Source organism: Panicum virgatum, chromosome 7N (genome assembly GCF_016808335.1).
Source record: "Panicum virgatum strain AP13 chromosome 7N, P.virgatum_v5, whole genome shotgun sequence".
Classification (NCBI taxonomy): Eukaryota; Viridiplantae; Streptophyta; class Magnoliopsida; order Poales; family Poaceae; genus Panicum; species Panicum virgatum.
This window is the reverse complement of record NC_053151.1, coordinates 16,727,708-16,799,796: the sequence shown is the minus strand read 5'-3', so window position 1 is coordinate 16,799,796 and position 72,089 is coordinate 16,727,708. Positions and strand designations below refer to the sequence as shown.

The 72,089-nt window shown below is 45.2% G+C and overlaps 2 long non-coding RNA genes and 1 other non-coding gene across 3 annotated transcripts; 1 reads left to right on the top strand and 2 right to left on the bottom strand.

Annotated features, from left to right (window-relative positions):
• The first annotated feature begins 21,803 nt into the window (after positions 1 to 21,803).
• On the top strand, positions 21,804 to 21,907 carry LOC120684136. Its single transcript, XR_005679118.1, has one exon. It is a non-coding gene; the product is annotated as a small nucleolar RNA R71 (small nucleolar RNA).
• A 3,783-nt stretch (positions 21,908 to 25,690) lies between these two features.
• On the bottom strand, positions 25,691 to 27,078 carry LOC120684036. Its single transcript, XR_005679040.1, has 3 exons — positions 26,764 to 27,078; positions 26,464 to 26,572; positions 25,691 to 26,364 (listed from the first exon to the last, which is right to left on the bottom strand). It is a non-coding gene; the product is annotated as an uncharacterized LOC120684036 (long non-coding RNA).
• A 10,634-nt stretch (positions 27,079 to 37,712) lies between these two features.
• Positions 37,713 to 39,013, bottom strand: LOC120684037. Its single transcript, XR_005679041.1, has 3 exons — positions 38,830 to 39,013; positions 38,536 to 38,632; positions 37,713 to 38,435 (listed from the first exon to the last, which is right to left on the bottom strand). It is a non-coding gene; the product is annotated as an uncharacterized LOC120684037 (long non-coding RNA).
• Positions 39,014 to 72,089: the final 33,076 nt, after the last annotated feature.

Below are 72,089 nucleotides of genomic sequence, written 5' to 3'. Positions count from 1 at the left end.
CCCAGGGGTCCGGCTGCCCAACTCCTTAGAGCGTAGTTACGGATAACTACACGGGTCTTGCTATAGCAAGAGGGGGTACCCCAGTCCTGAGGTACCGACAGTCCTCATCGTCGCTGTCCTCTGAGAATTGCATCGTGAGTGTGATTTTTCCCACTTTGTACACATGCCTCATTCCTTCCTTCAGCTTTACATGCATGCACAAGACATATATGTCAGAGTCAATATCTCGAATATGGATATGTGTTCATCATCTGACTCACCTCAAATCGACGCGGCGATGTCACTCCCTTTTCCTTCGCCATGGCCCTTGCGGCGGCCGTCGGCAGCACTACACGGGTCCTCTGTTCATACAACTATGTGATTAAAAATGGTGCTATTGTGAGTTTGTGACTGCGCCTTCTATTTTTGGTGCCCCCGAAAATGCTCACCTCAATCTTGGGAGTTGCTAAGGCGCCCCCAACTTGGATCCCCGGCTTCCTATTAGATGAGGCGCGCCCAACATTCATCCCCGGGTTCCTGTAGCGACCAAAGACGCTTACATGGAAACCCGGACGAACTTCCAATAATCCAACGTTGGGCTGTAGAATCTATTTTATGTTACATATAGACATATTAAAATAACTTAACATGAATGACTGCAGGTGCCAAATTAATCAAGGTAACTAATTATATCTCGCAAATCCAAAATAGAAGAGTGCAACTACAGCACATTCCTCAACAATGATACAGATCAGATGACATAGGCTAATATCCACATTCAACTTGATTCTGATACAGATGCTACTATCCACACATTGAACTTGATTATAATACCTACAATCCGCACATTAAAATCAAAAAATGCTATTTTGTGCCAAGTAAAATCGACATTATATTCTCAAAAATTGCTACAATAGCGCAATATAGATGTCATCTACTTCTAGCAATCTAATTCAACAGAAAAAACCCCGAATCCACAGCTACAGTAGATGAACCAAATCCATCGTCCCAGTAATAAACCCAAAATCGATAGCTATAGTAGATGGCCCAAACCCTAAATCGATACTAACCTGCACATTGGGAACGACCGGCACCATGCGCCTCTGGTTCCTTGTCGTCGTCCTCCTCCTCGGGCGCACATTGTTGGTCCCATCGGCCGCTACGAACCTTCCATTCCGGCCGCGCCTCTGGTGGGCGGAGTGGTGCTCCACTTCCGGCCGCGCAACGACAACGGTGCGCGCAGGAGGGGAGGCGGAGGCGGCGGCATAGCAGCAGGAGCGGGATGCGATGACCATGTCACCGTTGGAGGAAGCGCGACGCCAGGGTGGAATGCGGCAGCGAGCGCAAGGCGGCGATGGGGAGATGATGGGACAGATTGGGGACGAGAAAGGCACGGTGAAGTGGTGCGAGACGTGGGAGTGGAATACGCCGGCGCCGCTTCATTTATGCATGTGACTCGACCCGTTTAGAGATCACTGACTGACTCGTGGGCCTGAAGTGGGACCCAGCATAATCCACAAGCGCGACGCCTTCTTGGCGCGAAGCGCGCGCTGACCCAGCATATTTTCCCAGGAAGGATTCAGTTATTATCATCAGCACTGGGACCCATCAGTAAGTCACACATCTGAAATACAAAAAAAAAGAAAGACACTCGACCACTCTGGTATAATTCCATTTGCACTAAAACACTGTCCATTTGCACTAAAACACTGTTGACAGAAATTGTGCAAGAAATTTGACACTCAAGAGCACAACCATTCAGCAGAGATAAATATATAAAAGATAGATATTAGAACTATAAAAGCAAGATATCTTACAAAGGGTACCACAACTGTGCCATGCAACTTCACTAAACACAACATTAGTTCTCCAGCAATCTCAAGCACAAAGCTTTCACACAAAAGCATACTTAACTGAGTACATAAGTTCTTATGCCAACACACATTTCTACAAGTACATAGGTAAAACCATAAATAATCCTAGGAAGAATCGTCTACGCTTGCGCTTGAGGAGGAGGAGGGAACGAGTGGCTTGAAATACCTCCGCTTGAGGAGGACGCGAAGATTCTCGGCCTTTTTCTTGAGCTGTCATTTCACAAAGGGGCAAGTTAGCATATATATATACATATATATATACATACATATATATATACATATATATATACATATATATATATACATATATGTATATGTATATGTATATGTATATGTATATATCTATCTATATATATATATATGTATACACGCCATATCTCACCTCCTTCTTCAGTGGAATCGGAAACTCTCTAGTCTCCTCATCGCTGTCACCGGAGAATGTGCAATGCACTATAATCTTGCCATTGATCCTGAACTCATAGTTGTGAGTAGGAATCTTCAATAAGAAAATAAGAGTCAGCATTAGAATCTCAAACATGACTGATTGCAAGTGCATAATTAATCCCAAACAGTGCAAAACTTATGTAGAATCCATATTAGGCCACATATACTAAGTATTGAAATAATTGAATATTATTGATTGCAAGTGCATAATTAATCCCAAACAGTGCAAAACAGATTTACAATCCAAATTCGGCTACATATACTAAGTATTGAAATAATTGAATATTATTGATTGCAAGTGCATAATTAAATCAATCGAGTGCAAAACAGATTTAGAATCCAAATTGGGCTACATATACTAAGTATTGAAATAATTTAACATTATTGATTGCAAGTGCATAATTAAATTAATGGAGTGCAAAACAGATTTAGAATCCTAATTGGTCTACATATACTAAGTATTGAAATAATTTAACATTATTGATTGCAAGTGCATAATTAATCCCAAACAGTGCAAAACAGATTTAGAATCCAAATTCGGCTATATATACTAAGTATTGAAATAATTGAACATTATTGATTGCAAGTGCACAATTAATCCCAAACAGTGGTCTGAACTATATCCGAGATTAGCCCAAACATGACCACGTAAAATCAAAAATTCCAATCTGCCATGTAAAATCGACATTACATTCGCTAAAATTGCAACATACAATAGCACAATATAGATCTAAACTACTTGTAGTAATCTCATTCAGCCAAAAAACCCCAAATTCCAGAGCTACAGTACATGCACCAAGTCGCTGTTTAAAAAACCCCAAATCCAAACTTGCACGACGGGAGGCTGCGCGTGGCCGCTGCGTGGTGCGAAGCCAGGAGGTACATCCAGAAGCCCGATCTCATCGTCCTTGTGCTCCTTCGGTTTGGGGACGACGAGAGGCACCACCGGTTCGTCTTCCACCTGGGTGCGCCTCTTGTTCGTCGTCGTCATCCTCCTCCTCCAGCGTGCGTTGCTGGTCTCATCGGCCGCAATGAATCTTCCTTTCCCGGCGCGCCTCTCGTGGGCGGAGTGGTCCTCCACTACCGGCGGCACAATGACATTAATGGCGGCCGCAGGAGGGGAGGACGGCACTGGGGCTCCACCATGGCTACGGCGGTCCTCTGCATCAGTGATAGATGCGCGGGCCATGACGGCGATGGCGAAGTGAGTCATCAAGAGTGAGGCGGCGCCAGTCAGGAGTTGATGGGCCAGATTGGTGAGGGAAGGGGCGGAGAAGGGGCGAGACGTTGGTTGGGGTCGAATCCGCCGCGCCGCTTTAGTTATGCATATAAAGGGACGCGTTTAGTGATCAGTCGCTGACTCGTGAGGCCTAGGACCGTTGGACCCATGCATCAGAGAGGCATTTGAAAACTGACTCAGTTGGGTATATTATGTATGTTACTGGAAGAGGAGGGGCAAACTGCATGCATGTTGACTAGTGCCTTTGACCTTTCTGGGACTATAGGCTGTAGTATGACTAAATGGTGGGTCCGACTTGTGGGAAAGGAAGGATCTGCAAGAATTGGGTATAAGGAAGGATCATCATCTAGTTCTTGCGAAAGGAAAATACAAACATTTTCTAGTACCATACATAGTATGGCCAAACATTCCAGATTTGTGTTGGTATTTTGTAATGTCACAAATAAAATCCGCAAGCACACGGATACTGCTGTAGCTTTCACCCAAGAGTATTCCAGGGTATCGTATCCACTAGGGAACGTGAGTACACTACCTACGGGTTCAGGCAGTCCAAGGACACACACACTGGTGTAGGAGAACAGGAAAGAGAGGGCTTTCTAAGATCTAGAATCTATACCTAGAAGAAGAGATCACGTCGCCGTTATACTTCGAGCTAAAGGTATCGACCGACCTATGCAAACCAGTAGTTCCAATATGTGCTCTATCTGATATCCGAACGTGGAGGATTACTAAAAGGCTCGAACAGGGTTGTCACCACCTGCTGGCTACCTCTACAAACCGTGGGACTATCAAACAACTGAGTGGTATAGTCCAGCCTAGACACCACATCTACGCCTTTCCCTACTAACTCTAGAGGCGTACAGGGTTATCCTTTTCTATCTGGAGCCCACTCTAGAGTCAAATGCTACTCGCTAGCATACACATCAACTAATATAAGGCAGAGATGATAACTTACGATCTAGACTCTAATTCTAAATAAACAAAGAAAGTCTCGAACACTTACAGCCGAATAAGCATCCATCGAGGTACAAGCGGAGAAGAGCGCCGACAAGCCCGGCACATCCCCCGACTATCTCCCTCTCTCTCGTAGAGGTACAATTTGGAGAAGAGTGCCATTGCCGGCACCCCTCCTGAGTACCTCTACTCCTAAACTCCCTAAGACTATTCTCACTCAAGTGAGAAGAGATGGTGTGGTGTGTGTTGTGTTGTGTGTGTTATATTCTGTAACACCCTAATTTAAATTTCCTATTTAATAATAAATTTAATTATTTTATTTAATTTTCTAGGATTTAATTTGCTTAGCCCTGCATTTATAATTTATTTTTGCTTCATAAAGTAATTAAAATTTATTTTTAGGGCTAACATGTTTGTGCATTCATGCTGGAGCATTGTTTTATTTGTTGAGTGCTAGAGTTGAATTCAAATTCAAATTTGAATTCAAATAGGTAGTGTGAAGTTTGGAAAAGAAAAAGAAGAGAGAAAACTAGAAATAGAAAAGGAAGACCCAAACCCAGTCCAGCCTGAGCCCAGCCCGCGGTCTCCCTCTCCATTCGGCCCAGAAACTTCCACCTCGGCCCGTTCCTCTTTTTTCCTTCGCAGGCCAACTCCATCGCCGGCCCACTCCCGCGTCGCCCGTTCCTCTCTTCCCTCCCGCACGCCCCGCGCGGCCCAACACTTACTCTCCTGGCCCAGCGAGCCGCTCACCCGCTCGCCGCTCAACTCACGCGCGCGCGCTGTCCCTGACAAAGCGGGCCCAACCGTCAGCCGCGTCGCCCCCTCTCCCTCTACCAAGCCGGGCCCGCGCGCCAGTTCTTTCCCCTACCTCCGCCCGCAATCGCCGCTCCAAGCCCTCTATTTCGCCTCCGCCGCGCTCCCTCGTCTGCCCGTGGGCCACCCCAACCCCCGCAGGCCACTAACCAGCCACGCTCCGCGCACCTTCCTTCTAGACGCGCCACCAGAGCTGGGATCACACCATGCCGTTGCGTGATCCGCATCTCGCGCGTGTGGAATCAATCCCGCGATCCTCGCCGGCCTTTCCATCTATGGCACGCATGCCCAAAAACCCGGCCACCCCTTTAATTGGCCCCGAAACCCTTCCCTGTGCCACATCTCGCCACGCCACCACCACCGCTACTCCCCAGCGTCACGCCCGCCTTGCCTCTGCTCGAAGCAGAGCACCCCGTCGCCGATTTCTCACCGCCGGCGTCCCCCGAGCCTCCCTAATCCCGGTGGGACCTCCGCAGGACCGCCTTGGGTCGAGCTGTGCCGTCCAAGAGCCCGGAGACGCCCTGCAGCAGGCCCTCCCCGAGCGCCGCCCGTGACTCACCGTGGGTCTTCGTCGCCGACCGCCTGTGCTGCAACTCCGGCAGCCTCGAGCCCTCGGTGAGCTACACCCCGACCCCCTCCTTCTTCTGCGCCAGTTCCTGTAGGCCGTGGCGCACCCTAGGGTCCCGGACACAGCACGCCGGTGTTTCGCCGCCGCGCACGCCATGCGCCGCCGTGGTGAGCCCCGCACAGCCACGCACAGAGCCCCGCCTGGGTTTGTCTTTGGCTCTGCGTATGGCCGTAGACCCTCTAGAACTCGGACTCAAGCCCCACACAGCACGCACGAGCGCATGCCGGTGAGCGCCGCCGCAGAGACCCGCCCCACCGCCGCGCACGCCGTCCCGAGCTCCAATCCCCCGTCCTGAGCACACAGGTAGATCACGCATGGCTTAAAGAACCTCCTAGACCCAAGCACCGGTCCGTTTCTCCCCCAGAACGCCGGATTTGAGGAAGTCCGGCGAAGTTTGACCGCGCGCTGCCACGGGAAGTCGTCGCCGGTGTCGAGCACCACCGCCCCTGCGCCAGTTAGGTCCGAGCCGTTAGATCTGGAACCGACGCGCAAGATTAGATCTAAAGCCCATCAAATCTAAGCCGCGAGATCCCGATCCGACGGATCAGAGCCGCGCATACCGCTTTGCCTTGGCCATTTTGCTAAAGAGCCCTCGGGCTTTCGCCAAATCAACCCGTAGTCCACTCATGTTCAGAAATATTTACAAATCGGCCCAGATTTTTGCACGGACCCCCCTGAGCTTCCTAGATATAGAACTCGCCATCCAGCCTGGTAGCTTTTGCATGTTAGCCCCTGGATCTAAGGTTTAATTATGTTTAGGCCATCGGTTTTTGCAGAAAACCCCCAGAAACTCTGTTTTTCTTACAGTTAAGCCCCTGGACCTTGTTTTAGCTCTAGTTTTCACGTTCTAGCTCCGTTTTAGGCGTTCTTTATGTCCACGCGATCGTTGTAATGCGTAGAATAGTTCTAGCATAGTTTTATTTGCTGTTTTCATGTATTGTTTTACTGTTTCTTAGTTTTTGCTATTGTTTGCATGTATGTTTATGTTGTGTATTGTTTTTGGTCATGTGTTCGTGAGTAGACGTTGATCCATCTGAGGATCGCCAGTACCAGTACCAGGAGCCACCTTCTAAGAACTTTGAGCAGTAGGAATAGTTTGAGGAAGGCAAGTATAACATAAACACCACCTATCACCTTTAATTACAATTTCATACTGCATTTTCATACTGTATGCCTATAAGGACTTTCCTAGCCACTTTATATCATTTAAATATATATCCTTTGGGCTGCATTTTGGTTAGTTGTGCTAGGTACCGTGCTATAACACACTTGGTCCTTTTTAATTAATTTGATTAATGGTATATGCAACTTAATTCTGGGAGTGGCCCGTTTGAGTGGCTCACATCTCGTTTAAAATTGGTTTTTCTAGAAACTTGGTTTAGGGGGCTCGCACTGTGTTATGTGCTAGCTACTCTCCATAAGGACTGTACGTCATTAGAGCGACAACCTGGGACAACCGCGCAACCACAAGACTGGAATGGGACGGTCTTGGCTTACTAATTAGGTAATTTTGGTTCGGCAGTAACTTACCGACAGGGCAGGAGGGGTGGTGAGCTGCAATGGTCCCTGCGCTACGAGGCTTGGTCTGCGTACCCCTCGAGGTGGGCCCCATCGTTGCGGAGCCTGAATCCTTAGTGGTTACACCTTACCAACGTGTCCTTTGTAACGGCCTCGTAGTGAGTTTGCTAGTCATCTCACCTAAGGAAGTGTGATGAACAACTAGCGTAGCTCACGACTTGTGGGTAAAGATGTGCAACCTCTGCAGAGTGTAAAACTGGTATACTAGTCGTGCTCACGGTCATGAGCGGCCCAGATCCTCCTTTTGTTTAGTGGGGTTATCTTCCTTTGGTTAGGAGGGTTTCCCCGGGTGGTTTGGTTTGGTTTGGTTCTCAGTAGATCATACTTAATTTTGATTAATTACTATGTAACTGGGTTTATGGTAATTCATCCACTTGTAGTAATTAGCTTTAATAAAATTTTGCCAAGACTTAAAAGCTAATGCAGTTGAGTCAGCTAACCTTAGAGCCTCATAGTTTGTGTTATACTTGTTGAGTACAAGTTGTGTACTCACTCTTGCCGACTCTACCCTTTTTCCTCTTGGGGATACTCTACTGCTGCTCAGTTCCTGCCGACGCGAGGGAGTTCACCTGGAGCTACCAGGAGTACGAGGACTTCTAGGCGTTCATCTCCCAGTCGACGTCCCTGTGGTGCCCAGCATCAGAGAGACTTCGTATATGTATTCTACGCTTCCGCTGTATCAGACATTTTGTCATTAATGTAATAAATAACATTCGTATTCGCTTTGTTATACCTTTTTACGTGATATGTGCTGTGATATATTGTTCATTCTGTTGTATATATGTGTGACTTGATCCTGGCATGTATATGATTGCTCGGTTTATGTCCTTTTATAAACCGGGTGTTACATATTCTCACCCCCTCCCCCTTGTATTTATAGGAGGGAGCCACCAGCCTCTTGCTCGAGAAATGAGCCAAACCGCCATTGGGGAGCGACCACACCTCACCACGTGTCATCTGAGAGGCGGTGGGGCCCGTGGGCCGTCACCACTGGGCCGGCCGACCTAGCTGGTCGGCCGACCATGGACTGGCTCCATTTGCCCCGGTCTTTGGTCAGAAGACTGTTAGGTGGGCCCCCATGTCATGTATATGGGTAAGGGCCTGTCTTGAGTTGATTTTGGTGCTCTGGTGGGCCCGTAGATCCTCGTGAACGCGTCTGATTCGTCGAGAAGTTGTTGCCTCAGATCCATGACGTGTCACCTTGCTCATGGGCTGCATTCTCTTCTCATTTCCAAGCATAAGCAACCTGCACATAAATATACACCAACACTCTGTGGAATTTGTTAGTAATAACTCCTATCACTAGTGTTGACGCTCGTCCTTTATACGCTCATGTAGGAGCTGATAGCCTGCTCTGATTGTCGGGTTTGTATCTTGACGCTTGAAGCCTGTTTTACATGCATTTCTGGCCAAATTCCAATGTAGCAATATTTCTAAGAGGAAACGTGGAATTGGCTCTTTCTGGATAACATAGGTAGGTATGAGATATTATTCTCATGATTTCAGGCCCTATGTGACACTAGAAATGAGTCGTTAGCGAGCGTCAACAATTTGCGAAAGCAGAATTGTTCTTAAGGTACCGTATATAGTACTGGCAACATCCCAGATTTCCTAGTTTTCCAACACTAAACAAACAGACCAAAGATTGCACTAGTAGAAATTGTATCTCCTTCAGTTCTGGTCGCTTCCTCCTCCGCTTCACTCGTCATCAGATTCCAGAGTGTACAGCTCACCCCTCTCATGCTTTGCGCTTGACTGCAATGCGAAGAGCCTCCGCCATTTTATAAATCTGCCATTGGAAAAGGGGGTCACAGTAATAAGCATTTAGAGTAGGTCATCAACTGTATGCATGCCAATTGCAAAAAATAAGATTTCTGATAATTTAACAAAACTGGTCATGTTTATTGCCTAGATGAACCTACATTTGCTAAAACAATTACAAATCTCATAGCCTGTTTTGCTGATAGAGTAGGAACATTACCTGACAAACCGACTTAGTTGGTCCAACATATTCGTCTTCATCACTACCATAATTAAGCATCATCTTGAATTTGATCTTTGGGAAACACAACTCATACTTATTTCCTTTGGTCTAAATTACAAGGAAATCAGGCGCACAGTTAGAAAGCAAATTAAACATTTTTACTCAACTAGTAATGTTGCCCTCACCTCAATCAAGGTTCCTGGTAGGTCAGGGTGTCCACACCCATCACCGTGTCATCGTCTGTCTTTGGTACGAATCCGGTGTACAAGTGGCGAGTCGATTTCTAGAACAAACCAACTTTTACAAGTGTTCAGTAATAGACAGGGCAACCAATCTTAGAGCAATTCATATATCATATACTAATTGCTAGATGAACTACATGGGAAACTACAGAAACAAATCAATTGCTAATAAAATTGCTGAATTATGTCATTGTTTAATCGATCATGTATCAACTCACTTACTATGAATCAATATTAAATGTTGTTATCTTAAATATAACTACAAAGCAATTATGTACTCGTTTAATTTATCATGTACTGAATATCGTATATTTTTAGTATCAAATTGCAATAGTAATGTAAAATAGATGCATCTAGCAAATGTGAATCCAGAAAAAATGAATCTTCCAATTATGAATCTTGATCTTATTATAGATGCATCGTAGTGATACTATCAAACATCCAATTTAAGACTACAAAGATGGTTGAAAGGGTATGGCTCACCTTGTTCTTGCTGCGCGACGATGAGGCTTCGGCGGTTACTAATATTCCTTCCTTCCTGGGGACGGCCCGCTCGTAGCTTGCTCGAAAGCCCTGTGGCATGACGGGGACTACGAGATTGACGGCATGGTCCAAGTCGACGAAGACATGTGCCTCCACGGCATGGCGGCCGCTCCTTCGAGGGGTGGATGAGGGGCGGCACTGCCTCGACGGAGCCACCGGACTTCGAGGGGTGGATGAGGGGCGGCGCTGCCTCGACGGAGCCACCGGACTTCGAGAGGAGGGAACACTAGCTTCGCGCGGCTGCGTGTGGGAAGTGCGCCTGCGACGGGCCATCCTCGCAATGCAGCTGGGTGAGGAGGTGGTGGGTGTCGATGGGAGGGGTGGAACCGTGGAAGTGGAAGGTAGGCGGCGACAACGGAGGAAGGAAACCCCAGTGAGGAAGGAAACCCGCGAGATTTATGGGACATGAACTTGGAAGATGGCAAAAAGGCAACTGGGGGCGAGACGGTTGGGCTTCTAATAAAGCGGGGACACAGCAGAGGACTTAAGTGGCAGACAGATGGGTCCCAACGAGGCAAAAGGCCCACATGTAAGTGGGGTCACCGCTGATGTTTCCATCCAAAAGCTGAAGCCCTTTTGCCTACGACATGTGGGACCCAGCGGCATCACCGTGTGGGTTGTGGCGCACACTGACACAGTACGCGGGGCGGCTAATCGTTGTTGTACTTTGACTCATAATGAAAACTTTAAATTATTTTCAAATTAAACTTGGTGCCTTCAAATGCCTAAGATACTGGAGTTCGAATATTCAAAAAAAAAGTTTGTGGAAAAATTAAAGTAGAGGTAACAATCTAAGACATGGATCACCCTTGGATCTGCTATGGTTTGATCACAACTCAAAAAGAAAAACAGCCCAAACTAAATGTTCCACTAATTTTAGAGACCAGTAAAAAAATGTAAAAATTCATTAAAAATATCACAAATTCATCATTTTACATCTAGTATTTGTATAAAATAACATGTGGCATAGTTGCGTCATAAAAATGAAACTTGCTTTACATGATGATGGATGTTGTATAAATAAATATGCATACACACTACGTGGTTTTCCCCCTATAGCCACAAAACGTTTAGGCATCACCACTAATTTGGGTGCAATAGGGGGATTCTATGGCACCGAAACAGTGATTCAGTTGTAATATGCGTGCCTATTACGACACATAAATTGTGTTGCGATAGTTATTTTTTGTGTTGCAACAGGGTGACGCTAATGCAGCCATTTTTAGGTTGTGTGCTGCAATTGGTTGGGAATTCTGCTACATCATTTTTGAGTTGCATTAGCATATCGTGTGTTGCAATAGAAAGGTGCTATGGTGACCATTCTAGCGTTGGTTGCTTCTGAACGGCAATATAGCAACGTCTGATTTGGGTTGCAAATTTCTTGGTGCGTTGTTGCAATACATGGGGGGCTATTGCTTCCTTTCTTGCCTTAAGATGCAATATCATGTACGTATTGCGATGAAATTTTGTGGTTGCACTAGTTGTCATAGTCGTTGCAATTGTATCAGACGTATGGCAACGAGGTCTTCCTTGGTTGCACTTAAATTATTTTAGGGCCCCAAACTCTTGCCACAGGCCATCACCAGACCTGCCATGATTTCATCGGAACCAAAATTCAGACGGCCCTCTTGGGCCCTCGCCCCTATCCGGCTACCCCCTGGCTAGAAAGACCGAGGCCCACGACCTGCTAGCAGCTTGCCCACTTGCCCATGCCCAGTTGCCCGTCTTGCCAATCGCGTGTCCTGTCTTGCGCCGATTCCTCTTCGTTCTAATCTCCACGCGCTCAAGCGGCAGCGGCGGCAAGCGCCAAGTGACACGCCGACGATCATGATGCGGCGGCGCTGCAGCTGGCAGCAAAGGGGCAGGCAGTGCAGGCGACGTGCATAAGTTTCATCTTTCCCTTTCACATTTGATGTTTGCATTAAGGGGAATTAACTTAGGTAATTTTTTATTCTCCGATTGTACAATTCTTGTTGTGTTTCATTTCTAATACAATATACAATGTTTAATATTTGCTTATTCAGTAGGCCTCACTTTAGAACTTTGTACAAGGCCCGGGTTGTCTTGATCTCATATATATCTCCCCTGCATATATATGCATATTGCTAGATCATGATCTCTAGCTCGTTTCAAACATGCATGCAGATTAATGGCATCACACGAAGATAGGAGTTGGATGCGCTTGCCTCGACATTCAGAGGTGTGGAAGAGGAATTTTCGATCTTTCATTGAAACCTTTGGCATATCATCGCGAGGTGTTGCATCTGTTGCGTGCCCATGTACTACGTGTCAATGCATGATCATATATCATAACGTGTTTGAGATTCAACTTCATTTAGTGAATAGAGGGTTTGCTGATTGTTTCATCAATAATGAAATCGAAGGCCAAACTAGCTCATCAGCTGAGGGTCGTGTGAATCATGATGTCAGTCCTGATCTCAATAATGCTGAACCTGAAGATGCACAACCTACAGCTAATACAGAACTTTATTTTGGAGAAGATGATGAAGAAGACGCATGTGATAACCCTACTGCCACTAATAGTCTAATTAGAAACATTATCAGTGGCTCTATACATGGACAAATCATAGATGCTGAGGAGCCAAATAAGAATGCGGAGATATTTCTGAAAGTATTAGAGCAGGCAAAGAAGGAATTGTATCCATGATGCAAAAATGCAACTAAGGTATCTTTTATCATGGAACTGTTTTGGATAAAGTGCTTGTATGGAATTAGTAACGCAGCGTTGGGGGCCATACTTAATCTGTTTTCAATGATTCTCCCCGAAGGCCATTGTCTTCCTGACTCCTTGGATAAAGTGCAAAGGGTGGTTCGAGACTTAGGCTTGGACAATGTCAAGATACACGCATGTAAGAATGATTGTGTGTTATTTTTTGAGGAATACGCAAGTCTGGAGACATGTCCCATTTGTAAGGAGTCAAGGTGAAGAGTTGTAGAGAAAACCTATGATAATGACAGTGCGGGTGGTGCTACTACTGTTAAGAAGCGGTTACCAGTTAAGATCCTACGCTACTTTCCTCTTATTCCTCGGCTGCAGAGAATGTATATGTCGAAGCGCACATAAGAGGAATTGCAGTGGCACAAGAAAGAATTGATCAACGATGGAAAAATGTGTCACCCTGCTGACTCATTGGCATGGAAGCACGTGGATAAAGAATATAGCTGGTTTGCAAAGGAAGGTCGTAATATTAGGCTGGGTCTTGCTTCTGATGGATTCAATCCCTTTGGGATGCAAAATGTTACATACTCCATATGGCTTGTTATCCTAATACCTTATAATTTGCCTCCATGGTTGTGTCAGAAACAATCTAACTGGTTGTTGTCAATGTTGATACTTGGTCCAAAATCTCCTGGAATGGATATTGATGTATATTTGAGGCCCCTTATATTGGAGCTCAAGGAGCTTTGGGAAAAAGGTGTTACAACATGGGATGCAGGGACTAGGAAGAATTTTAAATTACATGCTCTTCTTCTTTGGACAATTAATGACTTCCCAGCTTATGCTATGCTTTCTAGTTGGAGCATGGAAGGAAAGTTTGCATGTCCATACTGCCACAAAGATATTGAATATTTGCGGCTGAAACATGGGAGGAAGCACTGCTATATGGGACATCGATGTTTCTTGCCCCCGGACCATCCATGGCACAACAACAAGGTCAGCTTCAACAACAAGGTCGAAACCAGGGAGGCACTAGTACCACTGACTGGTGCACAGGTACTTGAGCTGTTTGAAATTTTTGAACAAGTGAAATTTGGAAAGACGACAGCATCAAAAAAAAGGAAGAGCGACGAAGACAAAAGATGGCACAACTAGAGGAAGAAGAGTATTTTTTTGAGCTCCCTTACTGGTCTTCTTTGCTCATCAGGCATAATTTGGATGTCATGCACATTGAGAAAAATATATGCGAGAGCATATTAGGCACTCTGCTTGAATTGGAAGGTAAATGTAAGGACGGGGAGAAGGCCCGGTTTGACATGGAGCATCTACGGATACGACCAGATTAGCATCCTGTGATTAATAATGATGGGTATACCTTGCCACCATCCTTGTACAAGTTAGATAAGGAGGACAAGGAAAGTTTGTGTGCATTTCTATATGGAGTGAAGATGCCTGATGGGGTTTCCTCCAATATAAGAAGATGTGTTGACGTAAAGTCATGTAAGGTGTCTGGCTTGAAAACTCATGATTACCATCTAATTCTACAGAAACTGTTACCCTTAGTGGTGCGTAGGATTTTGCCAGAAGCTGTTGTCATCGCATTGATTCAGCTTAGTAATTTCTTCGATGCACTATGTTCCAAGGAGCTGGTGGAAGCAGACTTGAACAGACTTAGTAGTTCAATTAGGGAGGCTGTTTGTCGACTTGAGGTGCTATTCCCACCTTCATTTTTTGATATCATTGTTGACATTTCTTAGCGCAATCACTAGGAATGGTTAATTCCCAGCAACGGCACCAGAAATGCCTGTTGGCGGTCCTTAGTGCAATCAGTAGAAATGAGGGCGCCGAACCCATCCTAGCAACTGCACCCAAGGGGTGCCACTCTCGTGGTATAATCAATACGATTACAGATGGATCTGCAAGTTCACGGATATACCGTTGTAGCATTTCACCCAGAGAGTAAGGGTATCATTATTTATTTGTGTCCCAAAGGACGGCAGCGGCAAAGGTATTGTACTCAACATTAACAATGACATTGTGCCTCAAGTAATAGGCAATGCTCTAACAGGGGTAAGTACAAATAAAGAATAAGCAAGAGTAATGTGACACAGCACACATCCACACTCCAAGAGGAAGGAATAAAGGAGAGAAACTATAAAACAAGGAACTACTCTATCCTATGTCAAGTCAGTTGGAGCTTAGGCTAGGTTAGGTGTCCTAGTGCTTCTATCCAAAGCTGGGGTCATGTTAGATCATGGTTAGGACTGCAGGTGCCAGGAAAATGGGATAGCGAGGAGAAGGTCCCGTACTGGAGTACATCCAGTCCCGTTACCTCTTTGCGTGAACTCCTACACCAAACCCGAACGTCGGGGAGTACGCTAAATGCAACACCGCTGTTACGCCGGACGGACAGGCTGTCACCACCTGCCATCTACCCCAGTCACATCGTGGAGCACGGTCATATCCGAAGGAACCCGCATACCCGAGCACCACGCTCGTGTATGAAGTCACTACTCTAGTGCCCCCAGGTCTCCCACCCTTCGGATGGACGAGTAAAACACTAGAGCAAGCCCGAAAGCACAACGAACCTCTATCCGTACCCGGATCATCTGGCCTAACCAAGACCATAGCATAACTTATGAACGATCTAAGTATGGATTGATAAAATATCAAGATAGTAAAGCAACCATGGCAGAACTCTACATTATGAATAGAAGTCTGACAAGTTGGATACAAAGCCATACCAGGAGCCGAGGATTGCTCAACGACTCCGATGACGACTTGCTCGCTAAAGAGAACTAGCCTAGCTCCACTACCTAGCTAAGAGAGCAAGAGAGAGGAGAGCCTTCCTGGATAGAATGGAATGAAGTGTGTGTGTGTGTTGAGAGGGGGGGAGAGGCCCTATTTATACTACTTGGAGGTCGGTTTCCCGTCAACGCATATATGGAAGGTGATCAGGTGCCTTGGCCGTGACTCCTCCTCGAGATGCACCTGGACACGTTGCAGGCCAGGTTCGGCCGACCCCACCTGTCAGCCGTTCATGCTGATCCTTTGCTGGGTGGTTGATTCGTTGGATCTTATCCTTATCCTCTAGTGCATCTTGCATGGAGGCCCCGTTTCCTCGGACATGTGGGCCCTCTTTGTAAGGGTGTGATGCTGGATGCGATATTCTGCGTAGTTATGTGGCGTTTGCTGCGTGTTTTCGTCTTATTCCGCTCTTGCTCATCTGAAATGTACAAAACTCGAAAACAACTGTGGAGCGAGGTTAGTGATACAAATATGTGAGTAAGGCATGTAGTTTTCCTTTATTATTGAGTATAGTTGATGGGTGAAAATGGCACTTAAGCACCGTCAACAACTTCCCCAAGCTAGCCCTTTGCTTGTCCCGAGCAAAGTTTTAGACTTAGGTTGTTGATCAGGAGTTGCTACAATGTTGCATTCCTGACTTATGCCCAAGGCACAACCGAGTGTTCTTACCTTTATTCTGAATATGTTGGTCTTGTTCGCACCTTTTACCTTACTCCTGTGGGGCTTATAGCATCATCCTCATCTTTGGCAGTTGAGGGTCAGAATGGCTTGTAGAGTACCACTTACCAATCCTTTGTTCAACCATCAATCCGAAGGTTTTTATAAAGTTTTTGAAAAGAAATATTGTAGTTCCTCGGGTGATCTCTCGGATCGCTCAAATGTGTTTCATTCCTCACCAAGGCCTTTTTATGTGCCTTTGTTTTTCCATCCTACTTTTAATGGCTCTTTTTGGTGGATCTGTAGGTATGGAGTATATAATGGCAAACTTGCTTCTCATATTTCGCTAAGTCAAAGACCGGATCCAAAGGAGAAACAAGTCATAAGCCTTGATCAAGATGTGCAAGTGTGTGGATATTTTTGGTGGATGGTGGATGAAACTCCTTTATATGATTTCTCTCTCCCTTGTAATATTTTTGGTATGGGCTATATTTTCTTTTTCTCCTTTTTTTTTGACACACCTTGTGGGTGTGTGGCACACCTTCTTTGGGTATGCATCTTTTCTCTCTTTCTTTTTTTTTGACATGCCTTGTGGGCATGTGGCATACCTTCTTTGGGTATGCATCTTTTATTTCTTTTTGTATAGCCCATACATCATGATGATAACTTTGGAGAGAGATAAACATGGTACAACATGGAGTTTTATTTGTGGATGAATGGGGGATGTATTTGCTATCTTCCAAGTGTAGAAGTATAGCATGTGAGTGGACGTGTACGTGATCTTGATCATGGGCGTATGAAGTGATTCTCACAAAGGGTCACAACAATTTGACAAAGCTCAATGAGAAGACAAGTTGCATATGTGGAAAGGCTGTTCAAACTCGTTACTCATATGGCTCTGGTTAGGAATTGCATATCACCGAGGAACTTTTATTTTTGTATTTTTGAAAAGAAATACTCCGGATATCAAGTATCACGTAGGAGAAGAACATAGCAACTCTTTTCAGCCATATCATAACCCACAACAACTTAGATTCGAATTCTGCTTTTCGCTACCCACAAGTTTCAAGCTTAAGGTTTGAACATCTAGCCACCAAACTCAGAACTTAGGGAGAGCACAAGGTTGTTACTAGGCATATGAAAGGAACTAACAGAGCAACTATTCATCATCTCAACAAGGAAAAACTACACATGCTTACTACACATACTGGAAAGCAAGTAAATATTTTTGGGTTTTTAAAGATTTTGTCAATTTTTATTTGATTTTAGTTATGCAAATTTTTATGGATTTTTATATTTTTTGCAAATTTTTGTTTGGTTTCATGCAAGATTTTGAAAAGCGGTAAAGATAGAGTTTGATACAAGGTACCTCTCATGGGGGTCTTCCCCCAAGCTAGCTTCAGGCTCACTGCTACTGGTTGGGGTTAAACCCAGCCCAACGGTAGTAGGCCCTCCACTCCTCCTGGGATTGCTGCTGTTGCTGCTCCAGGTTGCGGATTCTCTCGCCTGTGTATCACTGCCAGTTCTGTGTTGACTCGATGTGCTGACCCAGTGACTCATCGATGTTGGTGGTGCACATGTTCAGCTCGCCCATCTGCCGAGTCAGAGTGGCAAAACTTTTGGATGAAGCTGTACGTCGTGGGGGTCCGCTGGAGCTGGAACTGGTGGACCGGTGCCCTGAGGCCTGCCGTGCCCACTCAGTGGAGCTGGCACTCTGCCATGACGAACCTCCAGCCTCATATTGCTGTGGTTGCGGCTGAGGTTGCTGCTTCATGAATTCCACCCTTCTGGCCCTGCTTCTTGTAACCCTGCCAGGAAGACTAGAAACACTATGCTGGCGGCTCTCCTCTTGTGGAACAAGAGGGATGGTTAGCGAACGGCAGTTATACAAATGATACCCCGCATTTGGCAACAGGATTTCATTTGCATAACCAAGCGAAAAGAAAATCAAGGAGTCATCCGGGCCTTTCTTGAGCATGTGGCCTTGAACCAAGTACGCCTCATCGATCATAACATGGGGCTCCTCAATAAAAAGGAATAGGGTTCCCGTCTAAGATTCCCATGTTTGATGCGATGCGGGTAACCAAAGAAGTGCATTCAATAGGACCTGTCATCAGAAAATTTGTGAGCCATTGCTTAACCATTGCTTGTGCGGGGGAGATTCGGATCTTGTTGACCATGGCGTATAATATCATCAACTCATCGTTGTGCACTGGTCGTGGATCATCTCTTGGAAAGAGAGTGATAGCCACCCACTTGTGCATCAAACGAAGAGTCGGGTTTTGAATGTCATTGCACCTAGGTGCAAACTTTCCATGAACAACTTGACCCGAAATCAAACCCCAAAACTCATGTCGATCAAAACCGCAGCAAGCTTTTGCAAGGGAAACTGGCAAGCACACGCTAAAACCAAGGAGGTGACTGAAATTTCTCCAATTAAAATAGCGTTCAACTCCAAAAAGTTGGAAAGAAACACCATCGTCCACCTCCCGAAGAGTGCAAAGAAACTGGATGGTGAGGAGACGAGAACCATTCTCCTCAATGGGCACAAAACCATCCCATCCAAGCACATGCCAAACATGAGCGAAGTCAACGTCCATACCTGTTTTTTCGAGAAGGTCCGGATCGAAGGCTCTGGTATGACCAAAGCTTCGATTCTTGATCATGATGTAGGCTTGACGCTCGCGGTCGTCTTGCAAGTCGAGGTACAGTGCATCATCTTCATCTATTTTTCATGTCCTCGGCTTGCGGTTCTTTAGCTTGCTCCTCTATTTGTTCCTCTTGTTCGTCTTGCTCATAGTCCATCGTGGTCGGCGCTGGTGTAGGTTCGGGGGAATGACGAGAGCTCGACCCACCCCATGAACGAGATGAGCTTGACCCTGTCATCTTCTTGATAGCTCCGGAAAGTTTCCGACCTACACCCTTCATGCTTGCAAAAAGAACGAACAAGAACGAACGAGAACAACTCGATTCGGGTTACTTAGTGAAATGAAAATGAAACTCTTACCCGAAAGTTGTTCCTCCAATTATGTGATCAATCTTGCAGCAAAGAATTGAGAGAGCGTGTGTTCTTGCAATCAAACTTGAGCCAAAATCCAAAGGAAACCCAAGCAAGAATGTGTGAGAGGGAGTGAGAGTGGAGAGAGTGAGCATGAGAGCTCATCACCCCTCTCTCGGCCTCTATTTGAAGGAAACTGGGCGAGTGCACCCGAGGAGGAGCCAGGCACAACGGTCAGGAAGCCGTTGGAGAAGGTGGGGCCCAGGAGCCATTGGCCCTGGGTCGGCCGACCTGTGGGGTCGGCCGGCCCCAGGGTGGGCCCCCTGGTGCCCCCCTTTGGCTAGGTGATTCCTCAACGGTCATAAACATTGAAAATATGTTGCACGGCCAAAAGTTTGCTCGAAAATATGTCCAAATTATTTTTCCCAAAGAATTTTAAAACTCATAAAATATTTTTGGTCTTTTTGTAAAAAGGGAAAAGTGCTAGAAAAATTCCAGCATGCAGAAAACAATTTTGAAAATTTCAAACATGTAGTGGAGAAAAACAAATAAGGTGCCAAGAAAAGGTTGAAAAGTGGAAAACAAATATGAGATAAATACCAATTTACCTTTGGCAAGGGCACGTCATTTAAAGTCCGACGTGCACGACTCCTCTTTGATTATGATTGAGCACCCGTCCTGGGAGGAGCAGTGACGGATTGCTGTGCTTTCTCCGCTTTTTTCTCTCTTGATGAGGAGGGTTGATCTTGTGGAGTAGTCTGGACTGGTATTACCACCTCTTCATGCTTACCCTCCTTTATTACTTCTTTCACGAGGCTGACCGTGTTGTCCTTTTTTCGTGGTGTTACCATGGCTTCTTGCATGCCTCGTGAATTTGGCCCAAACTTGATTTTGATCATAGAGCATTGCTCAACCTTGGGCTGAAATGGGAACCTTTCTTCCTTGTCATTGATATTGAAGCGGATTTCTCCGGCTCCAACATTGATTTGTGCCCCTGCAGTGCTTAGGAATGATCTTCCTAGAATAAGTGGTGTATCCTTGGAAATGTCCATGTCCAGCACCACAAAATCGACAGGTATGAAGTAGTCCCTAACTTTTACCGGTACGTCTTCTGCAATCCCCTCTGGATACCGTACCGAGGAGTCTGCCAGCTGGAGATGCATTGGGGTTGGTGTGAGCTGTGTGAAGTTTAGCTTGTCGTAGACGGCTTTTGGCATCACGCTGACACTTGCTCCTAAGTCACACAAGGCACGGCCAAAGTGTTGTGCCCCAATTGAACACGTGATTGTGGGGTACCCTGGATCTTTCTTCTTCTCCGAGGGTTGGTTGAGTATAGCTGCGCCACACTCTTCTGTGGGCTTGACAACTTCTGTGGTGGGCAGCAGCCGTTTGTTGTTGATGATGTCCTTGATATATCGGGCGTAAACTGTATCTTCTGGATCATCTCAACAAAACGAGTAAACTGATCATCCACGGTTGCCTTCTTATTACGGGTGGGGAACGGCAGGAAACTGGTTTCAATATAATCCTGTGGAGCCGTTCCCTTTTCTGGTTCCCTGGTTTCTTCTTGATCTGTTGGTTGTTCTTCTTCCTGGGTTGCCGGTGCTTTTCCTGCATGGTTAGGGTGTGGTGGATCACGAGTGGACTTACCACCCCTCGTGGTCACCGCTTTAACATTCTCAGAGACAGGAACAGAAGCAGCTATTTGAGCAAGAAGAGATTCAACCTTTTTATTGAAACTTGACTGGTTTTTAAGAGTTGAAGACAAAGTTTCAAGCTTGACATTTAAACTTTCCAGGGATTTGTCATTGGCCAAGAGTTTTTTATTTATACTTTCGTTGATTTTAACTTGGCCAAGAACAAGTTCTCTCAAGGGAGATTGGTTTGAATTGAAATTCAATTTATAAGAAGGATTGTAGTTATTACCTCCCTGAAAAGGTGGACGTGGCTAGTTCCACCCCTAGCCTCCTTGTTGTGGACGGTACCCGTTGTTGTTGTTGTTGAGGTAGGCGCAGTCTTCACGGGTTTCGGGGCAGTCGTTCCCCGAGTGTCCATCATTACCACAGACTTCGCACGTGAAGTGCGAACCCATGGCGTAAACGGGAGCATGGATCGGTTGTTTGCACCCTTCCTCCATCTTCTTGATTAGGAGGTCCAGCTTCGCGGCAATCATATCCGTCTCTTAGACGGTATGCATGCCTTTGGTGCGGGGTTGGAGTCGTTCATCGCTCCACCCCTGATTGGAGACCATCTTCTCGACCAATGCTTTGGATTTGCCTATGGTCAGGTCGAGGAAGGCTCCTCCAGCAGCGGCATCAATATTGGCTCAAGATGTCATTGTGAGCCCGTTGTAGAAGCTTTGCAGGACGAGCCACTCGTCCATGCCGTGATGAGGATAGGCCAGGATGTATTCCTGCAGCCTCTCCCAAGCTTCTGGGATGGATTCCATCCCCGTCTGCTGGAAACTTAAAATTCTCCCGCGCAGGGCATTTGTTTTGCCCAGCGGGAAGAATTTTGCGTGGAACGCCTTGGAGCATTTGGCCCAGGTGTCGATGTCCTTTTCTTGCGCTAGAGGTTTTGCCTGATCTCGCCAAGGGCTCAAGAACACGGAAAGATTTAGAGTGGTTCGGGCCGCCGGAGCGTAATACCTTACGTCCACTGTGTGATGTATTGCTAGACTCCTTGAGAGATCGAGGAGGAAGGAAGTCTGGAGAGTGCCCAGAGAGTCTCCAGCGCCTTTTGCTCTGGGCATGCTCTCCCTTTTATATTCCAAGAGAGAGGCACTTACAAGGTTGCTGGGTCCCGACAGGTGGCCCCAGTGGCGAGATGGAACAGTGTTCCACCTCGTTCCTATTCACTACAGTCGACGGAGATCTTATCCTAGATCTTTGTCTTGTCTGCGTGGGCGTTCAGACCGGCATCGATCCCCTGCCCGTTGCGCCCCGTCTTGTCGGAACGGCGCCTGTGAGATAGGTTGTGGAGTAGGTGCACAGTCTAACACGTAGACTGCGTGCTGACGGCGTAGGCATCATGATGGAGAGACGAGCTGTCGCCTCTGGTTATCGTGGAGGAGTGGGCGGCGCCTGTGACTGCACTGTAATACCTCGGTAAATCGCGATCTACAGTGCGGCTTGTCACGCCTCTGCGACGGCTGCAGAGCACGCCTCCACTACCGCATTAAATGCGGGTGGGTAAGGGAGCTTCCAGCGGAAGGCTCATCCCCCGGCCCATGTCTGTGGGACACGTGGCGGCTCTGGACCCCTCCCGAACGGAGTGCTGAGCCGTGGCTTGTGGGGGTCCGGATAGACACGTGGGGGTCCCGGACCCGGCTGGGGGTCCGGGGGAGCACGTGGAGGTCCCGGACCCGGCTGGGGGTCCGGATCCACGGCTTGAAGGCCCCGAGCAACTCCACCTCTAGGACACGTGGCATCACCGGACCCAACCCCGCGCGGTGGAGTGGATCCGAGGCCGTTGGTCCGGTGAGATGGAGGCAAACCACAAGGGCCTGGCTACTCAGGTCCTTGGGGCGTAGTTAAGGATAACTACGCATGTATTACCCTTGACACATTAGGAGTGGGTACCCAGTCTGGGTACGCCGACAGTTCGATTATATTAGTGGCGCAGTTAACAAGGTAGGTCCGTGCTACTAAACTGAAAGGGAAGTTGAGGTGTACAAGCCTTCTTTCCAAAAAAAAGAAGAAAATGAGGTAGAAGTTCATATTAGGTCAGTGCTGGTGCTATACTTAAGCTAGCAGATTAGTCTATCTGCTGGTAATTAGCCAGCAGTTTTGGTCCTCGTATGTGTTAAAATCCACTCAGGGTTGAATAACATTTGAAATCCAGAACCAATCGTTAGTTTCTTTGCAAGTATTGAAGTAGTTAGTTTAAATGGTCAGAGTAGTAGCCAATTAAACTTCAGAAGCCTGGAAAGGAGTGGCTAGAGTAACCAATGCGGGTTCTCGTCCAGAAAACGAATAACCAATATGGGTATTTGAGAGTGTGACATGTAAGAAGAAAAAAAATAGACTCCATTATTACCATTATATATTGGAAGAAAATAATCTGTAATTTACTGATCACAAAAGGTTCTAGGAAGAGATCCTACCAGATTTGTTTCTGGTGTGAGCGGTTTTCCTCCTCCCCTTCTTCAAACCGGATGATGATGCCTGAATTGCTGGGCATCATCACCGCGTTAGCACTGGGCTCGTCTTGGCCCAGGCAGCTTGCGCCCGTGGGCTTGTTTCGTGTAAGCTGGACCGGGGCGAGGCCTGCCATGCCCGTGACACCGCGCGCGCAGGCTAAGGCGGCGGCGGCGGTGGCCGGTTCGGCGGGGCCGATTGCCTGGCGGCGCGATCCGCGGCCGCGCACGCCGACGGACGACCCGCCGAGGACCGCGCGCGCGCCCCGTCGTTCCGGCCGCCGGCCGCTGGCAGTGGCACCGCGCGCGCGTCGCCGCTGCCCCCTCTCTGCGCTGTCTGTCGGCGCGCGCAGCAGCACGTACGCGCACCTCGAGCCGTGACGCGCTGGCGTGGGCCGGCGGCGAGTCCCGAGGCGGCGCGGCGCGCGCGCGTGCAAAGGCGCGCCGGGGCCTGGGTGGGAGCAGGCAGGATCAGAGGATGGCCAGCGCCGATCCATATCATCCATTGGGCAGGTACACGGCACTGCAGTGTGGATCGAGCGAGCCAGAGGCGTCGGCGTCGGCGTCGGCGTCGGCCTTGCCGTGCAGCCGCACTGCGCACGCTTACCAACTTGCGGCGGCAGATCAGACGGGGACGGCAACTTGCCGTGGCCAGAGAGCTAGGGAACGGACTTGCCGTGGTCCAACGTCCAAGACGGCGGGCACGATGCCCGCCAGTGCAAGGCGGTGAAGAACTCAAGATAAGGTTGTTGTTTTTTCTGTTCAAAAGTGTGGGTGGGTACTAGCTAGCGCAGCGTATCTTTTGCCGGTCCGTGCGCGCTTATCCGGTTATCCCTGACAGCCTGACGGGCGTCACGTGGACGCGCACCGTGGCCGGACGACTGACTCATGCGCGCTGCCGGCCGCGGCAGCCGGCCCGAACGCACGCCTTCGCTCTCCGTCGCGTCGCCGCCCCCTCTAGGCCGGCCGGGGTTTCCTTGGAACCGAAGGGATGCTCGCTCGCATCGCATGTGTGCTCATCGATCGCAGGTGACGCCCGCCACCGACCTCGGGAGCTAGCCACCCGGCGCGACACGTGATGGCCCGCCCCGGCGCGATCAAGCTCCGCCGGCGCCCCGCCCGGCGCGCCATGCTCCCCACGCACGACGGCACGGCATGGCGCGCGCGCAACCTTTCGCAGTTGGCCTGGAAGGCTGCCCTGGCACCTTGCTTGCTTGCTCCTAGTGCTAGAGGCGGTCTAGAGCTAGTAGTAGTAGCACCAGTGGTTTTCCCCCAGACCGAAACACGATTAGCAGCAGATGGCAGTTGGTTTGGGCGCCTCGGGATCCGCGCGGATGCATGGTTAGCGGTTGCTGAGCGCGCGCCCTGCTGCTTGGCTGGGTCCCCCCGGACCGGACAAGGCCGGTAATCAGCGGTCAACACACGATTCTCCCACCGCCATCAGATTACTCTCTCTCTCTCTCTTCGTTCTCTCTCTGTGCCTGCCCGTGTCCTGTGTGCCTGGCTGCAGCGCAGGGCAGCGCCGGCGGGCGATGGATGTTGATCGGACGGACCTGGCAGGTCCTGCTTCGGGGCACCGCACCGCCGAACCGGTGCGCTACTGCGTGGGCTTCTAAGCCCTTCCCCGCCCGCGGCCGGCGAGGCTGGCAGGCTGCTCGGGCGCTCCCAACCCCGGCCGGCCACCCGGCGCGTCCCAGGGCGCGGCACGTCGCCCCCGCCGCCGCTGGCATGCGGGCTGGGGGCTCCGGCTCCTCCACATCCCAAAGCGACCCACTCGCCGGCTCCGTCCCCCGTCTCGCCTTCCTCCTCCAGCCCACGGGTGCAGGTGCGAAGGCCACGTCACCGGGACAAAGGCACTTGGGCGGGACGGAGCACCCACTGACCCGCGGACCCCGCTGCTCCAGGGTGGCGCGCGCGGACGGGCGCGATGGGCTCCTGCCCGCCTGCCCCCATCGAACGCTCTGCGCGGGTCGGCTGGGCGTGGGGGGCTCGAGGCGCCTCGCCACGCGGCACAGGACACCAATTCTTTTAATTGGTGAAGTCTGTTTGACCTTAGATAAGCTTCCATCCAGCACCACCAATTTAAGTTCATCCGACAAATAAATAAATTATCAATTTAAATTTATCCGATAGATAAATAAAGACATACACATAAACAACTAATCTATCAATACAGAAATCTTAAAATTATTTTCTGCGGTGAGATGCCTGAAGCTAAAGAGACGAAAAACATCAGTACACCTCGGTAGCGGTGGATCTGTGTAGGACCCACTATCCTGCTGAGTCTGAGCTGCGACCAAATTCACCATCAGTTGGATATTTGCAGACGCTGATGAAGAAGCAGACGCTTGAGATGAAGCAGCAGCTGATGCACCAAGCCATACAAAATAAAGGGTTGCGTCTCTAATGAAGAATACAAAGTCTTCCTCTCTACCGCCAAAAACACACCCTCTATCATTAGAGATATTATGACCAGTGTTGAGAGAACCATAATTAAGCTGGTAATAGTTGAACTGATGTTCTCTCAGAAGATGTGACCTCAGTGATATCAAAGCAAATCCATTATTACATATTGGACACGTAAGTCTTTTGTACGGGCACGTCCTCTGATGTTGACTATACAGTGGTGCAGGTATATCTTGGGCACATCCCTCAAAAGTGCAAACAAACGTACCAGTTGAAATGATATAATCGAGATTTTGTGCTCGAAAAATATCATGATTGAAGGAATTCTCGTGAATTTGTGCGCATGACTCACAAAATAGACGTTGACATCTTTCATCCGTAGAAACCATTTTGTCGCACTGATAAAAATAAAAATGAAAAAGAAAATGATGTTAATAGAAAGATAGAACTAGAATGCAAAGAAAAAAATGATTGACGAAGTAAAAAGAAATTATAACTGTAAAAGCCCCATCAGATAGGGCTACTCCACAATAACCGCAGTTGAAATAAAGTTTCGCTACAGCGTCACCTCTAGCGCGACCTCCAAACATGACTGCGTGGTGTGGCCTGCAAAATATGATCCGACCCAATTGATTATATGTAAATTATAGATGCACACAGAGAAAGACGTTAACATCATTAAAAATTTAGATTTTGCGTAAACCAAAACAGGAGAGAGAGGGGATTAGCTCCTTCCATCGATGAACACGAGAGATGGAAGAAGGGAGAAAGACACTAAAGAGAAGAGGAAAACGAACCTGTTGGAGTGGAGAGGAGCGAGAGACTAGCAAGCGACTGGTGAGTGAGCGAGGGGGAGATGGCCGGGTGAGTAGTTGGTGAGCGAGCGAGGGGCGACGGCCAGGTGAGAACACCGAGCAAGAGCGAAAGGAGCGAGCGGAGTGAAAAAAGTGTTCTAATGCAGTGCAGGTTTATAGCAGACGAGGCGTGTCAAGGCAAGCAGTGCAGGTTCAAGAGCGAGCAGTGCAGGTTTATCGGCAACGTCCTCCGTACCAATCTCATCGACACAAAAGCTTGCATGTAGTCGTCGTTTCAGACGAACAGAGACGTCGACGACCGCCATGAAAAGAAGAGAGAGAGAGAGAGCGCGCGCCGTGACCGGGCGTGACGGTCACAGGAGAACAGCAGGCTGCCATGGCCGGCCGTGGTGCTGCCGAGACATGCAAATGTCATCACGTGAACCGGTGGGGATCCCATCCATCATCCATGGAGACTGGAGAGGGGAGGGAGGTCAGGACTCAGGAGCCATGGAGAGAGGAGCAGCTAGGGAGCCGGCCCTGCTGCTGCTGGATGCATGCGGACTCCGAGGTGAAAAAGGAGACTGGCTTTTGTCTTCTTCTCCAACTCTCAGAACGACCATGGCAGCTGCATGCTACAGAGAGAGGCACCGGCACAGACCCAGAGGGAGTTCACGTGTGACCACCACCCCTCTCTCTCTACATCTCGAGAGAGATGGTCAAAAGAATCTCTGGTCAAGTTTAATCTTTTCACTGCTGTTGCATTTTCTTTACCACTAAATAGTGCTGAGTCTTTTCTTTCTTCCCTTTCGTGGTTTGCCTTAGCACAGTTTTGTTTTTTTTTTCAAATTCTTCTATCTACTAATTTTTTGATTTGTGGTTTCAGGATGTTCTGATGGAACCATTTCATCCTTAATTTTGGCCTATGCCACAAATATACCGAATATATTGGTGATGAATCTTTTATGATGACTACTGGTAACATTTATAGCTTCTAATATAAAATGAACTTTAAGTGCAATTTGTTGCATCTGAGCCAACCACTAGTTTCTTGTATCATCAATTTAGTAATAACACTACTACAAAACAGGCCTTTGTTCCTGGCCATTTGTCCCGGCAGCCTTTGGGCCCGGGACAATAGGTGGCTTTTGTCCCGGGTCCAACGGCTAGCCGGGCCAGCGGGGGGACGGGGGCCTTTTGTCCCGGTTTGAGACACCAACCGGGACAAAATGAGAGCCTTTTGTCCCGGTTGGTGGTTCCAACCGGGACAAAAGGCCCGCGTAGCCTTTTGTCCCGGTTGGAACCACCAACCGGGACAAAAGTCCCCCCTTTTGTCCCGGTTGGTGCCTCCAACCGGGACAAAAGGCCTTGCGCCCCTTATCCCCTTCCCTCTTCCCCCGCCCGAGCCATTCAGCTCACTTGTTTTCTTGCTGTTCTTGGCTCGGGATAGAGGAGTTCTTGCTCATTTCTTCACCACATTTGTGAAGATCTTTGATTCCCCATCCATCCATCTGCTCTAAAGGTTTGGGGCTTGTTTTTCTCTTCTTCCTTGGCTTGTATAGCTCATTTCATACTTTAGAAATAGAGAAAATGTGTAGCTAGCTCATTTCTTGGACATTTAGCTAGCTAGATTGCGTATGTAGGTGTAATTTTCTTTTAGATTTAGATGAGTATATGGATAGTAGAAATTTTTAGAATGAGTGTAGATACTTCGTGTGATGTACTTGTATATATGACCATATTGTGGATAGTTGATTTTTTTATTCATGAATGAATTAATGAAATGAGTATATTATAGAATTTTTTGTATTATGAATGGATTATTTTGACACTCTAGTGATGTATTTAATCAGGCTCACATTGAAACCATCTAGAAGCTAAAAAAATCTTTTTTTCGAAACAAGTATACGTCGTTAATCTCCATCCAACGGTGATGGCACTACCTTTCAGGGATACACGATGCGCTATAAGGACGTCGCAAATCGGTTGGTCGCATCACCAGCACTTCCGATTGATAAGAAGACAGCATTTGATGCAGTCAGCATGCCCATTGTTGTACTGAGAGCATATCAACGAGCATGCTGCCTGTGCCAAGTGCTGTGCCTATTAATCGTAAATGTTGGTGCTGCGACTAGCCGATTGGTGACATCCTTGTACCGCACCGTGTCCCCCCGAAAGGCAGTGTCATCACCGCAGGGTTGAGGTTACTGACATATACATTTTCAGAAATAAAGGTTTATTTTTCTTCTAGAGGGTTTCTGGATATTGAAAAGAGTGTACTCCTGGAACTGAAGGGTGTCAAAGTAATTAGAAGTTATAGAGATTTCTTTCAATTAATTAGAGATTTCTTGAGGATTAATGATACATTTCGTCTTTTTTATATAATTTCATTGTTATTTGCAAGAGTTATTAATCTGATCATTGTAATTGTAATAGTAAATAATTTTTGCATTGTAATGGTAAGAATTTATAATTATGTGGAAAATAAAGGTATTTTTCAGTAAAATATGGCTTCAGCAGCTGGAGAGAGTGGCGCCGGTGGGGGTGATCGTTGTCCTTCTGGAGAGAAGGGCACAACTCGAGTAGGTCGTCGGTCCAAAAAACCTAGTGCTTTTCATACGATAGCCCAAGATAAAAAGAGTACCAACCAAAACAGCGGTGTTCGTATGGATGCCACAGACAATAATGGAAAAAAAGACACATATTACGGCTACATTGAAGAGATATGGGAGCTGGATTACGGTCCCAATTTCAAGGTGCCTCTATTTCGTTGCCAATGGGTTAAGCTATCTGGAGGAGGGGTAATAAAAGATGAGTATGGGATGACAATAGTTGATCTTAACAATCTTGGGTATAGAGACGAGCCATTTGTCCTAGCCCAGGATGTCGCTCAGGTTTTCTACATTAAGAACATGTCCAGCAAGCCAAAGAAGGGGATCAACAAGCAAAAGGATGAGCCTAAGCGACACATAGTTCTATCAGGAAAGAGAAACATCGTTAGAGTGGAGGACAAGACAGACTTTTCAGAAGAATATAATAATTTTGTTGCCATTCCACCTTTCGAAGTAAATGCTGATCCATGCATCCTGCTAGCCAATGATGATGCTCCATACTTGCGCCGTGATCATAATCAAGGGACATTTGTGAAGAGAAAGGCTGTTACCGCTAATCCTTCATGTACTTGAATCATTTTATATTATTGTATAAAAACATAATCGCAATTCGAATACTTTTATTATATATGTGCTGTACAATTATACTTTATGTGTTATTTATATTATTTTATATATTTTTCACTTAATTACTAGACTCAATTATAATTTTCATTCAATAATGGATTACTCAACTAATTTTATTTATTTCATGAAATTACATTCACATTAACACACTATACTCTCTCACTAACACACACAATCTCACTAACACACACTATCTCTCAAACTCACACACTACTCATTAATATCATGAAATTGCTTAATTTTATCTAAAATTCACTTTTTAAACGTTAATATCGTGATAGAATCCACTTTCTATCGAAAAGCAACAGTTTGAAAAAAAATTTCACCTAATATATTTTTGCATGGTCAAAATAACAAATATGATTTCAAAAAAGTTAGATATTTCATTGACCCAATCACTTGAATGAAAATTAATTATTTTTGTTGCGTGTATCAAGTTTATATAGAGATAAGAAATTTTGTTCCATAATTTTTGGAATCATAATTTTATTAACTGAATTAACAAATGAAAGCCAATTTTAAAAGAGAAGTAAAAAGAAACAAAAACAAACATAACATTAGGCGGGAACGAGGGAAAACGGGCCCCTTTTGTCCCGGGTGGTAGATCCACCCGGGACTAAAGGTGGGCCGCGGGCTGGGAATTTTCCCGGCCCGCCCAAAAACCCCTTTTGTCCCGGGTGAAGCCACGACCCGGGACAAAAGGTCCTTTTGTCCCGGGTGGTGGCTTCACCCGGGACAAAAGGGGGGGCCTTTTGTCCCGGGTGAAGCCACCACCCGGGACAAAAGGACCTTTTGTCCCGGGTCGTGGCTTCACCCGGGACAAAAGGCCCCCCCCATATATTTCCTTCCTCCTTCGCCCTTCTCCTAACACTTGGTTTCTCATCTGCGCCCGTCCTGCTCCCCCCACCGCGCGAGCCGAGCACCGCCGCCATCGACGTCGCCGCCGCCCAGAGCCCCGACCTCACGCCGCCGCCCAGAGCCACCGCCGCCGCCGTCCTGCTCCCCCCACCGCGCGAGCCGAGCATCGCCGCCATCGACGTCGCCGCCGCCCAGAGCCCCGACCTCACGCCGCCGCCCAGAGCCACCGCCGCCGCCGTAACGCCCTCGCCACCATCCCCTGCTCGCCGTCGACCCGCCGCTACAGGCCATCCCAACCCACGCCGCGTACCCAAAGGTAGAGCTCGATCTCGTCCCCTCCAACACAGAGCACTAACAGAATCACCATGCTTGTCTGCTGCTCTCAAATGTATGTAGGTGCATTGATGCTTGGTCATCAAATAGGAAATGAGGCTTCACAAAACTATTATAGTGTTCACCCTGAATCTGACTTAAATCATCTGTCACAAATAGGAAATGGAAGGAAATAAGCTCACGGATCGACACAAACGCACCGTGTAAATCATCTGTCAAACTTACAGTACCACAACAATGACTAACATAACTTTCTAATTATGATCTGCATGAGAGAAAAATTATTGATAAGTAATTGACATGAATCTATGAATTTACTATAATAACATTCAGGGTCCAACTTAATTGACGTAAATTGCTGACTTCGATTTACTAGAAAGAAAACTCTTGGCAAGTAAGTAACATGGATCCATAAATTTTCTATAACATTTACTAATAAAAAAACTTTTAGTTTCGTGCTACTTAGACCTAAGTCCATAAAATCAACCACAACAAAAGAACCTGATGAAATCGGCACAATTCAAAGAAAGTAGCAAATTATATGGTTAATTTAGCATTGTACAGGATCAATGAAGGTCTAGAAAATTATGAGAATTGTGTACTAAGAAGCATGGTAAACTAGTATAAGAGCGATCAATCATTCAACAATACATTTGTTATACCTAAAAGGTAAAAGTAATGCAGCAGCCTGGTACATAAACTACTAAAGCTGCCTGTACCTAAAAATAGATGGAATCATACTGGAGAAAGGCCGAATCCCACTGCATTTGACACCGAGGTTTCATCTCCTAAAAGATCGTCCTACTACGAGAGTCCCCTCAACACCTTCTCCATTCCATTGAACCCCAGAACCTCTCGCTACGTTGGGAAGCTCCTGCCTCTGTATATATAGTTCCCAAATGTTCTTTAATTTTTAGTTTTCAGAGTGTGTCGAGTGTTTGCAGCACTGAGATCGACATCGTCGACCAATTATGGCTCATTTTCAGTAGCTAGGAAGCTACACTCATGTAACTTTGGGACATGCTCATAATTTGAAATTATAATTTAGAGTTCATGTTATTTAGAGTGAAATCATAATTTGTTGTTAAGAGTGAAATCATAATTTGTTGTGTAAATAAAGGTATATTTACAAATTTTTAAATGTATGAATGTATGTATGTATGTATGTATGTGTAAAGTGAGTTTAAATTTCTTTTAAATATTTCATGTATATTTCTTGAATTACTTAGTGAAATATTTCTCGACCTCATCCATCGATCGGTACTTAGTGAAATTATCGATAGAATATTTCAAGTTCATTTCTTGAATTACTTAGAGAATATTACTCGACCTCGTCCATCGATCGGTACTTAGTCAAATGCTCGCAAATATGTGGATTATTTAGATAATTTTTTAAGGGTTTTATTTGTATTCATATTTTAGTTACGATGGACCCGCGACACACAGACGCGGAAGACGAACAGTTCTTGTTGAATATGATTGGCGAAGGTCAAGGAGATGTCGCTGAACAAGCTGATGATGGCAGCAATACCGACATATATTTGAATATGTCCGGTGATGGAATTGAGGCACCATCTATTCAGGATGACGCTGCTGCTGAACAAAGTGCTAATGTACATATCACAACTATAATTATTTGTAGTGACAATCATATTTTCATCTGAATCTATATGAATACTATAAATGTTTTTTTATAGCCGTCTGGATCATCGTCGCAGCAGAAAAAGACGAAGCGAGGCCCAACAAAAAAACTGGAAGGGCGGTTCATTATAACGGAAGTTGGTCCAGATGGCGAACCGATCGCTCCAGAAGCTGCCGCCAAAAAATTCATAAGACAATCCGGATGTATTGTCAGGGACCACATCCCGATCAGCTTCAAGCTCTGGAAAGCTTCCAATCCAAGCGAGGAACGGGATGCGGTACCCGAAAGAGAAAAAGAATGGTGCTGGCGGGAGCTTAAGAAAAACTTCACGGTTCCAGCTGAATCCGAAGAGATATGCAAGCACTGGACCCTGAGTAAGATGGCCGAACAGCTGCGATCATTCAAGAAAATTTTGACGAAGAAATATATCAAGACCGGGACCACACCCGTATTTACCGGCGAGCTCGAAAAGCTCAGGGGTCACTGGGATGCATTTGTAGAATACAAGTCTTCAGAGCTTGGGCTTCAGAAGGTGCAGAAGGCCAAAGACAATGCCTCGAAGAAAGTGTACCATCACACTCTAGGCCAAGGAGGCTACAAGCTTGCAGTACCCAAATGGGAGAAGATGGAGCAGGATCTGCTTGACAGAGGCATCCAACCTGCGACCATGAACTGGTCTGAAAGGTCAAGGACCTGGTTTTATGGTCACGGGGGAAGCTTGGACCCATTGACTGGTGACTGCGTCTATGGGCCAAACATCCAGCGAGCAGCCCAGAGACTACAGGAGGCCATACAAGCAGCGGCTGAGGGAACATTCAAGCCGAATAGAGAGAGGGACGAGCTGACTTACGCCCTTGGGAATCTAGAGCATCCGGGCCGCACAAGAGGTAAAGGCGTGGTTCCATGGAAGTATGGGTTCAGGGATTACATTGAGTCATATAGAAGCCGGCAAAGAAGAAAGAATGATGAGCGGGAGCACTTGCGAAGGCTAGAGGAACGGCTCATGTCACACGATCAAAGACTGGAGGAAGAGGTTCAACGCCAAGTGGCCGTAGCAATGAGCCAGCAACAGCAAGCGCAAACGTTGCCTCCAGAGCCTAGTGTCGCAGCCGATCACCTGTCTCAGCGGAAAAGCAGCTGCGCTTCCACAGACGTCGCCGCCGCCGAGCCCACGGGGATCCAGGCCGCAGTTGAAGCGTCGGCCCCGCAGCGATTTCCAGTGGATGAGATCACCCACCGGACACCTTGTGACCTGCAGACTGCCGTTAAGAACTTAATGTTCACTGTTCGCGTACGGTACCGCCATGCCAACCGAACCAGGCGACGTGTACCACGGGCAGCAAATTCCGCCTAGATACACAAGAGTTGGCATGGAGCAGGTGTGCCAGGGTTGGGAGACGCTCGAGCTTGATATTCCTGGAGGCGATGGGGAGAGGACACTAGCAGAAGCCATTCATGGCTACATCCTATGGGATAAGCGCTACATTGTCCTAAAGTCGGATGATCAAACACCAAGACCGGCATCTCAGCATGCCTCTCCAAGACCGGCATCTCCGCAAAACTCCCCAAGGGCAGCACTGTCTCGGCAAGGTTCACCGGCACATTCTCCATCACCATCACCTCATGCGCCGATGAACACTCAAGCGTCACCGTCGCCTCCATGGTCACCCCCTCCGCCGCCGGCAAAGAAGCAGAAACGGCCGCCGGCAAAGAAGGTAGCTGCACCGGCTAAGGAGCCTCCAAAGAAGAAGAAAACCAAGGAGGCTCCTATTAAACCCTGGGACATGAGCCTTGAAGAATGCGATCGGATAACTCAAGAAAGAGTTAAAGAGCACTTCAAGCCGAAGCCGAAGCCGGAGCCCGAGAAAGTGATAAATCCGATAGATTTGAAATTTTTTAAGGGAATGTGCGAAGCAAATAAGAGAAAATTCATTCCGAGAGACCCCCCTTCAGACTACGAACGCACAATTATCAAAACTACTGAGAAAAAGAAGAGACAATCAAAGTCGTCGTCGTCCGACGTTCCACAGCTCGGAGCCCAAAAGAAACAATCAATAGAGCCTCTCGTAGTGGGACAGACGACGCAAGAACAAGACTTTGTTACATTTTTGAAAGAATCAAACCTGACGGCCGCTCAGATTGCAGGGGGAGAAGATATTCCAAAGGCCGATGTGGTCGTCAAATGGACGTTTGAGATCGGCAAAACTCTTGTACCCCCCGAAGTAGTGTCTGTGCTTCCAACGCAAATGTATAAGCTGCACCAGCACTACATGCGTGCGATGGCCGATTGCATCTTCATGCAGGGCGCAAAGATTAAAGATGATGATTTCTTACGGGGGGAGGCCATTCTATGGATAAACTGGGAAGAAATTTACCAACTATTCCATCAGGAGGCCCTCGACATCTCTATGGTCGCCTTGTGGGTTCTGTAAGTATTTTACTCTCCTTACGTATTGTTTTGCATGATCTCAACATACTGATCTCTTGATTTATTCGGTATCATGTAGAATGGAGATACATACTTGCAGAAGAAAGGGATACTCTCACCTCGGCTTCATCGACCCAATTACTTGTAATTGTAGGCTTCTACGCGACAATACCGATGAGATATTCCAAATGTTGTTCAAGTACATAAGCGTTTATCACAACAAGCAAATGATATTGTTTCCTTACAACTTTGCGTGAGTGATTCCTTCCGTCTAACTCTTTCTATTCTGTAATCGAATTGTTTAAACCTTAACTACCAAGAACTGCCTCCGTATAATCTTGCAGTGAACACTGGGTCCTAATTGTCATAATTCCCGAGAAGAGCCTACTCGTGGTTATGGACTCATTGAGGAGACCTCCAGAACAATACGAAAATCTTCTTAACATGATGAAAAAGTAAATCTACCACTACTCCGTCGGTGACCGATAATTTGAATCACTTTGTTACTTGACTATAATTGTTCTAATCATGTACAGGGTTTGGAAAGAATTCGCTAAAAATCATCCAGGCAAATTTGACAAGGAATTGAAGATCAAGACAGATTTTCCGGTACGCACTTGTATGATTCATTGCACGATTCATTAGTTTTATTATATATTCATGTAAATACCTGATAATTTCTTCTCTCTTAAAGTGTATGAGGCAGAAACCAGGCACTGTATTGTGCGCATACTATGTATGCGAGAACATCCATGGTCTGGTAAGTCCTCCAAAGGGCTGGACAGATTGGGAGGAGGAAGTAAGTAAAAAATTTGTTAATATTTGAACTCGTATTTTAATTAGTCGAAATTAATTATCCCCTTTTTCCATAGGTCGGGGAGATGCGCGATAAACTCATACCGGAGGAAAAGATTATGGCGATTCAAGAACAATTCTCCGGATTTATTGTTGAGCAAGTCCTCGATCCAAAAGGCGAATTCTACTACGATGGAATATCTAATATTGACAATCACAGCAAATATGACAATATACGCGTATATATGTAATTAAGAACGAATATAACTATGTAAATATATATGTGTGTCTATGTATTAAATTTCTATTTATGAGTATGTATGTATGTATTAAATTTCCAAAAGGCGAATTCTACTATGTAATTAAGAACGAATATACCTATGCAAATATGATGGAGTATGTATGTATTATATATATAAGCACTCCAATAATATATATGTGTATATATATATTTATATAATATTGGTCCTAGACATTTTCATATGTAAAGGAATTCACATGTATAGATATGTGTATACATATATATATATATATATATATATATATATATATATATATATATATATATATATATATGTGAATTAATTTATATATGAAAACTATCTAGGAAAAATATTATATAAGTAACTATATATATATGTATATATTAGTGGAGATCATACACACTGAATTCCAATACATAAGTTTAATTGAAATGCAAAAGTATAATTGAAATAGAAAAAGAATTGAGAAAAGAAAAACATGAAAAAAAAGAGACATTTTGTCCCGGTTGGTAACACCAACCGGGACAAAAGGGTGCGCCAGCCACGTGGGCGCTGGCTGCACCTTTTGTCCCGGTTGGTGTTACCAACCGGGACAAAAGGTCATCTTCTGTCCCGGTTGCCAGACCCGGGACAAAAGGGTACCCCCTTTTGTCCCGGACTGGCGTTCCCGGTTGGGAAACCGGGACAACAGCGGTTTCCCAACCGGGACAAATCAACGTTTTTGTAGTAGTGTAACTTTACAATATACAATTGTATTGTTTTACGATTTCTTCATACAGTAAAAGGATCATGCTAAACTTCCAAATTGAAGTCACTTACCTGCCAAAATACATTGCATTGGGAGTAATTTCTGAGAGTACTAGAAGTTATCCAAAATATTAGTCAAACCATTTAGAAGGATGGCATTTTTCGTCATAGATTGCTACTAGGGACCTTGTGTCGGTATCTTGCCAACTGACGATACACCTTGGGTCCTTGAGGTATCCTTATGTTTGATATTTGTGAAGTGATACACTTATTGAATTGTCGTTATACTATATTAACTGTTTTCCTTTCATGATTATTACGTTAGGACTTCCTTGCAAAAAATATTTTGCTTCTCCTGTTGCCTCATTGCAAAGAAGAATTTCAACATATTTGAAATAAGTGTAGGAGATTATCAAGTTAATGAAGGCCCTTATACCTAATAAACTTTGTTTCTAGACCACCTTTTTATGATGTTTTTTCTTGAAGGTTGAAGAAATATTTTGTTAATAAATGTTTTTTCTAGTCTAAGCTAAGTAGTACCAGATCAATTCCTTCCGCTCACCTAAGCATATCTCTAGTCAATCAAAAATTCTTTTAATTGGTGAAGTCTGTTTGACCTTGGATAAGCTTCCATCCAGCACCACCAATTTAAGTTCATCCGACAGATAAACAAACCACCAATTTAAATTTATCCGATAGATAAATAAAGACATACACATAAACAACTAATCTATCAATACAGAAATCTTAAAATTATTTTCTGCGGTGAGATGTCTGAAGCTAAAGAGACAAACAACATCAGTACACCTCGGTAGTGGTGGATCTGTGTAGAACCCACTATCCTGTTGAGTCTGAGCTACGACCAAATTCATCATCAGTTGGATATTTGCAGACGCTGATGAAGAAGCAGACGCTTGAGATGAAGCAGCAGCTGATGCACCAAGCCATACAAAATAAAGGGTTGCGCCTCTAATGAAGAACACAAAGTCTTCCTCTCTACCGCTAAAAACACACCTTCTAACATTGGAGATATTATGACTAGTGTTGGGAGAACCATAATTAAGCTGGTAATGGTTAAACTGATATTCTCTCAGAAGATGTGACCTCAGTGATATCAAGGCAAATCCATTATTACATATTGGACACGTAAGTCTTTTGTACGGGCACGTCCTCTGATGTTGACTATACAGTGGTGCATGTATATCTTGGACACATCCCTAGAAAGTGCAAACAAACGTACCAGTTGAAATGATATAATCGAGATTATGTGCTCGAAAAATATCATGATTGAAGTAATTCTCGTGAATTCGTGCGCATGACTCACAAAATAGACGTTGACATCTTTCATCCGTAGAAACCATTTTGTCGTACTGATAAAAAAGAAAAATGAAAAAGAAAATGATGTTAATAGAAAGATAGAACTAGAATGCTAAGAGAAAAATGATTGACGAAGTAAAAAAAAATTATAACTGTAAAAGCTCCATCAGATAGGGCTACTCCACAATAACCGCAGTTGAAATAAAGTTTCGCTACAACGTGACCTCCAGACATGACTGCGTGGTGTGGCCTGTAAAACATGATCCGACCCAATTGATTATATGTAAATTATAGATGCACACAGAGAAAGACGCTAACACCATTAAAAATTTAGATTTTGCATAAACCAAAACGGGAGAGAGAGAGAGGGGGGATTAGCTCGTTCCATCGATGAACACGAGAGATTGAAGAAGAGGGAAAGATGCCAGAGAGGAGAGGAAGACGAACCTGTTGGAGTGGAGAGGAGCGAGCGACTGGTGAGCGAGCGAGGGGGCGATGGCCGGGTGAGTAGTTGGTGAGTGAGTGAGGGGGCGACGGCCGGGTGAGTAGTATTTAACGAACACCGAGCAAGAACGAGAGGAGCCAGCGGAGTGAAAAAGGTGTTCTAATGCTGTGCAGGTTTATAGCAGACGAGGCGTGTCAAGGCAAGCAGTGCAGGTTCAAGAGCGAGCAGTGCAGGTTTATCGGCAACGTCCTCGTACTGATCAAACCCGGCCCGGGACTCGGGAGAGAATGAGAGATATTTTCGGTCTCCTTTTCGTTCGCAGCCCAGCAGAGATTTTCTCGCCGCCTGAAAACGTCACTCAACCAGATTTTCCGTTCAAGAGATTTTCTCGCCGCCTGAAAACGTCACTCAACCAGATTTTCCGTTCAAGGCAGAGAGGCAGAGGCAGTCACGAGTCACGACACAAAAACCATCATCACCGTACCAAGACCCATCCGTCTGAACACTTTTTTTATCCCGCACGCGCATTCGCGTTCCCCTGCATGTAGTCGTCGTTTCAGACGAACAGAGACGACGACGTCCGCCATGAAAAGAAGAGAGAGAGAGCGCGCCGTGAGTGTCGCTGGCTGCATGCATGCGCGATGCATCCCATCCGGGCGTCACGGTCACATGAGAACAGCAGCAGGCTGCCATGGCCGGCCGTGGTGCTGCCGAGACATGCAATGATGCAAATGTCATCACGTGAACCGGTGGGGATCCCATCCATCATCCATGGAGAGGGGAGGGAGGTCAGGAGGCATGGAGAGAGGAGAAGCTAGGGAGCCGGCCCTGCGGCTGCAGGATGCATGCGGGCTCCGAGGTGAAAAAGGAGACTGGCTTTTGTCTTCTTCTCCAACTCTCAAAACGACCATGGCAGCTGCATGCTACAGAGAGAGGCACTGGCACAGACCCAGTTCACGTGTGACCACCACCCCTCTCTCTACGGGGTTGTTTGGTTACGGGGTTGTTTGGTTCCAGGGGCTAAAATTTAGTACATGTAGTATTTTAGTATTTAGAAGTAGTACTGTAGCATCACTGTAGCAAATTATGAATTAATTAGGCTCATTAGATTCGTCTCGCGAATTAGCACTCAGCTGTTAGAAAATATTTATAAACAGATTTTATTTGATACTATAAAATGGTAAGATTCCTTTTGATGTGACAGGGACTTTAAAAAAAAATCCCTGTAACCAAACAAGCCCTACATCGCGAGAGAGATGGTCAAAAGAATCTCTGGTCAAGTTTAATCTTTTCACTGATGTTGCATTTTCTTTACCACTAAATAGTGCTGAGCCTTTTCTTTCTTCCCTTTTGTGGTTTGCCTTAGGACAGTTTTGTTTTGTTTTTTGTTTCAAATTCTTCTATCTACTAATTTTTTGATTTGTGGTTTCAGGATGTTCTGATGAAACCATTTCATCCTTAATTTTGGGCTATGCCACAAATATACCGAACATATTGGTAAGGAATATTTTATGATGACTACTGGCAACATTCATAGCTTCTAATATAAAATGAACTTTAAGTGCAATTTGTTGCATCTGAGCGAACCACTAGTTTCCTGTATCATCAATTTACAGCAGCTGGGTCATCGTGATAGATGTGTATTAATCCAGTGCAGGTTGCTCCCTTTGCACCGTTGCTGTTAGTACCTCCGAAGCATCTTGGCATCGCTTGCCACTTAGGACAAACAAAGGAGGGAACAGAGACCAAAACTAAAGGCAAAGCATACCCTTCTTACCATGGATCTTTCTGTGGCTTTGTGACTTGCGAGAGATCACTAGCAAGGTAGGGTCATCTTGTGCTAATCATGCCATCACCACCACCGTATTGATACATGGCAGTTGCAGGTAGTTTTGTGAATAGTGAAAGTCCACCCATCCCCCTCTCTATCTAGAACTCTCCTTCACTCATGCTCAGTGCATCTTCAGCCTTTCATCAGAAAGGCCTTGTTTGGTTTTGTAGCGCTAGTGAATAGTAACAATTTTGACCGTTAATTACGGTGTCAAACAAAGCCAGTTTATAAAACCAACTTTAGAACCCCCGCGCTAGTGACCATGAAGAATCTAATGAGGTCTTTGACCGCGCGATTAGAGGATGGTACTGTAGCATCACTGTAGCTAATCATCGATTAATTACTGTCATTAGATTCGTCGCGAAAAGTTACACCCATTCCTAAAAAGGTTTTGCAAATAGACTTCATTCAGCCCTTCATGCGGGAGAGATTCTCCTCTAGCGCTAGGATTCTAGCGCGCTGCCAAACAAGGCCAAAACCAGACAACTCTCCACAAAACCATCGGTGCGCGCAGCTGCTGCGCGGCGTGCCGGCCGCGACCGCCGGTTAGGGGAAAGCGGGGGCAGCGCCGCATGGGTGCAAGCTCGGTCTCTCCCGCCGCTTTCTGCCACATCCCCGCCCGATCCGGGCTGGGCTGGGGCCCCTGTAGTAGTGGTGGGGCAGAGGAAGAGATGAACGTTGCGTATAGTCTCAACAAGCCACATTCCATCCCGACACTTGTTTCTCCACTCGTTTACTAGTACAATTAAATTGGATTTTATTTTCTGTCTTTGTGTTTCTGCTAACCTGTTAGTTGTTTCTCTCCTATTTAAAAATAACATATTCATACATTAGGTGGCAACATAATGTTTTTCATCCGATTAAGAGTAATTCCCATATTTGCATACAAAAAATTATTAACCAATCTATTTGTTCATTTTTTAGCAAAACTGTATTAATCTCCTTTTTTTACCGGAGTACACGGCACCCTGTATCCACTCATCGTATAAGCAATCAAGAAACAAATATGTGCTATCCCAGACTCAAAGCCACATACTTTTTCTTTGATACTCTCCCACTAGAAACAGATGGAGCTATATTATATATCAAGCTGTTGGCGCAATTTGGGTGCATGCCCCGGGGCAATGCTATTCCTCGCCTCCTACAGCTCAAGCATCTAGGTGCACCGGGCGCATAGTTAATATTCTCCAGACTGTTGCCTCAGCCGGTTGCACTCCAGGATAGGGAACACCAGAACCCCCGCTCCCGTTCCACCTGACACCTAAGAAGATAGAGGGAGCAGCAGTAAAAATATTTTCCTCTGCCACTGTGCCCCTGTGGTGGCTCTGACTTTTGCTGCCACCACATAGTTGAAATAAAACACAGAGTTGAAAGGAAAAAAGGTTAGAAGGAAGGTATGGTAGTTGGAATGGAAATAATTTTATATGTGGGTAATGGGGTTTAGGAGGATGATATAGGAGAAACCGTTGCGAGAAGGGATGATATAGGAGAAAAAAAGTGTGGTTAGTGAAACATCCGTACGTGTTGGGTTGCAAAGAAAAACTGGGTGTGTGCTGCTTCAATCCTTCAACAACACCTTTTCTCACCGTTTTCTCCCACAAGGTGATGAAATTTTCAATCTGGAAAATAGTATGAAGGCAAAGTAGATAAACACACAACTTATAACAGGATGAAACCTGGCAACAATAAGACACGGAAGGAACAAGCAGCTTGCTCGCATGCCTCACGCAGACCGTCCGCATGACGCGGAACTCAGAGACGTGGTACAGTGGCGCACTGTGCAGCTCTGTGCCGCCTGCACTCCGCTAAGCCGCACAGTGCCCCTCTGTGCCGCTGCGCTTCACTGTTCCTAACGCTGACCCGTACAGTGCCCCTCTGTGCCGCCTGCGCTCCGCTAAGCCGCACAGTACCCCTCTGTGCCGCCTGCGCTTCACTGTGACATCTGCTTTCTGCTGTGCGCCGCTGCTTTCGCGCAGCCTTTTCTGCGTGGTGGCTTGGTCGGGCGGCATGCGTGGCGAGAGGTTTGGCTGGAAGCGGAGCGCCGGGATGCTCGGCCGCGTGGCGTGAGCGAGCTCGGGGGAGGGGATACAGGGGCGATTCGGCGATCTTTGGGCGCGGCAGGGTCGCGGTGCTGTCGGGCGCGGGCCTTGGCGCCTTGCGGTCCTCAGGCATCGCTCGCCAAGTGGCGCCGGCGAGCCGAGCCGGTCGGGTCCTCGCGCGGGGAGAGAAATAGAGAGAGAAGGGGAGGGAGGGACCCACGGCTAGAATAGGGTAGAACCGAGGGGCTGAAACGCAAAAATAGGGTTTTCGTAACTTTTTATATTGAAACTCAAAATTCTTTGAACATGAAAGTTGTTCCAAATTCAACAACTCACATCTTTTGTTTCAGGCCCATGTTCAATTGAGTCACGGTTTGCAAACTAATTCAAATTTTTCAAAAGCAGCATTTGAAAGGTATATCATTTCATGTGTTGTTTTTCATATTCCCACTTAGGTACCAATTGGACTTTGTGTTTAGTGTGTCATGGGTGTGATGTTTACAAGTCTCTTGGCAAACTTTTCATCATGTGAAATACATATGGTTAGTTAGTTTATTTTGACACTGGGATGTCACACTCGCCCAATTCCTCTGTGTCTCCGTCTCTCTCCCACCTAATCTTCAATGTAGTATGCAAAAATCTGTTGCTGGCAACGGCAGCCGATTCACAGTTGAGGATGCACTGTAGTGGTGCTCGAAACCTGTAGCGAATAAACTGCAATGAAATGCTGCACCGACAGAAAAAAAAGAGGGTGCTGTTGAGTTTGGTGCCAACAAGCCATTATTGACCGACATGTTTGATGCAACGAATGGGCACGGGCAGTGAACTGGTCCCAGAGAAATAGTATACTTCTGTCACTTATTGCAAGTTTTCTGGCCGCATTGATCTTCTAATTACTGTAATTGAATTCCTGAATGCTACATCTACCTAGAATTGCCAGGGCTCATGCATGAGATGCAAGGGTCAGTAAGAACTGTTCTTTCTGTCATTGTCATCAAAGTCCTGATCCCCTGAATGCTGCTTGTACCTTTTTTCTATTTAGTAATTACTAGTAGTAATTTCTATAAATTGAGTTGTGAAGAAAACTGCTTCCCATTTATAATAAGAATAATAAACCGCTGGGCAGGCTCCACAGTTCGAGAGAGCCGCACCAAGCGCACCTATTTTATTGTGACGGATTTCTTTTAATTTTTTTCTTTTCACTTCAACCTAATAATTTTTTGCCTTATTTTTCTTTTCACTTCAGTGGTAAGCTGGTAGCATCATGCGACATTGGATTTATAAATTGTCTTTATAAAAATTTCATTCACATCATGCGTCATAACAACTATTCTTTTTATTTGCTAGTACTAGTGAATTGGTGGCTTACAGTTGCTAGTAACAACTATTCATGCACCATTTCAGTTCATTTGATTGGAGAGAATAACAACCCTAGTGGATAGTGAACTTAAAGAATCATACATCTAAATTCAAAATAGTTCTGTTATTTACTTTGTCAAGTGCCAGCCTAACCAATAAACTGGAAATGGCATCATGATTCACTAATTTACGTAGTAGTGTGTCATGAAGCCCTTTTTTGTCTATGAAATGTAAAGGAAGAATTCCATTTTACTACCCCCAGACGTGTTGTTCAATCTTGTCTCACGTATGAACTACATTTATCCTCTCAACATGGGAAGCAAACCCTCCGAAACTATTTCAATTGGTCCAATACTTCAACTTTACCCCTAATGAAATTTTCCTTTTTTGTTTCTCCACGTATGAGTTGAGTTTTAAGTTTGAATTTTTGCAGCGTGACAAAGCAGCGATGTCCCTTAACGTAATTTTTGGGTGCCATTGAATCAACAATCATCTCATCCATGACCTGTATTCATTGATCCTCCTTTATACTTTAGAGAACAACTTGTCTGTTCAGTTGTTTTTCCCTTTTTGGGTGCGTTGCTGATATAGGTTAAGCTAAGTGCAAGGAATAAATAGTGTATCACTTTGTGTGACAATCAGGTGCATGTTCACTAAACACAACATGTTATAAATGGATAAAGTTTGCTTTAGAGGAGTAATACTGTGGTCGCTTCGCTAGCCATAAGGCACATCAAGATTTACATGTTTATCGTACTGCTTATGTGATTGTTAAGTGGGTCTCATGTGGAGAAAATGCCCCTTGGTTTCTGAGGTCATATTCAAAAGATAGTTTGTTTAATTTTGATATGTCAGTTTGGGTTAGGTAGAGAGCAAAGAAGGCATGTTGATGAATGAAGTCTGGATTGAGTTTGTTGCTGTCAATGATAGCCACTTCCATGAAATGATTAGAGAAATGTTGATGTAAATCAGTAGTCTTTCTATATCTTTACTTGTGACACATTAATATCATGGATTGTTAGGGAAGGCAGGATTCAAAATGTATGATTAGATATAGACATGCTGTGAATCGGATGGATTGAATTGACCTATATACACTAATTCACTAGGGTCAACCAGTATACATTAACGTCAGCTTATCATCAAATCTGGAAAAGAAACCAACTAATGAACTAATGCCTTCTATATTAGTACAGATAACTTGGATTAAAATATGGCATGCTTAAAGACCAGAATAACTTAAAATGTGCAAAAAAGACTGATTGATGAATTAGATGATGGTCCAATATAATGTTCTCAAGATGCCACTTAAATAGTTGGTGAGGAATATACCAAGAATTGGTCTAGGATCTTCCACTGGGAACTGCAAAAGGTCCATGTTGGTTAGGCCACTTAACTATTATGTACTTTTATTTTTACATAGCTGCCTACGTTTAAGCTTTGTATGTGTGCTGAGTTACTAGTATGATTTTGTTTTGAACCTGTATCGTATGGATTTTTGGCTATGGTTGATCTATTTCCTACCCTACTTAAGAATAAAACATTGGCTTGCTTTTTTATCGTGTTGTTAGTTACTCTATTAAAATGTGGTCAACAAGAAGCTGTTCTGATTAAATATTAGCTGAACTGTTTCTATTGCTTTAAATGTAACCCTGAGGAGAAATTATTCTTTGCTAAAACAAGGGAAAGTGAGTCTCAAGCAGTTCAGTACTATGTGCTACAAAAGGCATGGATGATTATTGATTTATGCAAAAGTGCTTCATTATGGCAAGATTGTAGACCTTATGACGTCTCCAAGACAAAGGCAATGCCACATATAGGCTGCTAATTTTGATCCTGATTTGGATCAGCTAGACTGTGCAGCTTTTCTAAGCATTCTACCTGGACAACTAACGTTGCTATTAACCTCTTGTTTATATGTTTGGAATATAAAAAGTTATTTTAGTTCTTGTATGAGATTGTAATTTAAGGAAAGCTGCCAATTAAAAGCAGCTATTTTTGGTAACTAATCATTGTTTCGACCTCAAAACATGATGCTGAATGATATCCACTTTGGACATCTTTAGTTGGGATTGGCATCAATTTGTTGACAAGGGAGGGGCAAAGGGGCAAAAGTAAATATCATTCCAGGATTGCTCGTGCATATTCCTCTGAATGCATGCTTAATTTTCTGTGTATACTTGTTTCTCTTTGTGTATTTGACTTGTTTAGTCTTGCCCTGATAGTTGCTATCAATATCATGTAGATATGCACTGTTAACCTATTTTTTTATTCTTTTGCAAAACTCCCTCGAGTAAATAGATGGCATTGTGGAATATTCTTTTTTTTGCAAAGTAATATGCACATAATATTAGTGGTACAAACATAGGAAGGTGTATGCTGTATATGAGTTGTGTGACATAGTGTTTCCCATCGTGTTGACTACTGTGCTGAAGGTGGCAATGGCTTGAAGGGTATTAGGAGCGGGCAATTGCAAGGGGAAAGATCTGTAATATATCGGATGAGAGAACTTTAGATTGCAGGAAAGCAATCTTTCTTACCTTGTTCATAATACATACATGCTATCTCTTTCATAGGAGTGACTTCTTTTGTAGGGTGAGAGTTATCTAACATTGGCCTTATTTAGTTTTGTGCCTTTAACTACTGTTGATATACACCATGCCTGTGGTGAGATGGATTGATATGGCAAACTTACATCCTTATTGCCTGGTTTATAGTAAAGAGTCACCGTATGTTTTTCCCCTTTAACAATGCGCAACTATATGGCTCATGGGAAATTTATATTACCTGTGGCTGTGGTGAATGAACTTGTTAATTAGTGTTTTACACACGGCATGGGAATTCACTTGAAGTATGCATGGAGCTGTGTGGACTCGAGTTTCACTTCCACAAGCTCACAAGAACATACTGACATGACAGCAAAAACTTCATTTGATAGCATCATATGAGCAGGCAACTGGTTGGTTGTTTGCTCTTGCATATCATTTTCTTTTGGTCCTTTAAGTTGTTCATCATTTCTGTTCTTAATGTAATGTGGCTGTTCATGTTTTTGGAAATCACAAGATGTGAATGCTGAAGAGTGAAGAGCTGTAATTAGAAATTCAACCATTTTCTTTGAGATCATAGTAGCGCTGTTAGTTTTCAGTCCCATTCATATTCTGTGCTATGTTTACCATCTGTAGTCATATATGTTACTGATCCTTTGAACATTGCTGTGTTCAGGTATCCCTTTGCTACGAACAGGTGGCTAAGAGAGGCTACCATGAGGAGGAGGATCCCAAACACTGAATCTTGTGGTTTTGTATTAATGAATGGGGAACTTTACGTGCTCAGGTCTGCTAAAGTTCCTGTTGAAGCCTCAGGTCCATGGAGGCAGCTGAAGAAGAAGCTGGCTTTGGAGTTTCAGGTGTACAACCCTGGGACAAAGAAATGGAGAGTGCTCACCACACATCCACCTGTCGATGCACCCATTGATTTCAGGACTGCAGCTCTCTGTACAGTTGAGTTGTAGATCCATTGATGAGTTGCAGATTCAGCCATTCAGGTGGCAAGCTGAACATTCAATTGAAAAATATAGCCCAAAGATGCCTTACAACTTCAACTGACTCCGGTAAGATAGTTTGTGGAGATTGTTGTGTGCCAGCGTGTATATACATAGTAGCAGCATTGGTTATGCAGCAGATGAACATGTATCTTTGGGTGCCATTCAGTATCTCTAGTTGTTCACTTGTTCGTGTTGTAATAACCTCAAATAACAAATGTGGCGGGCTTCTGGTGTTTGTGGATGGGCACGATATACTGGTGATATTTCGATGTTTGTATGTAAGATCCGGTCCCGAATTTCTTGTACATAGCGAGAGAACAACGATTTGGCGGAAACAAGTCAGACCAAATTAAAGGCAAACCGACATGGCAACTTAAGATGATGCATGCAAATGTTGTTCACTTTTGAGTACGTTTACTTTAAACTAGTGGTCGACTCAACCCAGCCAGTCCCCTCGTACAGTTCCATTGCCGCTGTGTGATCGTCCCCAAATGAATGCTACTCGTGGAAACATAGGGAGAAGCAAGACTGCACCAGCTTACGCTCCCTTGAGGTTCACATTTTTGTCTGCTCTTTTAATGTGTTGCGCTGCTTCTTGCGTTGCTGCTTGCAGCACAGCCCAGATGGATATTAGGATCTTCACATTTGGTCTGGGTCGCTGGCCTGCTTTGTAGGTATCAGTCACAATAGAGTCCCTTCTATCACCTTAAAATTTTAAAAGCAAATTTAAAACAAGTTACCCCTGGCCTGTTATAGGCTGCTTGGAAGAGACGGGTGCTTGGGCGACGAGGTGGCTTCGAGGGAGCTGTGATGGGTAGGTGTGGAGACAATGATGCGCCGGCCTGGGCTGCAGTAGGTGCTCCTGCTTGAGAGAAGAGAGATAAGAGCAAAGTCTGATGGCAATTGCTTGCTGTTTAAGTACCTTAGGAATGCCCTGGTTAAATTTGAGAATTTTTGGTGTACTACTTCTTCAGTTATGATTTTATTAGTACACTGCTGAGAATCTGTTTTAACAGCCCCTCATGCGCGTCTCTTTGTTTTGTTCAGATGGCAGCCCCCGCTCGCCTGGTTTTTGACGAGGAGGGACGTGCGCACTCTGACTGCACCCACTGGGAGGAATTTCCTTCCATCCTGTGGAGCGTGATGCGCGATGCGGGATATCTGAGTCCCCCGCATTACGTGAGCGAGGAGTACCACGAGCTGGGAGTCGCGCGCTGTCGCATGCGGCTGACCCATGCTCCTCACCCTGTTCCAGCTCTTTGGCACTCTGTGGAGCTGGAAGTTGTGGGACACAGGCTGTTGGACACCTGGGAGCTTGCAGCCCTGCGAGAGCTCACCAGGTTTTGTCCTCGCCCCGATCGGCCCCTTCCTAGTGGAGCAGCCGAACGACCCCAGCTGGCGCAGCCGCGTCAGTCACCTTGGTACCTTCAGAGGAATGCCCCCGGAGGAGACGATCGCGTTGACGGTGAGGTGCATGCATGCCCTCTACCATTGGCAGGTGCTCCAGGGCGGGGCCATGGCACAGGTCATTGGTACTGCTCGGACCAGTCGCGAGATAGTGACTGCCCAGGAGGAGCAGATTGCGGACCTCAACGCCCAGATCGACCAGCTGGAGGTGCAGGTTGATGGGCGTGACACCCTTTTGGGCGAGAGTCACGCACATATCATCCTACTTGAGCAGCAGCTCAATGCCCTCCAGGTTCAGGTGGACGATGCACTCGATCACATCGAGCATCTTGAGGCACTGCAAGCGCCACCCCAGGCCATGGAGGAGGAGGAGCCCCAGGAGATTCAGGGAGTTTCAAAGCTCGACACGGTGTCTGGACTTCCGATGCCACCACCACAGGGAGCCCACTCACCAGTCAGGAGCGAGGCATCGGTCAACGATCTGGATGACTTCTAGACGTTAGGACCACAGTCTTTTGTTGTATTCCTTGATAGGGTAGCCTGACTTTTGGACATGTTGTACTAGGCTAACTACGAGTTGAGCACCACTTTAGTATGTCGAGTGCCACTCAGTTTGATGTAAACTCTATTCGTGTGAACTAAGTTTAGAAACTTGGTGGATGGTTGTAAACATTGGCGTTCAGCCAAAATGTTTTAATGCAGCGGTTATCGAAAATTTTATCTTTATTTCCTTGCATTTCTGGGCTGCGTGTTGAATACCAAAGTTGTTCCAAATTTCCGAACCTACGTGTCTGCAAATTTTCAGTATTATTAGACAATTGTGCTAAAAGTTACGAGCTGATCTTTGCAGCTCGGTTTGCTGAAAAACTGCCCAGATAGAACCGCACAAACTGAATTTTTCGACCATCTTTGGCACGAAATTTGAACCTGAGTTGAATACCAAAGTGGTAACTCTATAAATTTTCTAACTGCTGGTAAAAGATGAGAGCATTTGGATTAATACACTGAAAGTTATGAATTTTCCCGTAACCGACAGTATTCTGTCCAAGTTGTTTATCCTTATGCTTCTCCTACTTTTATGGTCTCGCGCCACACCTTATGCGCCCGAGCATTGTGCATAGGATGTGCCAACTATGGATTTGCATATTCCAAATGGTGGGGCAAACCCGCAAGACCCTGTCCGGGTTCAGAGGAGCCAGTGGCAGCGGATCCCAGCAGCCGCCGCCCCCACCACCGAACTTTGGGGAATTCCTGGCTGCCCAAACGGAGTTGCTTCGCCAACTCATCCAAGGGAAACCGCAGCAGTAGCAGCAACGCGATGGACACCATGTCCACCAACCCCAAGCTGCCAGCTATCAGGACTTCTTGGGCACACAACTGCCACTGTTCAACAAGTCAGAGGATCCCATCGACGCTGACGCTTGGATTCGGACGATCGAGTCCAAGTTCGCACTACTCGTGGCACCGTGCCCAGAGGCAGGCAAAGCCCGCTTCGCCGCTCAGCAGCTTCGTGGCTCCGCTCATATCTGGTGGGACCACTATAATGCCATGCTGCCGGCAAATCATGTGGTTACCTGGAACGAGTTCAAGACGGCATTCCGGGCACACCACATCCCGGAAGGACTCATGGAGTGGAAGCTGAACGAGTTCCTGGCGCTTACCCAGGGGACTCGCACCGTCTCCCAGTACGCGCAGACCTTCAACAACCTGTGCCAGTACGCCGGGTACCATGCGGATACGGACGTCAAGAAGCGCGATCGCTTCCGTCGAGGCCTCAGCACCAAGCTTAAGGAGAGGCCAAATCCCGTCAGGGTGGAATCGTACAATGAGCTAGTGAATCTGGACATCACCCAGGAGGACTGCATCCTGGCACATTGGGCCGAGAAGAAGAGGAAAGCGCCATCCGAACCCTCGACTGCACCACCGCCGAGGTATCGCCTTGTGCCGGGAGCCACTTCACAGCCACCGAGGGCCCCTCCACAAGGGCGTCTGGTTTTCAGGCCGCCTCAGCAGCAGGGTGCCTCCCGCTATCCGGCTCAGCAGCCAAATGGCCCGAGGCCGAATGCGCCCCCACCACTTCAACCAAGCCCGGCCAACCGGTGCTTTAATTGTGGGAGCCCTAACCATTTCGCCAAGGAATGCTCTCAGTCCAGGCCGTCCAATCAAGGCCAGGGTTCGAACCAGAACAACCGAAACAAGGGCAAGAGGCGGGTTGTGCAAGTTCGATAGGGGAGGGTCAACTTCACCACTTTGTCGGATCTTCCTGAAGGCGCTCCAGTCATGACGGGTACATTTTCTATACACTACAAGCCTGCAGTTATTTTATTTGATTCTGGAGCATCAATTCACCAACCCATGGAAACACTACTCTCTATTTGCCATTTCAAGAGTGTATAAACTCCTGTGCCTTCGCCATGAGTGAACCCGAGCTTAAAGAAATTCCTGTGGTATGCGAGTATGCCGATGTTTTTCCGGATGACTTGCCAGGGATGCCACCAGATAGGGACGTTGAATTCGTCATTGAGTTACAGCCAGGCACTGCATCTATTTCTAAGAGAGCGTATAGGATGCCACCCAAGGAGTTGGCAGAATTAAAGATCCAACTTCAGGACCTGCTAGATAAGGGTTTCATTCGCCCTAGTGCATCATCTTGGGGTAGCCCGGCACTTTTTGTAAAGAAGAAGGATGATAGTTTGAGGTTGTGTGTGGATTACCGACCCCTCAATGTGGTGACAATAAAGAATAAATATCCACTACCCCGCATTGATGTTCTGTTTGATCAATTGGTTGGGGCCAAGGTATTCTCAAAAATTGATCTTCGATCTGGCTATCATCAGATCAACATTCGTCCCTGTGATATTCCAAAGACAGCATTCTCCACACGATATGGACTCTATGAGTTCTTTGTCATGTCTTTTGGTCTCACAAATGCCCCCGCATATTTCATGTATCTCATGAATTCGGTGTTTATGCCGGAGCTTGACAAATTCATCGTGGTGTTCATCGACGACATTCTCATCTATTCCAAGAATGATGAAGAGCATGCAGAGCACTTGCACATTGTTCTACAACGCCTCAGATATCACAAGCTATATGCTAAGTTTACCAAATGTGAGTTTTGGCTGGACAGTGTGAAGTTCCTGGGTCACACTATCTCCAGCAATGGCATAGCAGTTGATCCTAGCAAAGTTCATGAAGTGATGGACTGGAAGCCACCTACCTCAGTCCATCAGATTCGCAGTTTCCTTGGTTTAGCGGGGTATTATCGTCGCTTTATTCCGAACTTCTCCAGAATTGCTAAACCAATGACTGAACTATTGAAGAAGGGAGTAAAGTTTAACTGGGATGAAAAATGTGATAAGGCATTCCATTCTCTTAGAGAGCATCTAACCACTGCACCTGTTCTAGCTCAACCAGATAATACCAAGCATTTTGACGTGTATTGTGACGCGTCTGGTACTGGTCTGGGATGTGTTCTTATGCAAGAGAACCGGGTCATTGCTTATGCTTCACGAGCACTTCGACCCCATGAGCAGAATTACCCGACTCATGATCTCGAGTTGGCCGCAGTTGTTCACGCCCTAAAGATATGGAGGCATTATCTGATGGGTACTAAATGCAACATCTACACTGACCACAAGAGTCTCAAATATATCTTCACCCATGCAGATTTGAACATGAGACAACGAAGGTGGCCAGAGCTCATCAAGGACTATGATCTTGAAGTGCACTATCACCCCGGCAAGGCTAATGTCATAGCGGATGCATTAAGCCGCAAGGCTCATTGCCATTGTCTGTTCGTGAAAGCCTATAGTGATACACTATGTCATGAGATGAGGAAATTGAATTTAGAGATGATTCCTCAAGGCTCCTTGGGTCATATCTCCATTGAGCCGACACTTCACGACAAGATAATCCTGGCACAATTGAACGATAAGGGCATAGAAATCATTAAGCAGAAATTGTTACAACAAGAAGAAAAATATAAATGTTTGCGTCAAGATCACCGGGGAATTCTATGGTTCGAAGGTCGCATTGTCGTACCGAAGGATCATGGGCTCCGAAAGCAAATTTTAGATGAAGCACATCTTTCCAAGTTCTCTATCCATCCAGGTAGTAGCAAGATGTACCAAGATCTAAAGCAAAACTACTGGTGGACTAGGATGAAAAGAGAAATTGCTAAATATGTATCGGAATGTGACACATGTCAGAGGGTAAAGGCTAGTCACTTGAAAGTAGCCGGAACACTTCAACCTGGAAATGGGAGGACATCACCATAGATTTCATTGTAGGGTTGCCCAACACCACCCAAAAGCATGATTCCATTTGGGTTATCGTTGATAGACTCACTAAATCAGCGCACTTTTTGCTAGTGCACACCACCTACAATGCAAAGAAGTATGCAGAAATTTACCTAGATCGCATTGTTTGTCTACATGGCATACCAAAGACGATTATTTCAGATCGTGGTGCACAGTTTGTTGCATGCTTTTGGGAGCAGATGCAAGAATCACTGGGCACGAAACTGATTCGTAGCTCAGCGTATCATCCGCAGACTGATGGACAAACCGAAAGGGTAAATCAGGTTCTAGAGGACATGTTAAGAGCCTGTGTCATTCATTATGACAAGAATTGGGACAAATGTCTAGCTCTAGCTGAATTCTCATACAACAACAGCTATCAAGCGAGTTTGAAAATGGCACCTTTCGAGGCCTTGTACGGTCGTCGGTGTCGTACTCCCTTGAGCTGGTCGCAAGTCGGAGAACGAACTATATTCGGGCCCGATCTTGTGACTGAAGCAGAAGAAAAGGTGAGAGTGATCCAAGCCAACCTTAAAGCCGTACAGTCGAGACAAAAGAGCTATTTCGACAAAATAAGAAAGCCATTACAATTTGAATTGGGTGATCATGTCTATCTTCGGGTTTCACCAACTAAGGGTGTACAACAGTTCGGAGTGAAAGGAAAACTAGCTCCCCGTTATGTTGGCCCTTATGAGATCATTGAACTATGTGGACCCGTGGCCTATAGGGTACGACTCCCTCCGCAGCTATCCAACATCCACGACATCTTTCATGTATCCCAACTCAAGAAGTGCATCCGAGTTCCTACCGAAGTTGTCGAACAATAGCAAATCTCCATGGAACCAGATTTATCTTATATAGAGCATCCTCTCAAGGTCCTAGACCGAAAGGAAAGTGGTACTCGCCGGAAAGTAATTCCTATGTATAAAATCCAGTGGAATCATCACACTGCAGAAGAAGCCACGTGGGAAACTGAGCACTACCTCAATCAGAACATTCCGGGTTTTCTTGACTCTACCAAAGGTATTACTTCCACATTTTTATACATGGGGTACTCCACTCGCGTGCCCACTCTCCATTCCTCACGCCTACACCCCACCCCATCGCCCAGAACCGCCAGCGCCGCCGCGCCACTGAGCAGCGCCGCCGCGCACCCGCCATTCCCCCGCCGCTCCCCTGCTCCCGCGGACAGCCCACATTGCAGCCCCTCTGCTCAAACCAGCCCTACAGCACGACTCCACACCGCCCCTAGCTGCTCCCAAGGCCACGCATTCCCACCACAACCTCGCCGGAGCCGCAAAACACCCTCGCCACCGCCGCGAACCCCGTCGAGCCCCGCTCGCCGTGGAACTCCCATTCCCGGCCTTGCACTCCCCAAATTAGCCTCACCATCACCTTCCCCGAACCCTCACGAAGCTTCCAGGCCAGAGCCTCACCCAAGAACGCCGCCGGAGCACCGCCGCCACCTACGCCGCCGCAACCCCTCTCTGCGCCGCCGTCGAACCCGTGCTCCCGGCCATCCCCGTCGACGACATCACCCACCCACAGGTAGATCTTGGTGAGCTCTCACCCCTGGACACCATCCCCGCCGCCGGCGAGCCTCCTCCTCGCCGGAATTCGGCCGACCGCCGCCGTCCTGCTCTGTTCTCGGGGCAAGGACCCAATTGCGTTGATTTAAATCTTTCTAGTTCAAAATAAAATTCAAATCAGTGAACTTGTAAATTCAAAATAAAATTGTAGCAAAATCAGAAAAATGAAAATCCAAATATTCTGAGTTCCTAATGAGTAGATCTACACTTTTTCATACATGCACTTTTGTATTTGACCACTGGTTTTAAAGTTATTTAAAATGCAAGTTAAATGCACCCTAAATTAGATCTCTTGTTTCCTGTACCCTATGCATGTCATCTTTTGCCAGGGAACTACATGTCATGAAATGAGCCTTGTGTAAAATTTTTAGACCCAGTACTTGCACCTAGCATAGCTTGAAAAATAGATCCTTAAATATGCTTAAATTGGGTGATCTATTTATTCCAGTAGCTATACCATGTTATAAGGGCTGAAACTTTTACAGTAACCATGTTTTGTATTCTAGATTCCATGGAAAAAGTTTAGGAATTTTTGGTTGAACAAAACTGGTCCAACCTATTTAGTGCTTGGACAATCACACAAAATCAAGAAAAATAGTTTCTAAGCTTAGAAAAATCTGATATTATTTTTTCGAACCTCTATCTGATGTTATATCCATGTTAGAAAAGTTGGAGCCTCTGAAACGGACCAGAACTCCCTGTATAATTTAGTTTTTCTATATGCCTATATAAATTGTGTTATTTTTCATGCCCAGTATGTTTATCCTTTAAACCTGTAAATTTTACAGTAGAATAATCACAAGATTTCAAACCATCAGTAATTTTTTCAGGGCCAGTACTCATGTCTAACTCCCTGCATAATTTTAGTGCGAGTTTAAAATCTATAGTTTGTTTTATTTATAATAAATAACTCACTGCACAAAAATAGCTGAAAATTTTACAGCAAGCTAATAATTAAGTGTTACACCTTGAGTAAAATTTTCATGACCAGAGAAGGTGTATAACTAAAGTTATGGATTTAACCATAATAAAGCATTAAGAATGAAATACTACTCTACACAATTAATGAAAAGGCGTCTAGAAAATCAACCCCGCACTCTTTATGAAATAAAACAGGAATGATTATACTCTATAAATGATTGCCCAAGAAAGAAAAGACATAAGTTAACCCACCCTCACGACCAAGTTATGGCTTACAACTCCATCGTAAAGTAAATAAAAATAATTGCCACCGATAAACTCATGCATATGCATTCATGTAGAATCGACCACGCTCCCCGACGGCAACTACGAGCTAGTGCCAGAGCAAGAAGGAGAACCCCGCGAGTTGCAAGCTAATTGGACTGAAGCCGCGGAAGACCCGAGCCAACGTTCGGACGAACCCCAAGCTAACCCCGAGCAAAAAGGCAAGCCCCGGAGCATGACCGTTACTCTCTAACTTATGCAACTATTTACTATTATTGCTTGTGCATTAAGTTATAGGTTTGATTGAAACCATAGTTGCATGATCCTAGGTACTTATGTTTGAATACTAGATGCAAGGATCGTTAGAAATGCTAAGCTTATAGGACTCCGGTAAAAGTCGAGTGATTTCCTGTCACTCGCGAGAATTATATGAGTTGTATGTTTACTGCACGCTGCAATCATAAGGTCTACGGACGGGGCCCGAATTGAAATATGATGATTGATTGCCCCATCTGGTTAGCGAAATTGCTAAGGTCGCAGTGTGTGGTAGTGGTGGTTAAGCGTTTGAACGTACTAGCCACATGCCGAGAATATGGTAATCGGTAAGCTTAGTACCCGATTGGACTGGGTAGTGGAGATACCTGCCACCCTCTTGACGTCGTTCCCATGGGCACATGGTGAGTATAGTTCCGAGCGCGAGTTCTATACTCGAGGGGGTGGACCTGTCCACGATACAGGAAGAAAGGGGAGCAGTTGTATGGGTAACTCGTCTGGGCCCCATGCATGTGAGTTAGGTTTGCCTTGCAAGGTTAAGAAACTCGATTTGAATCGTTCGCTTTTCACGGTTAATGAGACTGCTTAATACTTCTGCCACATAGAGTAAGAAGAGGAAGATGATGATTAAAGATGGTTGGTTGATGAAAGATAATTATTTCCACCATGTTTGTTAGTGGATAGTAGCTCATCTAGAATGGTTAACCGATACTGGAACCGGAAAGCTAAAACCTGAAAGCAAGGACTCACTATTAGCTGTTTTTTGGCAAAACAAACCCCTCTAGCCAAAAGCCATGCATGTCTAGTTAATGGGCTAAGTATACCCTTCGTCAGGTAAGCCTTGCTGAGTATTAGTATACTCAGCCTTGCTTGTGGCATAAATTTTTGGTTTGCAGGTGATATGTTTCTGGATCAAATTGCTAGCTTAACTTGGCTGTGCAAGCTTCCGCCTGGCTGGTCGGTGGAATGGGATCCATCACCAGCAGATGGTGAAGGTGCCAAGTGATGTCATGTACGGGCTTCATCGTGATACCACTTATCGTCGTTAGTACCGTTTAATTTTCCGCTGCAAGACTCTGAGCTGTTTATGGATAAAACTTATGATGTTTTAAATTTATGTAAGACTATGTGATGTAACTGGTGGTATGTCGTACTCTGGGCTCGTCGGTATGCGAGTGTTTGGTATGCTTGTCATCGATCCGAAATTTACCGTAGCTAATCGGGAGGTTTTACCCGACAGACCAACTAGGGTCATTCCGTTTAAGTGCGAGTTGGTCAGATTCGCCCTTAGGCGACAAATAGCGCACTTAAACCGGATTAATTCTGGTAGGGCTGCTACAAAGGTTTAGCTCACGGATTTGCAATGGATTTGAGCTCAAGAGTGAGAGAGATGAAAGAATAGGAGTTAGAACTCTCTTCTCAGACAAGAGAATGAATTTTTGGCGTTTGTATCCGTTATATCGTGAAGGGGTAAGTGAGAGTATATATATGGACACCCCTCAAAAAGAGCCGTTAGGCATAGAATCGATAGGGGCGGTTGAACCGCTGTTCAAGGGCGGTTGAACCGTTGTTCACCAGAATCGAGACCGGTTGAACTTCTGAGGGGGGGCGGTTGAACCGCAAGTTCAACCGCTGTTGTGGACCGGTTGAACCACTGTAGAAGGAAGGTTCAACCGCACTTCACCAGAGTTGAGACAGGTTCAACTTTCAAGGAGGCCGGTTGAACCGCCAAGTTCAACCGCAGTTAGGCTTAGTCAAGGTGGGATTTGAGCAAGTCAAGGAATGAGAGCTTTGAACTTTAGTGCTATCAAAAACAAACCTTTTTAGTTCATGCTTGAATCTTGAATTTTAAGCTTTGATAACTCTTAAAAGATTTTTGTTGCCTTCATGCTTGAATCTTGAGTTTAAGCTTGTATAACTCTTGAGATAATTCTATATAGCTTCATTTTCCCTTCACAAGCGACTTAATTGAATATTTCCTTCAATGCTTCATATTTCTTTCGCTTTCCCGTATCAAAGAGCATTTCATAAGATATTTAAGAACTACACACATGCTCAATCAAAACGTTAGTCCTTTCAAATTCTTTGTCATTCAATCTCCAAAACCCTCAAATGGTTGATTGCACTTACAATCTCCCCCTTTTTGGTGATTGATGACAAAACAAAATCAAGTGATATCCAAATGATAAAACAAAGATGCTCGAGTACTTGTATATATATGTCTCCCCCTAAATGTATGCGTGTCAAAATTTAACACAAATTGACCTCAATGTCAATCACGCATAACTTTAGAGAGAAATGAAAGAAACGTATAGCATACAAGCTTTCGAGGGTGCAACAAGGTGTCATAAATAATCCGTGAGACAAATGCATATGACATGGCAAGCACCCAAGAAAATAAGAAACAACAATCCATCACAAACATAAGAAAAAGAACACGGGACTGAGCACAACCAAGGTTCATAGCATGACATAAATGAAACAAGTTCACCTAAATTACTATTACAAACCATGGTTCTTAATCACAAACATCATACAAGAGTTATTACATCCCGAAAGTTCAAAGTTTCTTCTAAAATACAAAGGATCTATGGATAGAATATAGATAGATATCACATGAATCTCCGCCTTTGATGAAAATCTCCCCCTTTTTGAAAAGATTCACATTGACCTAACTCTCCCCTCTGGATATCACATAAATCTCCCCCCTTTTTGGCAACAAGCACCAAAAAGAAAGAGGATCACCAATCGCCCCGAGGACCACCGTGAGTACCACTCGGATCACCAAAGATGAAGGTCCCCATATCCGGAGCGGGAGGAGGTGGAGACGGTGGAGGTTGAGTAGCACCAGTATAGACAAATGGCTCAGGAGCTTCCGGTTCTTCTTCTGATATATCTTGTTCTGGCTCATAGAATGGAACTCCATGTGTCTGGCGATACCACTCATCCAGACTCTCTGGCATAGGAGAAGGTGGAACATATGGTCGAGCTGGCAATAAAGGTTGACCTGCAGCATGACGTCGAAAGTTCTCATCCAATTCTGCTGTCCTCCTTTCTAGCTCGGCGGTGCGAATAGAGTTCTCACGACAAATAGAAAACATGGCATTAAAGCCCTTCATGAGAAACTCACGGAGACCACCCTTCTTGGTGCGCTCGCCACTTGACCTTGAGCTAGACGGCCGACTCATGGAATGAGAGGCGGTAGCGACTCGAGATGAAGATCTGTGAAGCGGTGGATCTGGAGGAGGTTCATCAGAAGATGTAGGAGCTGGCTCATCACGAGATCTAGGTGCTTTCTTTGATCTTCCAGCTAGAGTGTTTGGATCAATCCAATAGGGTGTGTATATAGCATGTTTACCATCCTTCTGGAAGTGAGTCTGAGATACCACCTCAATCATCTGCATGATATATGGAGCATGCACACATCCCTTTGTTGTGTTCCAAGAAGCATGAATAATTTCTTGCCATATCAAGTCAAACACATTGATCCTAAATTTCTTTTCTGGCTTCATGAAGTATAGGAGTGTTTGACTTTCACCATGCACATTTACTTGATTCCGTCCCTTTGGAATAAGAGTGGCACGGAAGAGGGAATTGAGATACTGATAATATGCTTGCAGATTTGTTGTCTTCCACAAGTCCTCGATAGGTACAATGTGCATGTCACTGACATCATCATGACGTGGTAGATTATAGTTATGCACACACTTTCTATCACTATGAATATCCTGATCAGTGAATCCAAGAATGTATGCAAACCTTCTATAGCTGACTTTGTACCAAGTCCCTTCAATATTGAAATTCATATATGGGTATTTATAGCTTCCAATATTTTCTCCACCCATCTTCACCCACAAGGTGGAATAGAACTGCACAATCACTTCCTTGTTCCAATCATATGAAAGTATCATGATGCGCTTCATGCCTCTAGCTTCACAAGCTCTAAGGGCTCGTGTCATTTCTTTGTCACCCATAGCTTCACATTCTTCCCAATTGATATATCTTTGATTGATTATTTGTTGATGCTTCTTGGTCATGATCACTGAATTATAGAAATCCACATGGAAGAGATTCCAAAAACGCTGACCATCTATACGATTATCTCTCTTCCATCTCAAGGATTTTCATGCCTTGCTGCTCTAAGAATTTCCGAGCTGCCCACATTATAAACCATCTCTTCCTCATTTGGATTGCATCGAGCTCTTGCCCTATGTAGCACAAGACCTTGAACAAAAGGTGCATCATCCGGAGGAAGGTCTATGATATCATCCTTCTGTCCATCATCGTCACTTGTGGGATCATCCACATTTGGATTTGCAACACGGCCAGGACGATTTGCTGTGGCTTTCTTTCTACGAGGAGTGGGCTGAGCGGTTTTAGGATTGGAACTGCCTTCTCCAATTGCCTTTCCTTTACCCCTGCCGGCTTGAGATCGGCGAGGGCGTTCAATTTGAATTTCCTCTTCTTGTTCACATTGGATCTCCTCTTCGGTGTCACTCTCCTCAACAATAGAAAGATATCTCTTGCGAGGCATTTTCTAGAAAAGAAAGATAGAAAAAACTTTAAAAAAAGGATAGATGATTAAAATAGATGGAATGATACAAAACTGTGTAGGGGCGGTTCAACCGCCCAGGGGGTGCGGTTCAACCGCACGTGTGTAGTTGAGTTCATCCCAAGGATTGATCTCTAAATGTGGCTATCCAAATTACAAATCCCTTTAGGTACTAGATCCTTGATGCAATGTAAACCTTTCTATTCAAAGGGATTCGACTCAAGTGCCCTAAAATGGTAGATCGAAGAAAAGAACGATGAGATACCTTTGGAGATGATTTTCCCACGAAAGCAAGTTTTGAAGCTTGATTCGGGCGGGGAAGGCTCTTGGGGAGTGAAATCCAACTCCAATCCTTGTTCCCCTTCTCCAATGCGGCAAGATTTGGCAATGGGAGGTGCTCTTTTGGTGGATGAGGAGAGGGAGGATGTGAGGCGGAGAGGGAGATGAAGAATGACCAGTTGAAGTGAGGGAGTCGGTTGATATCTACCCCTCACGGGCTTTTACTGTGCAGGGCCGGTTGAACCGGTGAGGGGCGGTTCAACCACCCAGCACAGGTGCGGTTCAACCGCTCAGAGGGTGCGGTTAAATCGTGATCCACCAGAAACGATCCCGGTTGAGCTTTTCAATATGCCGGTTCAACCACTAGCTCAACCGCCATTCCACAGAATAAAAGAGATCTTTGAGATTTTGAAGTGATTTTCAAAAGTTTTGAGAGAAGTTTTAAAACACGGGATGTAACAACAAATTTGCCACCATATGATCAGACAATCAACATTACATAGCAATGATCATATGATTGCAAATAAAGATCAAACATTTTATTGTCTTGTTTAGGCATGGCTTTTCTAAAATTTCTAGTAAGCAATAACAATCAAGTGTGCACAAGGTTTCAAGAAACGTTACTAGAATCCAAAATATTTAGTTCACTCCTTAAAGCACAAAACCTCGTCTCATCAAGTGGTTTGGTGAAGATATCAGCTAGTTGTTTTTCGGTGCTCACATAGCGGGTTTCGATATCTCCTTTGGCTTCATGATCTCCCAAAAAATGCTGCCGGATATCTATGAGTTTGGTACGGGAATGTTGCACTGGGTTGTTGGCAAGCTTGATCGCACTCTCATTGTCACAAAAGAGTGGGATTTTGTTATACTCACAACCAAAATCTCTCAAGGTTTGCCTCATCCAAAGCAATTGAGCGCAACAAGAACCAGCTGCAATGTATTCGGCTTCGGCGGTGGAAAGAGAGACACTATTTTGTTTCTTAGAGCTCCAAGACACTAAGGACCACCCATGGAATTGGCAAGTCCCGGTAGTACTCTTTCGATCAACTTTGCAACCGGCATAATCCGAATCGGAGTAGCCAAGTAGATCGAAAGTGGAACCCTTGGGATACCACAAGCCAAAGTTTGGTGTGTGAACTAGATATCTCAAGATTCTATTAACGGCCATCAAATGACACTCTTTCGGGTTAGCTTGAAATCTTGCACACATGCACACACTAAGCATGATATCAGGCCTAGATGCACAAAGGTAAAGCAAAGATCCTATTTTTGATCTATAGAGCTTTTGATCGACACTTTTACCTTCTTGATTTAGATCGAGATGACCATTTGTAGCCACGGAGACTTGGCGGGCTTAGCGTTCTCCATGCCAAATTTCTTGAGTATATCTTGTGTGTACTTGGTTTGACATAAGAACGTGCCCTCCTTGAGTTGCTTGATTTGGAAACCAAGGAAGAACTTGAGCTCCCCCATCATTGACATCTTGAATCTTTTGGTCATGATTCTACTAAACTCATCACAAAAGAACTTATTAGTACTACCAAATATTATGTCATCGACATATATTTGGCACACAAATAAGTCATTATCCAATTTACGAGTAAAGAGAGTAGAGTCAGCTTTTCCTATTTCAAAGCCATTTTTCAAGAGGAAATCCTTAAGGCATTCATACCATGCTCTAGGTGCTTACTTGAGCCCATAGAGCGCCTTATGGAGTTTGTAAATATGATTTGGCTTCTTTGGATCTTCAAATCCCAGTGGTTGCTCGACATATACTACTTCTTGAATTGACCCATTGAGGAAGGCACTCTTGACATCCATTTGATATAGCTTGAAATCATGATAGGTGGCAAAAGCTACTAAAATCCGAATTGATTCAAGCCTTGCCACCGGAGCATAAGTTTCTCCAAAATCTAAATCTTCCACTTGAGTGAATCCTTGAGCGACCAACCTAGCCTTGTTTCTTGTTACTACGCCATGCTCATCTTGTTTGTTGCGGAAGACCCATTTGGTTCCTATCACATTTTGCTTGGGTCTCTCCACTAAAGACCATACTTCATTTCGAGTGAAGTTGTTGAGTTCTTCTTTGCATGGCCATCACCCAATCCGGGTCATCCAAAGCTTGTTCTACCTTAAGAGGCTCCAGAGAGGAAACAAAGGAGTAAAATTCACAAAAATTTGCTAAACGTGAACGAGTGGTTACCCCTCTTCGGACACTTCCTAAGATGTTGTCGACGGTATGATCTCTTTGGATGCTTTGGTGAACTCTAGGATGTGGCACTTCACATTGGCGTTGAATTTGACCAACATCGTCTTGTTCTTGCAATTGATCTTGTCTTGCATGAGGTTCATCTTCCTCACATTCTTCTTGGAGGAGTGGGATTCGATCTTGAGGTAGATCATCTTGTTCTTGAGGTGCATGGCTTGGAGGTGCGGAATTTTCGTACATGGATGTTTGACCACCCATGTCCGAAACCTATTCATTTTCTTGTTGAGCATTCGCCTCATGAATGGAAATCCCTTCTGGTATCCACACTTTTGGTTGATCACCCTCATCATCATTTTCTTGTGGCTTCACTTCACCAATTGCTAGCTTCTTGATGTCATCACTTGGTGATTTTTTGTTTCCTACAATATTTTCATCAAAATTCCCTTGCGAGCCATTAGATTCATCAAACATCACGTCTATCGCTATCTCAACAAGACCGGAGGTATTGTTGAAAACACGATAGTCATGAGCGTTTGAGGCATAACCAAGTAGAAAACCTTCATCGACCTTAGGTGCAAACTTTGAGCTTTTGGCCTTTTTGTTAAGTACGAAACATTTACAACCAAAAACCCGAAAGTAATCCACCTTAGGTTTGTTACCGGTTAGAAGCTCATATGCGGTCTTCTTATAGATCTTGTGAAGATAAAATCGGTTGATTGCATGATACGCGGTGTTGACGGCTTCGGCCCAATAATTATCGGGCGTCTTGTACTCATCAAGCATGGTTCTTGCCGCTTCTATGAGAGTTTGATTCTTCCTCTCCACAACACCATTTTGTTGTGGAGTGTAAGGAATCGAAAACTCATGCTTGATGCCATTTTCTTCAAGATATTCTTCAACACCGGTGTTCTTGAATTCACTTCCATTGTCGCTTCTTACTTTATTAATTTTCAATTCAAACTCATTTTGAGCTCTTCTCATGAATTTCTTCAGTGTTTCTTGAGTTTCACCTTTATCACTTAAAAAGAACACCCAAGTGAAGCGAGAATAATCATCAACAATAACTAAACCATATTTGTTACCCCCAATGCTTATGTAGGCCACCGGACCAAATAAATTCATGTGAAGCATTTCCAATGGCCTCTTTGTCGTCACAATATTCTTTGGATGGTGATGAGCTCCAACTTGCTTTCCCGCTTGACAAGCACTATAAATTTTGTCTTTCTCAAAAAGAACATTGGTTAGTCCTAGGATATGCTCATTCTTTTGAAGTTTGGCCAAGTTCCTCATCCCGACATGGGCTAACCGGCGATGCCAAAGCCATCCCAAGTCAGATTTTGCCACTAGACAAGTCTCGGGCGTCACTTTAGTTGTTGTGAAATCAACAAGATAAAGCTTGCCCTCCAAGCGACCCGTAAATGCAATAGAGGAATCCTCCCTTCTAAGAATTTGCACACCCTCATTAGTAAAAAGACAATTAAAACCCATTTCACAAAGTTGTGAAATGGATAACAAATTATAACTCAAGGAATCAACTAGTAAAACATTAGAAAGTGATTGTTCGTTTGAGATATGTTACCGAAACCAATCACTTCTCCTTTTCCACTATCCCCAAAGATGATTTCTTGTGGCTCATGGGATGGTTGAAAGGAGTTTAACATGTCTCTCTCTCCGGTTATATGATTTGTACATCCACTATCAAGCACCCAACTTGATCCACCGGAGGAGTAGACCTACAACACAAGATTAAGCTTTGTATTTAGGTACCCAAAATGAATTGGGTCCTTTGAGGTTAGTAGTGAGAGCCTTGGGTACCCATACACTCCTTCTCATTGCTTTTCTCTTTGCATAGGCACCCACATACTTGACGACCATCTTACCTTAGTCCCAAGTCAACATATAATCACATAAATAAGAGTTAGAGTTAGGGATTGGAGCCTTGTCTCCATTTATTATTTTGCTCTTTCCCTTGTTGCTCTTCCCATGATCTTGTGTGGGAATGGAGTTAGGAGAGTGGATCCTTCCCAATGCATCATACAAATTTGTGCTTTTCACAAATTTGGGAGATTTCCATCTCTTGTTCTCCACACTTGGATTCTCTAATTGATGGTTATGACCAAGCCCCCTTTTTCCATGGTTGTCCCTTATGGGCTTGTACTTGGTCTCAACCTTTCTTGATCCAACTTTGTTCAAGAGCATTTCCTCCTTAATCATGTTGTTGTACCACTTTATTTTGTCTTCCAAGGCACCTATCTTGTCAAGATTAGTGGTACAAGTATTCATATCATGATTATAACATCTTTTACATCCTTTGCTTGTGGAGGAGTTAGAGTTAATTTTAGATGATGAAGTTGATGAAGTAGATTTTCAAAGAGTGTCAAATTTTACTTCAAGTTCTTGGTACGGAACCCTCAAACTTGAAATGTTTGATTGAAGTAATTCATTGGCACTCCTAAGATCAACTATGGAATTTGTTGCTTTAGAAAGTTCAACTTCTTTTTCTTCCATAGTAGAATTGACTAAGAGTAATTTCCTAGTCAACTTCTCAATTTCCTCATCTTTATCATCTATTGACTTTTGAAGCTCAAGGTTTCTTTCCTTTTCAAGGATAAGCAAGTCCTCTTGGGACTCAAGAGTCATTTTTCTTTTCTCTAGCTTCTCCATAAGTTTGGTGATTATATTATATCCATTTATTCCAAACTCCTTGATAATTTTATTTCTCAAACTAGATTCATCATCATCATCATGAGATTGGTTTGATAAAGTTACCTTTGCTCCTTTTGCCATAAGACAAGTAGGAGTGTAGTTGTCCTCGTTATCGGAGAGGTTGGTGAAGAGACGTGATGTTGATGACGACTTTTGAATGGCAATGCTCGCCACTCCTTCATCTTCGGAGCTTGAGCTCTCATCATCGGAATTCCATTGTTCACCAACATGAGCTTGGCCTTGACCATATCTTTTCTTCTTGTAGTGGCCTTTGCTCTTCTCTCCTCTTTTGAATTTATCCTTCTTGAATTCTTTCTTGCCCTCATCTTCTTTGTTGTTTGGACATTCGGCAATAAAATGTCCAACTTTACCACATTTGTAGCATTACCTTCTTCTTCCTTTTCTTTGATTCCTTTCGCCTCCTCTTACCAATCTCTTGAGGCTCTTGATGAACATAGCGGCATTTTCGTCATCATCATCACTTGAGCTTTGTTCATCACTAGAGCTCTCGACCACCGCTTTGTTCTTGTGAGATCTTGAATGGTTGTATTCTACGTCGGCGGTGATCCTTGGAGGTGTCTTCTTGCTACAACTATGATCATTTGCTACTAAGGTATTTGAATCCCTTGTTATGTTCTTGGTTGGGGCTTCTTCGGACTCATGTTGTTGAATCTTGGCAAAGAGTTGATGTGGTGTCATAGATTCATAGTCATCACGATCTCTAATCATTCTTGCTAGACCCTTGTCTTTCTCCTTGTAAGCCCTCATGAAAAGTCTAGTGACTTTTGAGTCACTCCACTCATCACTTCCAAGAACTCTTATCTTGTTAACTAGCACCATCAATCGATCAAAGAGAGATTGTAGTGATTCTCTCTTGATCCAATCATATCTTGCTAGCTCACTTTCCAAAGATTCAATCATTTGTCTCTTGGCCTTAGGACCACCTTCATGTGACATTTTGAGAATATCCCAAACAACCTTGGCATCTTCTCGCCCTTGGACTTTGCAGTATTCTTCCGCACTTAAAGTTCCCTTGATGATGCTCACAGCTTGAGCATTGCGATGCAATTCTTGAAGCATCTCCGGTGTCATCTCTTCACCATCCATTGGTTTGTTGATACCTACATTCACAATTTCCCAAAGACTAGGATGCACACCGATTAAATGCGACTTCATCTTATCGACCCACTCGTCATAGTTCAACTCACTAAGAGTTGGAAGCTTTCCGAGTGGCGCGGAAGAGAAGTTAGGAATAAAATTACGATGATAATCAAAATGAACTCGTTGATACTCATCGCTTTTGGAGTCATGTTTGGTTGAAGATGACTCGATGTTCATCTTCTTCATCACTTTAGTCACCAATGACTCGAGCAATTCTTCATTGAGTTCTATTTCCTTCTTTCCTTTTTCTCTCAATTCTTCTTCGGCTTTTCTTTTTTATTCTAGCTTGGCTTTGGCTTTTGCTTCCTCTTCGATCTTTCTTTTGCTTTCTTCCTCCTTCATCTTGAGGAATATCTTCTCCGCAATCTTCATGGCAAGGTCCAAAACCTTTGGATCAATCTCCTCTCCATAGTAAGTTGTTGAAGTTTCTTCAACTTCAGTGCCCATGATGATGTCTTTGTTTCTTTCTTCCCTCGACATGATCGTTATCCTCACGCGGTTAAGCGCTAATGATGAGGATTAAGCTCTGATACCAATTGAAAGAAGCCTAGAGGGGGGGGGGTGAAAAGGCTACACCTAAAATTTTCAACAAAAACTCGAACAAAACTGAGTAATACCGGTTCAACCGGTCAAGGGTGGTTCAACCGCTGTCAGGGGCGGTTGAACCTCTCTGAGGCCGGTTCAACTGGTGCACGAGTTAAAGAAACAAATTGATCTAAAAAAGGAGTGATTACCCGGTGAAATGGAGTTGCCACAAGTGTTCCTTGATGCTTGGTGAAGTAGATCTGAGGGGGGCACGCCTCCAAACCTACAAAAACACGAGATACAAGCGGATCTTGCCAACAACCGGTCAAAGACAAATATAAATAAGAACACAAGAGTAAGCACACGGGGACACAAGATTTAATCCGAGGTTCGGTCACACCACACAGGTGCCCTACGTCCCCGTTGAGGAGCCCACAAAGAGCCGGGTCTTTTCCAACCCCAATCCTCCCCTCTTCGACCACCTAGGTCAAGAAGTGGCCACTTACTCAACAAATGCTCAACGAGCGGGTAATACAAACTTCGTGAGGTCTTCCACACCCTTGGAGACTCTCAAGCGACACCTATGCCGTCTAGGAGTACAAAACTCCAAGAGTAACAAATCCACAAAGGTTTTCGAAAAAGCACCAAAGTTCAAGTCGAATGTAAATTGAATCGAATGTGGAGATGAAGTGTGATGTCTCGCAACCCTCAATCCCAAACAAGGTTTAGGTCACGGATTTGCAATGGATTTGAGCTCAAGAGTGAGAGAGATGAAAGAATAGGAGTTAGAACTCTCTTCTCAGGCAAGAGAATGAATTTTTGGCATTTGTATCTATTATATCGTGAAGGGGTAAGTGAGAGTATATATATGGACACCCCTCAAAAAGAGCCGTTAGGCACAGAATCGATAGGGGCGGTTGAACCGCTGTTCAAGGGCGGTTGAACCGCAGTTCACCAGAATAGAGACTGGTTGAACTTCTGAGGGGGGGGGGGGATTGAACCGCAAGTTCAACCGCTGTTGTGGACCGGTTGAACCGCTGTAGAAGGAAGGTTCAACCGCACTTCACCAGAGTTGAGACAGGTTGAACTTTCAAGGAGGCCGGTTGAACCGTCCAGTTCAACCGTAGTTAGGCTTAGTCAAGGTGAGATTTGAGCAAGTCAAGGAATGAGAGCTTTGAACTTTAGTGCTATCAAAAACAAACCTTTTTAGATCCCCCTTGATAGTACAGCAATCACCTATGCTCAATGGGAGAAAATAAAAACGAACAAAGCCATCATGCTTGAATCTTGAATTTTAAGCTTTGATAACTCTTGAAAGATTTTTGTAGCATTCATGCTTGAATCTAGAGTTTAAGCTTGTATAACTCTTGAGATAATTCTATATAGCTTCATTTTCCCTTCACAAGCGACTTAATTGAATATTTCCTTCAATGCTTCATATTCCTTTCGCTTTCCCGCATCAAAGAGCATTTCACAAGATATTTAAGAATTGCACACATGCTTAATCAAAACGTTAGTCCTTTCAAATTCTTTGTCATTCAATCTCCAAAACCCTCAAATGGTTGATTGCACTTACAATACCCGAGGAAGATCCTGTTGAGCAGAACGATCTCAAGATGGGTGTTGAGACCACTAGCGAGGACGAAGGCAAGTCTCACTGACCCTTTGATCATATTGCTCCTATGAATGATTGCTTATGGTAGAGCCTGAGTAGGTGATCACTGCATGGATAAATGCATTGCCCATTGTGAACCCCCTGATGCCTTGATTACATATTGTGTTTATGCATTCCTTGATATGAGAATGCATTTGTGGATCACTACTCCTTGTTTATTTGAATACATGGTTGAGACATATGGTTATGGATTGACAGCTAATGATGAGTTATGTTTGAGGCCATGTAAGTACTACCGTTGGTCTAGGCTTACGCTCAGGCGCTATCGTGGTGATAGACTTGAGTAGGCAAGATTATTCATGGTTAAGAATTGTGGTTGTGGTGCCATCTCACCAAATCTTTGTTCGTACAACCACTCGACCCTGTAGATTAAGCCATGCATGTGCAAGTATGAACTAATTCGAACTGTGAAACTGCGAATGGCTCATCAAATCAGTTATAGTTTGTTTGATGGTATGTGCTACTCAGATAACCGTAGTAATTCTAGAGCTAATACGTGCATCAAGCCCCGACTTCTGGGAGGGGCGCATTTATTAGATAAAAGGCTGACGCGGGCTCTGCTTGCTGATCCGATGATTCATGATAACTCGACGGATCGCACGGCCATAGTGCCGGCGATGCATCATTCAAATTTCTGCCCTATCAACTTTCGATGGTAGGATAGGGGCCTACCATGGTGGTGACGGGTGACGGAGAATTAGGGTTCAATTCCGGAGAGGGAGCCTGAGAAATGGCTACCACATCCAAGGAAGGTAGCAGGCGCGCAAATTACCCAATCCTGACACGGGGAGGTAGTGACAATAAATAACAATACCGGGCGCGTTAGTGTCTGGTAATTGGAATGAGTACAATCTAAATTCCTTAACGAGGATCCATTGGAGGGCAAGTCTGGTGCCAGCAGCTGCGGTAATTCCAGCTCCAATAGCGTATATTTAAGTTGTTGCAGTTAAAAAGCTCGTAGTTAGACCTTGGGCCGGGTCAGCCGGTCCGCCTTCCGGCGAGCACCGACCTACTCGACCCTTCTGCCGGCGATGCGCTCCTGGGAGTCGCGCGATGTCGCATGCGGCTGACCCATGCTCCTCACCCCGTCCTAGCTCTTTGGTCCTCTGTAGAGCTAGAGGTTGTGGGACACAGGTTATTGGACACCTGGGAGCTTGCAGCCATGAGGGTGCTCACTAGGTTCTATTCTCTCCACCCTGAGGTGATCATCCTTGCCCCGATCGGCCTCTTTCCAGCGGAGCAGCCGGACGACTCGAGATGGCGCAGCCGCGTCAGCCACCTTGGGTTCCTTCAGAGGCACGCCCCGGAGGAGACGATCATGATGACGGTGAGGTGCATGAATGCCCTCTACCATTGGCAGGCACTCCGGGGCAGGGCTATGGCCCAGATCATTGGCACTACCCGGACCAGTCGCGAGATAGTGACCACCCAGGAGGAGCAGATTGTGGACCTCAACGCCCAGATCGACCAGCTAGAGGAGCAGGTTGAGGGACGTGACACCCTTCTGGGAGAGAGTCACACACATATCACACTTCTGGAGCAGTAGCTCAACACCCTCCAGGTTCAGGAGGACGATGCACTCGACCACATCGAGCGCCTCGAGGCACTGCAGGCGCCACCTGAGGTCATGGAGGAGGAGCCCCAGGAGATTCAGGGAGTCTCGGGACTTGACACGGTGTCTGGGCTTCCGATGCCACCACCGCAGGGAGCCTACTCGCCAGTCAGGAGCGAGTCATCGGTCAACGATCTAGATGACTTCTAGACGTTGAGACCGTAGTCTTTTGTTGTACTCCTCGATAGGGTAGCCTGACTTTTAGACATGTTTTACTATGCTAACTACGAGTTGAGCACCTCTCTTTTATGTCAAGTGCCACTCATTTGGATGTAAACTCTAATCGGGCGAACCAAGTCTAGAAACTTGGTGGATGGTTGTAAACGATGGCGTTCAGCCAAAACGTCTTAATGCAGTGTGTGTCAAAATTTTTATCTCTGTTTCCTTGCATTTCAGGGCTGTGTGTTGAACACTAAAGTTGTTACAAATTTCATGACCTAGGTGCCTGCAAATTTTCAGCATTATTAGATCTCTGTACCTAGAGTTATAAGCCGATCAATACAGCTCGGTCTGCTGAAAAAAAAAACAGCCCAGACAGAACTGCAGAAACTAAATTTTTCGACCATCTTAGACACAAAATTTGATCCTGAGTTGAATACCAAAGTGGTAACTCTATAAATTTTCTAACTGTTGGTAAAAGATGAGAGCATTTGGAATGACGCATTGGAAGTTATGAATTTTCTCGTAACGGACAACATTCTGTCCAAATCGTTTATCCTTATGCTTCTCCGAATTTTATTGTCCTGTGCCACATCTTATGCGCCCGAGCATTGGTATAAGCTGTCCTAACTATGGGTTTGCATATTTCAGATGGTGGGACCAACCCGAAACACCCCGGCTGGATTCGGAGGTGAAGGTAGCTGCGGATCCCAGCAACCGCCCCCGCCACCGAACTTCGTGGAATTCCTGGCTGCCCAAACCGAGTTGCTTTATCAGCTCGTCCAAGGGCAACAGCAGCAGCAGCAGCAGCAATGTGGTGGGCACAACATCCACCAACCCCAAGCTGCCGGCTACC